The following is a 65,249-nucleotide window of genomic DNA, read 5'->3' as shown; positions in this document are numbered from 1 at the left end:
TGATGGGTATCAGATGTGGCTATACCCGGCTGCATGACGTGTTAGGGCACAGGGAAGCTACCTGTATGGGCGGGTAATCTTCCCTATTCTCAGGAACTTCGCGTGTAAGTATGTGTTGGAAATCATTGAATTTGATAAATGATTTTTAAGCTTATAAAAGCTTGTGTTGTATATCTATATGATTATGTGTGTGTGAATATCAGTGTATTTTCTCAAATGAAATGGTGATTTGAAAAGTAAAGTGTATTATAATTGTACTCATTTGGCCACACATTGTAAATAATTTATTCCTTCTTACTGAGATGTGTCTCACCCAAATTATCTAAATTTTTCAGGGAACAGAGATAGGCCAGGTGGTAGAACTCCGTGATCATAGGGAGCTGGGACCCTGAGATACAGGGTGAGTTTTGACTAGGGAGGGGTGGTTTCCTAGGATTGTATTATTTTTGGGTATGAGATAGTGTTGTGTATTTATGTATGTTGATACTCTGGGTATTGTATTCTGACTTATGTGTATATACTGGCTTCCGCTGTTAGGTTGTTTAATAAAATACTTTTTACCTGGTATCCAATGCGGGTCGGGTCGTATGAATGGTACTAGGATTGTTGACGTGGCCGATTTGTGGATGTTGTGGATTTATGACGTGATTATTTATTTATTAAAAGAAAAAAAAATTATACGAAAATCGGGGCGTCACAGTTTGGTATCAAAGCCTAGGTTGCTAGGTTCTGTAGACTTTAGTAGATAGCGGAATACAATACCAGAGTATAGGAGTGGATTTTGAGAGAAATAGGAGATGGGTAGATTGAAATGTGAGTTAGTGGTTATTAGAGGATGAGGTGAGAATTTAGGATTCTATCTTGCGGCCTAGAGGCAGGAGTACCGAGGTTGTTTCTGTGTTTTTCCTGGGGTGACGATTTCAGGAAAACCATGGATACTATCGCTGGGTCTTGTTTCTGAGTGGTAGGACTGAATCTTAAATAGGGATTAAAGATGTGGATAGAAGAATAATTTATGAGTTATTGTAGTGTATGGGTTGCGTGATAGTGATTGTATGCTATGATTAGTTGTTTCCTTTGCAGAATGGATCGGGGAAACAGTAACACGAATGCAGAAGGTGATGGAGCAGGACCTTCTAGTATGGGTGGTACAGACCCTGACGCAGTGTTACGTAGCGTCCCTCAGCAGGTGATGGCTGAGATGGCTAGGAGCTCGGGGGAGCGAAGCTGCACGATCGAGCAGTTCACACGTATGCGACCCCCATCTTTTGCTGGAGGAGTGGACCCATTGGTAGCAGAGAATTGGGTTCAGGACATAGAAGACATTCTGGCAGTCCTATCGTGTACAGATGAGCAGAAAGTATTATTTGCTACCTTTAAATTGACCGGGGAGGCAAAGCACTGGTGGAGGTCAGTGAGAGTACTAGAGGAGCAGAGGCTTGACCCTGTAGTGATGACGTGGAGTCGCTTCAGGGAGATTTTCTTCGAGGAGTACTTTCCCGCTACAGTTAGGAGTGCAAAGGTGTCGGAGTTTCTATATCTGATGCAGGGGTCTATGACGATGCAGCAGTACGCAGCGATGTTTGTTCAGCTGTCCCGCTTTGCCCCGTATATGGTGCCAGATGAGGAGAGGAAGGCGAGGAAGTTTGAGAAGGGCTTGAGGCAGAACCTGTATGAGCAGGTGGTAGGTTTCCGAGCTCAGACTTTCTCGGAGATAGTGGATAGGGCTGCGGTGATTGAAAGCAGCATACAGCGAGGTGCAGCAGCCCAGAGCCAGAGGAAGAGGCCTGCACCTTCTGATTTTTCAGGCAGGGCCCAATCGTGGGCCATGGAGGAGATATGATACCGAAGGAGGACGACGACAGGGAGGAGGAGAGCGAGCAGTACAGGGTAGACAGATGCTCCCTACATATCCCAGATGTTTGAGGAGGCACCCAAGAGAGTGTCGAGCGAGAGAGGTGGTCTGCTATCAGTGCCACCAGCCTGGGCATATCTCGAGAAACTGCCAGGCACCACCAGCGGTAGTAACTGCTTCTCGACCATATAGAGGAGGCTACCAGGCACCTCGAGGTGGACAGCAGAGGAATACTGCGCCGGCTCGAGTTTATGCACTGACGCCTGGAGATGCTGAGGCGGCGGGAGATGTGGTGACAGGTACGGTTTCAATATTATCATTTAAAGCTACCATTTTATTTGATTCTGGGGCGACGCATTCATTTATCGCTCGAGATTATGTAAAATTGTGTGGGTTTGAGCCTCAGCAGTTAGAAATTAGTTTGTCTGTTGCTACGCCGACTGGGGCCGTAGGGGTATGTAGAAAGGTACTCAGGGACTGTCCAATGGATATTCAGGGGAGGTTTTTGTTGGCTAATCTGGTGGTTTTAGACATGCATGGGTTTGAGGTAATCTTGGGCATGGATTGGCTAGCTGCCCACTATGCTAGCATTGATTGCCATCAGAGAGTGGTAGTGTTTAGACCTCCAGAGGGATAGGAGTACAAATTTGTGGGATCACGTGTGCGCACCCCACCTCAGTTATTATCTACTATTCAGGCGTGTAGATTTCTATCAGAAGGTTGTCAGGGATATTTAGCCTATGTGAAGGCTGTATCAGAAGGGGAACTGAGGGTGGAGGATATCCCAGTGGTGAGAGATTTTCCCGATGTATTTCTAGAGGATTTGCCGGGACTACCTCCTGATCGTGAGGTAGAGTTTGTTATTGATCTGGTTCCGGGGACAGCGCCGATTTCGAAGGCGCCATATAGAATGGCACCGGCAGAGCTGAAAGAATTGAAAGAGCAGTTGCAGGAACTGTTAGATAAGGGGTTCATTCGGCCCAGTGTGTCGCCCTGGGGAGCATTGGTTTTATTTGTGAGGAAGAAGGATGGCTCGATGAGGTTGTGCATTGACTACCGGGAAATAAACAAAGTGACTATCAAGAATAAATACCCGCTTCCGCGTATCGATGATTTGTTTGACTAGTTATAGGGGACACAGATCTTCTCAAAGATAGACTTACGCTTCGGGTACCATCAGGTGAAAGTCAGGGTGGAGGATGTTTTGAAGACGGCATTCAGAACACGGTATGGTCACTATGAATTTCTAGTTATGCCGTTTGGGTTGACAAATGCTCCTGCAGTGTTTATGGACCTAATGAATAAGGTCTTTTACCAGTACTTGGATCAATTTGTGGTAATGTTTATTGATGATATACTAGTGTATTCAAAGAGCCCAGAGGAGCATGAGGAGCATCTGAATATAGTACTTCAGGTATTGCGAGAAAAGAAGCTTTATGCGAAGCTCAAGAAGTGTGAATTCTGGTTGGAACAGGTTACCTTCCTTGGACACGTCATATCCAAGGGTGGTATTTCTGTTGATCCAAGTAAGATTGAGGCGGCAGTAGATTGGGTACGACTAAAGAATGTGCACGAGATCAGGAGTTTCCTGGGATTGGCTGGGTACTACCGCAGGTTTGTTGAGGGCTTCTCTAGATTGTCAGGCCCACTTACCCGATTGACCAGGAAGGGAGCGAAGTTTGAGTGGTCTGATGAATGTGAACAGAGCTTCCAGGAGTTGAAGCAGCGACTCATCACTGCGCCTGTGTTGACGATTCCTTCAGGAGAAGAGGGGTTCGTAATTTATAGTGATGCGTCCCATAAAGGGCTCGGATGTGTGTTGATGCAGTAGGGGAGAGTGATTGCCTATGCCTCACGACAGTTGAAAGAATATGAGAAGAACTACCCTACCCATGATCTGGAGTTGGCGGCGATTGTTTACGCGTTGAAGATTTGGAGGCACTATCTATATGGGGGTAGGTGTGAGATATTTACTGACCATAAGAGTTTAAAGTATTTCTTCACGCAGAAGGAATTGAATATGAGGCAGAGGAGATGGCTGGAGCTAATAAAGGACTACGACTGCACTATCAGCTACCACCCAGGAAAGGCTAATGTGGTCGTTGATGCTTTGAGTCAGAAATCAGTGGAATCATCTGTATCTGCAGTGGAGATTCAGCATCCGATTCAGATGGATCTAGAGAGGCTCGATGTGGAGCTGGTAGAGGGCGATCACCAGGCGTTCATTGTTGACTTGGTTTTGTAGCCGACTCTACAGAAGAGGATTAAAGCAGCTCAGAGGAATGATGAAGAACTAGTAGAGCTTATGGGAAAGGTACAGGATGGTCAGGAACCAGAGTTCAGCATTTCAGTTGATGGAGCCCTGAGGTTCCATACCAGGTTATGTGTTCCTGCCGATCCTGAGATCAAGAAATTCATTCTGGAGGAAGCGCATCGGTCCTTATATACTCTACATCCAGGTAGCACTAAAATGTACAGGGATCTCCGAGAGTCCTTTTGGTGGAGCAATATGAAGAGGGAGATAGCTCAGTTTGTGGGTCAGTGTTTGACGTGCCAGCAAGTGAAGGCTGAGCATCAGAGACCGGCGGGATCGTTGCAGCCACTCCACATTCCCGAGTGGAAGTGGGAGCATATAGCGATGGATTTTGTCTCAGGATTACCGCCAGCATTGCATGGACAGGACGCTATTTAGGTAGTGGTGGATCGATTAACGAAGACTGCCCACTTTTTGCCGATCAGAGTTAGCTCCTCCATGGATAGATTGGCTGAGTTATACATCCAGGAGATAGTTAGACTCCATGGTGTCCCAGTGTCCATAGTTTCAGATAGAGACCCACGGTATCTCGTTTTTGGAAGAGTCTGCAAGAGGCCATGGGTTCTCAGTTGTCGTTCAGCACAGCTTTTCATCCTCAGACAGATGGACAAACAGAGAGGACGATACAAATTCTGGAGGATATGCTACAAGCATGTGTGTTGGACTTTGGAGGTCGTTGGATACAGTATTTGCCAATGGTTGAGTTTGCGTATAACAACAGCTATCAGGCCAGCATTGGGATGGCACCATATGAGGCACTGTATGGCAGGAGGTGCCGATCCCCATTGTACTGGGATGAGGTTGGTGAGAGACAGGTATTGGGGCCAAAGCTGATACAGCAGACTCAGGATAAAGTCAAACTCATCAGAGACAGGATCAGGACAGCGCAGAGCCGGCAGAAGAGTTATGCTGATACTCATCGGCGAGAATTGGAGTTTGACACAGGAGATCACATTTTCTTGAAGGTGGCACCGCTGAAAGGTGTTATGTGGTTCGGGAGGAAGGGTAAGCTGAGCCCTAGGTATATTGGACCATTCGAGATTCTTGAGAGAGTGGGTCCAATTGCCTATCGTTTGGCATTACCACCGATCCTATCTAGGATCCATGACGTATTCCATGTTTCTATGCTGAGGAAATACGTCCCAGACCCCTCCCATGTGATCAGATATGAGGTACTGGAGTTGGGTGATACTTTAGCTTATGAGGAAGTGCCAGTGCAGATTCTTGACTAGAAGGAACAGGAGCTACGCACGAAGAAGATTCCACTGGTAAAAGTTCTGTGGCGCAACCATGCCATTGAGGAGGCTTCCTGGGAACTAGAGGATCAGATGCGCCAGAGGTATCCGCACTTATTCAGTGGAGTTTAGTTAGTCAAGTGAATGGAATATTGTTGTAGTTTTTATTTGTATAGTGTAACGTAAGATAGATAGAGTTTTTAGTTCTGAAATGTGAATGGTTTTGGGAGAATTTTGAATGGTTATAATCTCCCAAAACCCTTATTGTAACCACGGTATTCCTCCGCCATAAGTGAGGGTAATTAATAAACAATGGAAGTGTTTTCGCTAAGGAAGGGAAACAGAGGAATGACAAATTTCGAGGACGAAATTTTTATAAGGAGGAGAGAATGTAAAAACCCCAAAAATAGAGATATAAAAAAAAATTAGTGGATTGATTTCCAAAAATTAATAAATAAATAAATAAATAAAAATAATAATAAATAAATAAATAAATAAAATTAGTGGATTGATTTCCAAAAATAAAAATAAAAATAAAAATAATAAAAATAATAAATAAATAATTCAATAATTCAATAATTTTTTAATTAATTAACTAATTAATTAATCGAATTTAAAAGAAAAAGAAAAAAAAATTTTAATTAAAATTTATTTTTTTATTAATAAAATATATTATTATTATATTAATTAAATATATTATTATTATTATTATTATTATTATTATTATTATTTCCTGAAGCCTGGAAGCTTCAGGCTTCTTTAAGACTTTTCTTCTTCTTCTTCTTCTTTTTCTTCTTCTTCTTTCTTTTCTTCTTTTATTTTACTTTTCCTGCGCGTGCAAGTTCATTCTCTCTCCTCTCATTCTCTCTCCCTCTCTCCTCGATTTCGTGACGGATTTTCGCCCGATTGAAAATCCAAAAATACCACTGGACTCCATTCGCCGCTGCCGTCATTTCTACCGGAGCGGATCAGTGGTAGGAGCGGCGTAAGCGTATTCCCTAGGTTAAGCCATTTCCCCCTTTTTCTTTAATTTCTTGCAAAATATAAGCCCAATTGACAAATGGACACCACCACGAGAATCTAGGGATGATTCTCTACAAGTCTAGTGGGACGGAATTGTCGTGGGGGTGTCGGGCCAAAACTTCAAATTTGGGGTGCGGCGATTATTAAGGGGCCTATTTTTAATTAATTAGCATTAATTTAGAAATGCTAAAATATTGAGCATTTTGGGTTGAAGTAGGATTTCTGGAATTTAGGACCCGAGTGAGCACCGCAGGTGTAATTTTATGACCCACAGACAAAATCCAGAAAATTAAGTGGGGATGTTAAATAATAGTTTAAATATTAATTTGAGGTATATGGAGTCTAGGGAAGGCTAGATGGGTATTATTTTAGAGAAATAGATTAATTAATTTGGGGAAAATGTAAATTGCAGGAGTTGAATTTCAGACGCCAAGGGCGTAGAATTTAGGATTCTAGGGAGACTCTCAGTAAGTCAGGTAAGGGGAATAAATTATAGCAGTGTTTTTAGAGTTATTATTTGAATGAATATGTGAAATTGAGCATATGATATTTTGTCTGAAAATTATTATGATATAAATATCAGATAAATTGTGTGGCATTTGAGTAATTGTAAATTGTGATATTTTGGAGTGTAAAATATAATAATGTGTAATTTCTGAGAAAATATTGAAATGAGAATTACTGATCTGATTAGTGAAAAATAATGTAATATGGTATTATTATATAAGTAGAAATGTTTTGCCTGGAAAATGGGATTTTGTGAATTATTGATATTAGAAAATAATGAAATGTGGTATTTATTTGTGAGTGGAAATTATTTGCATGAGAAATGAGTATTTTGGGAAAATGTGAAAAATACATGAAATATGATATATGATATTACGAGATGATGAAATGTGCACAGAAAATGATGAGAATATTTATATTGAACTGAATTGTGATATACTGGAATATATTTGATGAGATGCTAATACCGCATAATGATTGCGGGTATGTGGTGGTAAACCCTGTTGGATGGTTATGATATTTAGCAAGGTACCGTTGCGAGTGGTGTTAGTGCAACCACACGGACTCTTGGAGCGTGTGGCGTGACAGTCGACTGTGCCATTGTGTAGGGTTGTTGGGCCCCCTGAGTCCGGATCAGGGTATTAGGCCGGCCAGTCATACTACAAACGCGATATGTGATATGATATTTGATCTAACCGGGTCGGCCAACCGCGGTTAGATCCAGCCTTCGGGCCACACAACCTTGACCATGGAGGGAAGCATGGCGTGTATAGAAAGATCCTTAAGGTGGCCATGAGTTACAGACGCGATGTTGGTATTTGATACCGAGGATACTCATGAGCCGGAAAGTAAAGTGGAAATGAAAAGTGAAAGAATGATAAAATTGGCTAAAATGAGAAATGAAAGAAAGAATGGAAATTGAGAAATAAAGAATGATAAAATTGAGAAATGGAACAGTGTGAGTTAATAATATAAATAATTAAGGAGAAGTGAAACTCTCCGCCTGAGGGCTTACTGAGTAAGGTGAGTGCCCTGATGGGTATCAGATGTGGCTATACCCGGCTGCATAACGTGTTAGGGTAGAGGGAAGCTACCTATATGGGCAGGTAATCTTACATATTCTAAGGAACTTCGCATGTAAATATGTGTTGGAAATCATTGAATTTGATAAATGATTTTTAAGCTTATAAAAGCTTGTGTTGTATATTTATATGATTATGTGTATGTGAATATCAGTGTATTTTCTCAAATGAAATGGTGATTTGAAAAGTAAAGTGTATTATAATTGTACTTATTTGGCCACACACTATAAATAATTTATTCCTTCTTACTGAGATGTGTCTCACCCAAATTATCTAAATTTTTCAGGGAACAGAGATAGGCCTGGTGGTAGAGCTCGGTGATCATAGGGAGCTAGGACCCTGAGATATAGGGTGAGTTTTGACTAGGGAGGGGTGGTTTCCTAGGATTGTATTATTTTTGGGTGTGAGATAGTGTTGTGTATTTATGTATGTTGATACTCTGGGTATTGTATTCTGACTTATGTGTATATACTAGCTTTCGCTGTTAGGTTGTTTAATAAAATACTTTTTACCCTGTATCCAATGCGGGTCGGGTCGTATGAATGGTACTAGGATTGTTGATGTGGCCGATTTGTGGATGTTGTGGATTTATGACGTGATTATTTATTTATTAAAAGAAAAAAAAATTGTACGAAAATCGGGGCGTCACAGATGCTGTTGGGGTGGTATACTCAATATGGAAATTGTGTGAGTGAAATTCCTACTGATGCCGTTGGAGAGGTATGCTCACTATGGAAATTGTGTGCATGGAATTCCTATTGATGTCGTTGGGGAGAAATGCTCAGTATGGAAATTGTGTGGTGAAGTTCGTACTATGCCGTTGGGAAGGTATGCTCAATATGAAAACCGTGAATGAGTTGAGGGTTGGAATGAAATGTGATCTATTGTATTATGTAAAGTACGTAAATGTGAATTTATGTATACATAAATATGGAATGAGTTAGAATGTAAAATGATTATTAGATATGAAAGAGTGTGTGTTGTACAACATAAATAATGGAAGCGAAGTAAAACTCTCCGCCTGAGGGATTACTGAGTAAGGTGAGTGCCTTGATAGGTATCAGATGTGGCCATTCCTAGCAGCATAACGTGTTAGGGCAGAGGAAAGCTACCTGTATGGGCGGACAATCTTCCCTATTCTCAGGAACTTTGTGGGTAATTATGTGTGTTGAAAACGAATAAACTTGAGAAATGCTTTTAAAACTTATAAAAACTTGTGTTGTATATCTATATAATTATGAGAATGTGAATATCAGTGTATTTTCTCAGATGAAATGTTGTTTTGAAAAAAGATAAAGTATATTATAACTGAACTCATATGGCCACACACTACAAATAATTTATTCCTTCTTACTGAGATGTGTCTCACCCAAATAATCTAAATTTTTCAGGGAACAGAGATAGATCGGGTGATAGAGTTTCGTGATCATAGGGAGTTGGGATCCTGATATACAGGGTGAGTTTGGACTAGGGAGGTGTGATTCCCTAGGGTTGTATTGTTTTTGGATATAAGATAGTATTGTGTATTTTTGTATATTGATACTCTGGGTATTGTATTCTGAATGTTATAAATATACCGTCTTCCGTTGTTAGGTTGTATAAATAAAATAACTCTTTACCCGGTACCCAATACGGGTCGGGTCATCTGAATGGTAATAGGATTGTTGACGTGACCGATTTATGGATGTTATTGTTGATGAATGAATATTTATTTATTAGTGAAAAAAATTGGTACGAAAATCGGGGCGTTACAGGGTGTATGGGAAGAAAGAAGCGGTATCAGAAGAGGAAAGAGAGAAGTTCAAGGGTTGTTTTGTAGCAAAGGGTTACTTGCAAAAGAAATGAGTTGATTATGATGAAATCTTTTTTCCTGTGATTTGACACACTTCCATCAAGGTAGTGTTGGTATTGAGGGCACCTTATGATATGCATTTGGAGCAAATGCATGTAAAGATAGCATTTCTCCATGGTGATTTGGAAGAGTTAATTTACATGGTACAAGAAGAAGGGTTTAGCCAACTTGGACAGGACCACTTGGTTTGTAAATTAAAGAAGTCACTTTACGTGCTAAAGCAATCTTCGAGGCAGTGGTACAAACATTTTGACTCCTACATTATTTGGATAGGCTACAAGAGGTGTGAGTATGATTGTTGCATGTATTTTAGGAGTCTTGATGATATTTCTCTTATTTTTCTATTGTTTTATGTTTGTCGCGACGTCCCGGCGAGCGCGTGTGCCCCGGGCGGCGAAATTAAAAATCAATTTTAATATTTTCATGAAAAAATCATGGAAAAGGTCGGAGTCGCCACTAACCTTTAGTGTGGTTAGAACACATGATTACTACCCCGTTAGGGGTAGAATCGGTCTATGTTACCAGAGTTAGGCTCGGGAGTTCGGTTACGCGAGGGGAAGGTACAAGCACCCCCTACGCGCCCGTTCTTACGAACGGTACCTAATTAATTTGAAACAATCCCTAAGTTAATCAAATAAATCTTTAAATTACTCCTTTTTGTGAATTTATAAATACCTATGAAAAATAAATAAATAAATAAATATATACATATATTCCTTCAGAGCTTAGGGTACGTAATGCCCGAAGGCTCATACCCTCGCAATAAAATCATAGGGATTATAAAAATTAAAAATATTTAAATAATAAAAAAATATGTATAATAAAATAAAATAATAATAATCATTATAATAATGAACATAATAATAATAATAATAATAATAATAATAATAATAATAATAATAATAAATACCAATAGTAAAAATAATAATAATGGTACTAATGATAATAATAATAATAGTATTAATATTAATAGTAGTAATCCCGTAATAACAATAATAAATAATATTAATACGCACATATTAACAATAAATACATATTCTAAATATCATAATGGTAACATAATAATTTCACACATGATAATAATAATAACACACTATAAATAAAAGGTAATAATAATAATGTTCCTAATGGTACACACCTCTAATGTTCTATAAATATCTTTACACCCATATGGAAATAATTGGTAAAAGAGATAAACCAAATTTCAAATTAAAACATGGAAACCTATACACAAGTAAAGAAATAATGAAATTATGGAAACAAGGTATTGCTGAAAATAATAAATACAAAATGGTTGCCAAAATTAATACACAACCCTAACTACACAAATATTAAATACAGAGTGAGTACGATAATGACCAAAAACCCTAAGTACATAATTTATATGGAAGCAATTCCAACCCTAAAAGTACATCAAGATACAATAAATCAAAGTATGAGAATACAATAAATCCAAACAGGATATACAATGTTAAGAATATATAGTAATAAGGTAGCAATTTTAAATATACCCTAATATACAATATAATAACATAACCTCAAAATACCAAGGTTACCAAGATAAATGATATTGTGTACATTAAAATACTACAAATATGATAGTAATAAATATATAATATGTAACATCCATTATAATATTGAACATACCTTACAACTAACGTGCTAATTACACTAAAATACTAAACACAATATTACTAGATATATCAACATGCTAACCGTAACCAAAATATAAAATAAGCAAATCAACTATATAAACCTAAACATAATAATGAAACAATCTACCTAATAAACCCAATAATAGCATATAACAATAATAAAACAATAATAATGATACCAACCATATGTGAACAATAGAACATTAATACTAATAAAATCAATATGATAATTAATATAACAATAACATCCAAACCATACCGTAATTTTAATAATAGTAATATACAAACTAGTAATATAAGAAATAACGCAATCATGTAATTAATAATCATGTACAAACTACGTAATACTAATACTAATACAATTAATATAGTAATAACGCTAATATTAATAAACCAACTATATAATAATGTTACTAATACTAATACATAAACAATATGGCCATAACACTAAAATAATAACAATACAACCCATATAATGACAGCATTAAAAATGATATACAAGCGTATAATAATATTATTGATGGTAATATATAAATAATATAACAAAATTATTCATAATAATATTCACATGATAATAATACTAATACTAATAATATATAAATATTATTAACAATAATACACAAATAACAATACTGATAGAGTAGAGTCAATATAAAAATATATATATATATATATATATATGTATGTATGTATTAACAATAGCACTAAAATAAATATATATTTGTGTGTGTCCGGTGTACAGCAGTGTGTGCAGCAGAGTGACTTACAGCGGGGGCGGCTCGGATAGCCGCTGGCAGGCTAGGTGGCCTCGAGCTCGGGTGGATCTGGATGATTGCAGCAGGTTCTGGTGTTGCAGGGATGGCCGGAGGAACCAGTGGCCGTGAGTGGTATCACCGGAGTGTAGCAGTCTCCCGCAGGCTTCTCAGGCTCGTGGCGGCAGCAACAGGAGATTAAAGGTTCTGGAGTGGTTGCAGCACCGTCGGAGGATGGCTGTGAGCAGCGCCGGGTGCGGCCGTGGGTGTCTCGGTGCTGGCCGGAGCTTGCTGCGTGGGTGGTTTGCGACACCAGCAGCAGGGACGTCTGGGAAAGGCTCGTGGCAAGTCCCTGTGGCTATGGTGTGGACTACTGGTCTGTGGTTGGTCTTGAAGATGAGCGGGAATGTGTCTCGGGTTTGTTTTTTGGATCTGGCCGTGATGGATGGATGGGAGAATGATGGAGACGGCTGGGGGTAAGGCCGTGGGGGGGTTGCCAGGTGGGCTGTGCAGAGAGGGTGATGGGAGATGAGAGATGGAAGAAGTGAGAGAGTGAGGCTGTCTGGAGATGGGTAGAGGAAAAAAATGAAGAGCACGGCTTGAGTGCCGCTGCTGTGTCTTGCTCTTTCTCCCCCTTTGGGAATCTCCGCTGCTGTGTGTGCAGCGCCCCCCACCCCCCCCCCCTGTTTGAAGAGAAGAAAAGGTTTTTATGAGCAAAAATTAGAAACCCCCACATCTCCCCTTCCTTTTAGTTAGGTATTTTTTTTCTTTGGAAAATAATATATAATGAAAATATTATTAATATGGTAATAATAAATAAATAATAATAATAATAATAAGGTAAAAAGAATGATAATAATCTACTAATGCATTAAAAATCATCTTCAATACTAAAATGAACTAATAAATCAATATAATACCTAAAATACAAGTAAAAATAAAAATAACGATAAACTAATACTATAATATTACATAATACAACTAGGAAAATTATAATAATCTAATAAATAAATAATAAGAAAATCTAATACTATTAAAAATACTAATATAATAATAATGATATAAATATATTGGTATTTTTTTCTTTTTGGAAACATATATTGAGATAACTACTTATTATGGTAATAAGGAATAATAATCAAATAATAATAATAATAATAATAATAATAGGAAAAATAGCAAAATAATAATAATAGTAATAACAACAATAAATAACATCTACAAATAATAATAATATAATATAATAATACAATAATAATAATATAGTAATAATAGGATAAAAATTCTAATATAATGATAATATAATTAAAAATAATATTAATAATAATGAAACTAAGCAATAATCCATAATAAACTACACAATATCATAGAAGTAAAAAAATACAATAAAGGGTAATAATAATCATACTAATGACTACTAATAATAATAATAATAATAATAAATCAAATAAAATAATCCTCCTCCTCCTCCGCTTCCTGCCCTTCCTCCTCCTCCGCCTCCCCTCCCCCTCCCCCCCCCCTCCTCCCTCCTCCTCCCCTGCCCCTCCTCCTCCTCCTCGTCCTCCTCTCTTGGGCCCTTGGGCCCCCCTGGGGTGGTTGTCTACAAAGCTCCCGCGCCCCCTCTTTGTAGGCTTCGTCGCTTCAACGTCAAAGTAGGAACTTTCTCCTCGTTTTTTGTAGCAACAAGCCTGCAAAGATAAAAGACGTGATTTTGGACCGTACCCACTTGGTAACAAAGAGACCAAAATGATTTGTGAAAACGATTTGCATGTATGCTTGAGAGCACATGATGACTTGCGTCGAGTGTAGGAACTCGAGCTATAGTTCACGGAGTTGCACTTGCACCGGGTAGGAACCCAGCTATAGTTCACGAAGGGTGACTTGCACCGGTGTAGGAACCCGGCTATATTCACGTGCAACCCGAGCTATAGGTTACTTGCACGTGTAGGAACCCCAGGTGAATCAGGGTGTAGGAACCCGAGCTATAGTTCACAGACGGAGGGTGACTTGCACCGGGTGTAAAACCCGAGCTATAGTTCACGGAAGGGTGACTTGCACCGGGTGTAGGAACCCGAGCTATAGTTCACGGAGGGTGACTTGCACCGGGTGTAGGAACCCGAGCTATAGTTCACAGAAGGTGACATTGCACCGCGTGTAGGAACCCGAGCTATAGGGGGGTTGACTTGCACCGGGTGTAGGAACCCGAGCTATAGTTCAACGGAAGGGTTGACTTGCACCGGGTGTCGGAACCCGAACTATAGTTCACGAGGGGACTTGCACCGGGTGTAGGAACCCGAGCTATAGTTCACGGAGGGTGACTTGCACCGGGTGTAGGAACCCGAGCTATAGTTCACGGAGGGTGACTTGCACCGGGTGTAGGAACCCGAGCTATAGTTCACGGATGGTGACTTGCACCGGGTGTAGGAACCCGAGCTATAGTTCACGAAGGGTGACTTGCACCGGGTGTAGGAACCCGAGCTATAGTTCACGGAGGGTGACTTGCACCGGGTGTAGGAACCCGAGCTATAGTTCACAGGGTGACTTGCACCGGGTGTAGGAACCCGAGCTATAGTTCACGGAGGTGTGACTTCCACCGGGTGTAGGAACTTGAGCTATTGTTCATGGACGGTGACTTGCACCATGTGTAGGAACTCGAGCTATAGTTCACGAATGGTGACTTGCACCGGGTGTAGGAACCCGAGCTATAGTTCATGGAGGGTGACTTGCACCGGGTGTAGGAACCCGAGCTATAGTTCACGGAGGGTGACTTGCACCGGGTGTAGGAACCCGAGCTATAGTTCACGAGGGGTGACTTGCATCGGGTGTAGGAACCCGAGCTATAGTTCATGAGCTATAGTTCATCCGGAGGATGACTTGCACGGTAGGAACCCGAGCTATAGTTCATGAGGGGTGACTTGCATCGGGTGTAGGAACCCGAGCTATAGTTCATGGAGTAATAACTCAAACATTAGTGAGACAAAGGTCGTTTAGATAATGATCAAAAGAGATGCATGACAAGAGGGGTATGACTAGAATGCAGTAGTACATGTATGCTGTCTACTGTGGTGCCAGAACATGGGGATATGTTGCTACATGTTTTTATGCAATGCCTGAAATGTATGGTAATGAATGAAGGAAATGCCTGAATCTTTTCCCCTGGTGCGTCTGTGATCAATAACCTCATCTTTCATCTTGGCCATGCTTTTGATATTTGCCACATCTGTAACTGATCTTGGCTCAATTTTCTTAATTCACCCAATCATGGAGACGATTGACTTGGCTAAAAGGAAACTCACTAAAAAAATCTGCCTCAGTTGAATGGATCTACAACCAATATTAACCCTGTTTGCTTAATGCAATTGGATAGGGAGACAAGTTTTGACACGACAATTGCCTCATTGCAAATGCATCAGTAAAAGCTCTCAGTTTCATATGAAGGCCACAACCTCCTCAGATTCTGCCTTATTCATCGGTTGTACACCACATTTCCAAAGCTCTAAGTCATATTTGCTGATCATGCCTGAAACAGGAAGCATATTAGCGAACTCTTTTGATTACCCTATTCTTGAGACTATGAAAAAGGTTTTTTTTTTTTTTTTTTTTTTATAAATATCCAACCATGTAATTGTAACATCCCTTTGCTATATCAAAAGATCATATATGCAAGATGACTAGTTTACCAGACTTAAATGTCAGTTCAAAGGAAAAACTTTATACCAGTATTCAAAAAGTCGAAGCACATGAATGTTAAGTTGTCAAGCTTAATTCCCCTTTGACTGATTTTTTTTCTTTTTCGTCGATGACCCCAAACATTTCTCCCTCCTTTTGCCTTATTCCGTTGCGAACCCCTATAATTCTCAAGTTAAACTATTGCCTCAGGTTTAGTTCATGTTTTGATCTCAAGATGGTCTTTAAGACTTGGGACGAAACGTAGGCTTGGGGATATAGGTTTTCTGAAGAAGAGGGAAACTATGGCTCAAAAATCCCAACCCATAATGACATTCTCTGCCCCAGTTTAAGTTGAGGCACTTTGTTTTGGCTTTGACCGAACTTGTCTTTTGAACAAGCTGCCTACGTACCTTTTCAGGATCAGGTCATTACGTAGTTCAGACTCAATCATTGAGTCTGACAAATCATTAGAGACAACAATGTATACCAATCTGGTTAGGTCTTTTATTTGGACTGTAATATAGGCTAGGGGTACGGGTTAAAGGAAGAAAGAGTTAAATAAGGCTCAAAATCAGCACTTTCATTAAGGGCAACTTGGTCAAATATCACATGCGTAGTGTGTCCCTTATTTTCTTTCTCTTTTCTTCTATTTCCATTTGCTTTTGCTGCTCCCTTTTGTTTTTCTCTTTCATAAAGGGATTCGGTCATTTTTGTTTGGACTTCATTTGGGACTAATCCTTTGAAATTGCCCTAATGTGGGGTGTGATCCTTTGACGGGTTAATCAAAAATTGAATTTTCCAGGCTCAAGAAGGGCTTGCAAGGGATCTCTTTTTGTTTCTTTTGGGTAGCAGAAAGATGGCCTGCCATCATTTCGAGTAGCCAATTGTTGTCTCATATGACTTGCCAGACCCTAAAGGACCCATACCCAGGTTAAATTTTTGTAAACTGACTTTTGAAAAAATACTGGTTTATCATTTAGGCTCAATTTGGTTATCAAATGGTAAATCGTTATTTGGCTTTTTTATAGGAAAGCAGATCGGCCAACGATGGCCATCTATCATTTGATCAAAACATGAACAGTCATTAGATTTATGAAGCAAATCGTCATCTTATTGAATTTCCTTGAGAGTTTACAGGGTTTCTAAGAAAAATATTTCTTTACCGCATCTGAGTTTGTGGGGTGCACCACCAGATCGGCTCCATCCATGTCTGATAACAATAGGGCACCTCCTGAAAATGCTTTCTTTACCACATACGGCCCTTCATAATTTGGGGTCCACTTACCTCTGGGGTCATTATGAATTGGTAAAATCTTTTTCAAAACTAGATCTCCTTCTTGAAACCGTCGAATACGCACTTTCTTGTTAAAAGCTCTCATCATTCTCCTTTGGTATAACTGCCCATGAACTATAGCTGTCAATCTTTTTTCTTCAATTAGATTCAACTGGTCATATCTAGATTGCACCCATTCTGCTTCGGTTAACTCTGCTTCTTTTAAGACTCGTAACGATGGAATCTCAACTTCTATCGGAATTACGGCCTCCATTCTATATACCAAAGAGAAAGGGGTAGCCCCTGTAGATGTTCGAACAGTGGTCCGATAGGCCAATAAAGCGAAAGGTAACTTCTCATGCCAATCTCTATAGGTCCCTGTCATTTTTTCCAAGATGCTCTTGATGTTCTTATTGGCTGCTTCCACTGCTCCATTCATTTGAGGTCGATAGGGGGCTGAATTATGATGCTTGACCTTGAACTGACTGCATAATTTTGTCATGACCTCGTTGTTCAAGTTTTTAGCATTGTCTGATATTATCCTTTCTGGGATCCCATACCTGCAAATTAATTCTCTCCTGATAAAACGATTGATTACATTTTGAGTGACATTAGAGTATGATGCTGCTTCTACCCATTTTGTGAAGTAGTCAATGGCCACGAAAATGAATCGATGCCCATTACTGGCCTTCGGGGTTATCGGTCCGATCACATCCATGCCCCATGCTGAGAAAGGCCAAGGTGTAGATAAAACCTGGAGTTGAGTGGGTGGGACTTGTATGCGATCTCCATAGATTTGACACTTATGGCACTTTCGAACATACTCTATACAATCCCGTTCCATGGTTATCCAATAGTATCCACTCCTTAGGATTTTTCGGGCCAACGAGTGTCCTCCCGCATGGGTCCCACAAACGCCGTCGTGTACTTCCTGTATGATTTGTCTTGCCTCTTGCAACTCCACGCACCGTAGGAGGGTCATATCATGATTCCTTTTATACAATATCTCCCCATCTAAGAAGAATCCCATAGCTAGCCTCCGAATTGTCTTTCGGTCATTATTAGAGGCTCCTATGGGATACTCCTTCCATTGAATGTATGTTTTGATATCATGAAACCATGGCTTTCCATCAGCTTCTTCTGTCATTATACAATATGCTGGCTCCCTATGCATCCTTATTCGAATGGGTTCAATCTCTATTCCGGACTCAACCTTAAATAAAGCCGCCAATGTTGCTAGCGCATCAGGGATTAAGTTACTCTCTCTCGGTAAATGCGAAAAACTGATAGTATCGAATTCCTGCATCATTTCCTGAATGAACTCCTGATATGGTATTAATTTGGAATCCCGGGTTTCCCACTTTCCAGTCAACTGATAAATTACCAAAGCAGAATCTCCTTTTACAATCAATTTTTTAATGCCTCGGTCAATAGCCGCCTGTAAGCCCAATACGCACGCTTCATACTCAGCTATATTATTGGTACACGGAAAGGTGAGTTTGGCTGTGACTGGGTAATATTTACCCTCTGGTGATATGAGTACAGCCCCTATTCCATGCCCCCATACGTTGGTTGCCCCATCAAATAGCATCATCCACCCAACATTACCTTCCTTTTCTTGATCAATTGAATCAATATCTTGATCCGGGAAGTCAAACTCCATGGATTGGTAATCATTAACGGCCCTATCAGCCAAATATTCTGCTATAATGCTCCCTTTGATGGCTTTTCTCGTCACATATGTAATATCATATTCAGTCAACAGCATTTGCCAACGAGCCATCCGTCCTGTTACTGCAGGTTTCTCGAAAACATACTTAATCGGATCCATTTTAGAAATCAGCCATGTTGTGTAATACAGCGTGTATTGCCTTAATCTACTAACCACCCACACCAAAGCGCAACACGTCTTCTCCAGGTTAGAGTACCTAGATTCGTATTCCGTGAACTTTTTGCTTAAATAATAGATGGCGCGCTCCTTTCTTCCAGACTCATCGTGTTGTCCTAACACACACCCCATGGAATTCTCTGATACTACTAAGTACAATATAAGAGGCCTTCCAGGTACAGGGGGAACCAAAACTGGAGGGTTCAATAGATATTCTTTTATTTTCTCAAAGCTTTCTGACATTCTTCACTCCATTTTTCGGGGTTATCCTTCTTCAGCAGCTTAAATATGGGCTCACAAGTAGCAGTCAACTGAGATATAAATCGAGCTATGTAGTTCAATTGGCCTAGGAAACTCCTGACTTCTTTTTCGGTTTTGGGACTAGGCATTTCTCGAATAGCTTTTATTTTATCTGGGTCTACTTCAATCCCTTTCTCACTTACGATAAATCCCAACAATTTTCCTGAAGAAGCTCCGAATGTACATTTTTCTGGATTTAATTTCAGTTGACATTTTCGTAGCCTTTTAAATAGCTTCCTTAAGTTCATCACATGGCTATACTCATCTCGAGACTTAACAATCATGTCGTCCACATATACTTCTATCTCCTTATGCATCAAGTCATGGAATAACGTTACCATGGCTCTCTGATAGGTTGCCCCTGCATTCTTTAAACCAAAGGGCATAACCTTGTAGCAAAAGGTCCCCCATAAGGTGATAAACGTGGTCTTCTCTTTATCTTCTGGGGCCATCTTAATTTGATTATATCCAGAAAACCCATCCATGAATGAAAACAGGGCATGTCCCGCTGTATTGTCTACCAGCACATCTATGTGTGGAAGTGGGAAATTATCTTTAGGGCTAGCTTTATTCAAGTCTCGATAGTCAACACAGACTCTCACTTTTCCATTTTTCTTCATTATTGGAACTACATTGGCCATCCACTCTGGATATTTGGCTACTTCTAAAAAACCAGCCTCAAACTGCTTCTGTACCTCTTCTTTTATTTTGATCAACATATCTGGGCGCATTCTCCTCAGTTTCTGTTTTACCGGTTTGCTATCTGGGTAAATGGGTATTTTATGTGTTACTAAGTCCGTATCCAAACCCGGCATGTCCTGATAGGACCATGCGAAAACATCTTGATTTTCCTTCAGAAGGTTTATCATTTCGCATCTTTCTTTTCCTCCCAACAGTGCCCCGATTTTTACTTCTTTTGGTTCCTCATTAGTCCCCAAATTTATTGTGACCGTGGGGTCACTACTGGTTAAAGTTGGTTTTTCATCTGATTTCAACATTCTTTGCATTTCGGGTGATAAGTCAGTCTCCTCTTCTATTTTAGCTTCTAGGATTAAGTTTTCAAAGTTAACGTCAATTTCTGGCTCCTGAATACTGGTATGATTATTTTCCCTATCCCTGCATAAAACAAAGGTAAACAATTCTTTGACAAATGACCCAATGATGCAATAAATGCGAAAGAAATGCATACTGGTTTTATTGATGAAAAAGACAAACGGTCCGAGGCAATAATGTCCACGGATTACAAAAAGAAAGCAAAATGAGCAAAAGCCATTACATGAAGTGAATTGGGTAATCAAAAGATGTCCAGTTCTGAATTTCTGCTCCTGTCAATGGGCAGATCCATCTACTTGAGTCATTCATGTGGTCCCCTGATTCCAAGGCCAATATGCTCATTTGTTTCATTTCTTCCTCAAGAGTGACTTGATTGCCCTTTCGAAAGGTCTGATTCATTGGCAGGACTTCTACCCCCTACTTGGTACTTACTCTTCCTGTGCGCCTCTCGATTCGGATTATTCTTTTCTCTTCTGCCTTCTTCTTATGGTCAGCTAAAGTAGGAGTATATCCGATGTCGTATCTCTCATTCATGCCTTCTGGTAACAATGGCATTGCGATGCCCTGAAGATACTTCCCCAACCCTTTTCCCAGGAAAAACCTTGATTTAATCATTTCAGCGGCCACCATGCACGTGGAAGAAGAGATCCGAGGTTGAGGGATAAAAGATCCCTCCATTATAGTAATGACGTTGATGATCTCAAATGCTTGGAATGAATCTTCATGGGCTTCTTCAGCTGCTTCCACATAGGGAGTGGAAGAAGGTTTAGTAACCATTATATCGGTTTCTCCATAAACACATACCAGTTTATCCCCTACTACAAATTTCACTCGCTGATGCAAAGAGGAGGGAACTGCCCCAGTATTATGTATCCAAGGCCTTCCCAAGAGACAACTGTATGAAGGCGTAATATCCATGACTTGAAAAGTGATATTGAAGGTTACGGGTCCAATCTGAATAGGGATGTCAAGCGACCCTACTGACTCTCTTCGTGTCCCATCGAAGGCACGCACCACCAAATTGTTTGGTGTCACATAAGAAGGGTCAATGGGTAACCTTTGCAGTGTAGTCATTGGCATAACATTGAGGGATGATCCATTATCTATCAGGACTCGAGACATCATATGATCCTTACATTTGGTGGATATATGCAGCGCCTTGTTGTGCCCCTGGCCTTCTGGCGGAATTTCTTCATCAGTAAAAGTGATGTAATTGGAGGCTGCTAGACTTCCGATCACATGATTGAATTTATCAACGCTGATATCTTGGGGAATGTAGGCTTGATTTAGGACTTTAAGTAACGCCTCCCGATGGGTTTCTGAATTTAGTAGAAGTGACAAAACAGATATGTGAGCCGGCATTTTCTTTAGTTGGTCCACAATGTTGTACTCGCTATGCTTTATTATCTTCAGGAATTCTTCGGCCTCTCCATTAGATATTGGACTTTTCACTGCCCTGTCTGGTTCCCCTGCATTCTGTCGATTTGTTTTAGAAGAATCTGGCATATACACCCTACCACTTCGAGTTATCCCTTTCACCCCTGCTATATTGCTGGTGCTTCCTTCGACATACGCTTCACATTCATATTTCCAGGGTACTGCTTGGTTACTCTTGTATGGGAATGGCCTGGGAGTAGAGATCACCAAGCGAGCTGGCGCTTCCTGTGTGGGAAGAGCCTTGTTCATGGTAGGTATGAATGGTTGATTAGTGCACTGATGATATACCGGCCTGTTTTCCCCAATGACTGCAATCTCTCCACTTTTGCGGGTACAACCAATCTCTATAAACTTGTTATCCACCATCTTTTGCAAAAACATTCTAAAAGTTACACACTTTTTCACAGATCTTCCTTCTTTACTCTGACATAAACAAAGTGCATTAGTGGGGCAAACAGCCTCTTGCCCTATCCGACCTGCCGCAATAAGTTCATTGAACACCCAATCTAAAGACATTTGTTCAAAATCCACCTCATTCGTCCCTTCTTCTATCATTCCGACATTGTTACCCCCATGATTGGGCAAAGGGTTCCCTTGAATTCCTGGTTGTTTATCATCAAATGCTAGCCATCCGGCTTCTCTTAGTGTTTGAACCTTATTTTTGAATGCCCAACAACGTTCAATAGTGTGCCCGGGAGTGTTAGCGTGATATGCACACTTGGCTTCGGGGTCATACCATTGTGGAAAAGGTGCCGTAACGACCGTTCCAGGAATGACTGAAACTAAGTTCCTCTCCATCAATTGTGGGAATAATTCTGAGTATGTCATTGGAATAGGATCTATCCTTCTCATATTTCTCTGGATGCCTCTATCATGAGTTCGCATATTCGGTTGGGCGGGCATGGCCCCGGAAGGAACAACTTGGGGTCTACCTCCCGTATGAACTGTCTGATTGACAGAGGGCTCGAAAACAAAATTCCTCCTAGCCCCTTGGCCATGCTCTCTTTGATATTGTTGTCTTTGAACCATCTGGACCTCTTCTTCCTTTTTCTTGCTTGTCCACTTCTTGCCTAGACCAGTCTCTGTACTAATACTTTTAGTTCTCCCGACTTTGATGGCCGTCTCAATCCTCTCTCCGGTAGAAACAATGTCCATGAAGTCATGGGGGGTTGCCCCTAGGAGATGCCCGAAGTAAGGATCTTTCAAAGTATTCACAAATAGGGAAATAGCCTCCCTATCTTCCACCGGAGGATTGACTTGGACAGACATGTCCCTTCACCTATATGCATATTCTCTAAATGTTTCGGTGGGCTTCATTTGCATACTCTGCAAGGTCATACGATCGGGTGCCATTTCTATAACATGGCGGTATTGAGCTATAAAAGAATTAGCCAGGTCTTTCCATGTGCGGATCCGAGTCCGATCTTGTTGAATATACCACCTGATAGCTGCCCCTGTCAAGCTGTCTTGAAAGCAATGCATCATTAGTCTCTCATTATTGGAATGGGCAGCCATTTTTTGGCAATACAGGCGTAGGTGAGTTCGAGGACAATTAGTTCCATTAAATTTTTCAAAATCTGGTACTTTGAATTTTGGTGGCAGGGTGACCTTTGGCACGAGGCACAAATCATTGGGATCTACAGAGTCGAATGTATTGGATCCTTCAATAGCTTTCAGACGTTCCTCTAGTACATCGTATCGACGTTCAGTTTCAGATCTGTTCACCCTCAAATCAGAAGCTACTAATGGGGGAGTCCCCACTACTGGAAACCCCTGTGCTGGTATATTAGGGATGAACGGGGGTATACTTGGCATTGAACCCTCCATGACGCCAAGTAGTGGAACTGACGTTTGTCCATGTACTGGGGTAAACCCTGGAGGATGAGTAGGATCCATATCTGTCTCCGGATCATTCTGCACTGCTTTTCCTTTGTTCGTCAACAATTCCAGGATCTCGCTCATTTTTTCATTCAATTCTTCTTGTCTTTGCTCTATGCCCAGGACTCTACCTTCCAATTGTTCACTCATTTCTTTTGCCCTTCTCCTGGTATTGTATTGATGCGTGACAGTCTCAATGTTGCTTGCTTCGACGAATTCTGTCGCTAGGCACTGCAAACCAAAACTTTCCCTTTTTAGAATCGTGAATGCATAGATATGAATGCATGAAATGCAATGGTCTTTTCAAGACATGTGTAAATTTCACAAATATGAAACATATGTATGCAACCTAATGCACTCCAATCAAGGTTCATGGAAGAGATCATCATCATTTTAGAAAATAAAATCTGCTTTTCATTAATAGAATCCTTTCATACAATAACAAATCCAACCGAATATTAAATCAAAATCTGCTCATGATTGCACAATCTCTGCATTTTGCTGTGTCGACTTTTTATGCAAAGCCCGAAACTTGGCCTCCCAGTAGCCCGCTTTCATTATGCACGGCTCAATCTTTTCCAGTACTTGATTATACTTGCTTCTCTGCTCATCCCCCTGCCTCTCCAACTCTTGTATGTAGAGCGATTTCTTTTTAACTTCGGTATGGGCATCTTCTAACAGTTGAGATTTCTGTCCAAGTGCTGCTCGAAGTCTTCGTCTTTCCTTCCTTAGAGCCACGACCTCTTCTTCTGATTGTATGTACCGAATCCTCTGTCGCTAGATTTCCTTGCGATAGACAGAGGTTAGTGCCTCCTTTTGCTGATTCTTTATTTCTGCTCTTGCATCTCCCTTTTCTACTGGGCATGGATCCCCTTATGGCTTCAATTGCATGCATGCGCTTAGTGATTTAATATGCTCAATAACGATTTCTGGGATTCTTTTGAGTTGGGGGTTTACCCGGTTTTCTCGCCATGCTTCATAATTTCCTTGGACTGTGGCAATTCCATCACTCGGGTCTATTAGGTTCACATGCTTCCACGCCACCATAAATTTTCTAATCTGGTTTTGAGTGTCTCCTGTTTCATATGCAAAGTTCGAGTCAGCCAATCCGTGAGTCATAGGCACAAACTGAGATGCCCCAAATTGCCTTCTGACCATCAAAGGGGCATATGCTATCCCTCCCCATGGGCCTAGTAATGGAACCCATGGAAGATTTCCACACCGATATATCATGTTAGAGCGGACCATCCATGGCGCCAGCCAAGTTACCCCTGAGTCGATCAAGCCACACATTTTTGTGTTCCATTTAGATTTATCTAACTGCTCCTTCAATTGGGTATCCTCAAATTCAGCCAAAGGGATTCGGATCATTGAGAAAATACTACGGAAGCCCCCTTTGTTAGACGATAAGTGACCTACCATCCAGACATATAACAGCTGCACACAACATTTTAAACGTTCTCTCCTCCTGATTCTGCAGTTGTTGAGTGATCTGAAGGTTTCTGCCAGGATGCCTTGAACGGGGTTAATCCCGTTACGTACTTGTGCTACAAACGAAACAGTTGCTTGATCAATCATGTTTAGTTCTTTTGGAAAAATGATCAAACCGTAAATAGCTAATGCCATCATATGTATTTGAACCTCTTCTTTTTCTTCTTTTTCGGTTATTTCTTTCAACTGCTTCCATGAGATTTTCCTTACTTCTGCACCTCCCTCTGAGAATGTTTTCTGGATTTTGACCTTGACAGCATCGTACATCTCCTTCACGAACGAAACACTAGCATCATGCACATAAGGTTTGTATGGTGTCTGTAACTTGACTAGATGCAAAAGCGAAGTATACTCCTCGATGGTTGGTGTCAAGTCGATACCGTTCATTGTAAAGCAACGATATGGTGGATTCCAGAACTCGACCAGTGCTTCTATGGCAGGGATATTTACCGATACATGCAACAAGAAACCAATGTGCCCATATGTTTGAGAGAATTTTAAACGGTGTGCTGGGGTCCATTCCTTCCAAATGACTTTTAGCTCATCTAACGGATTGGATCTTATGTTGATGAAAGTCCGGGCTGGTAGTTCGATGATAGATTTCTGAGTAAGACTGTCACCCCACTTGTTCTGTTGACTTTCTGAATATTGTTGTACTGTGGACTCAATCTCATGGTAAGCCATTGTGTTCTCCATGAATGATTCAGATCTCTTATAGAACCTTGATGAAGTAGACAGGATGCCTATGTGAATGCAACATGTTAGTAAAGGTATCATACAACTCAAAACAATGCATGCAGTCATGACACCAAACTGAAAATAATGAAACTTATATCCTCCACCCGAGGTAGACTTATATAAAAGATTCTCCAAGACTCTATCTTATGCATGGGGTGTTTATGCATGTGTGTACTTAGTGCACAAATACATAACAATAGGGATATTAACATGTATGTGACCTATCGGGCATGATTACGTGTGAAATTATGCATGAATGCATGGATGCAATGTAACCTAACTAACTACTTTGTCAGCTTTCTAGGAAAAGTCCCACTAATGAGAGATTTCAAGACAATCATTGATGGGCCACAATTTAAATTCAACTCTTCCCTCAATCGGTCCATGTATCTCAGATTCTATGAAGGGTCAAATTATGATCTGAGGTTGGGGTTGACCTAGGTTGGTCAACCCGTTGGATTTGTTTAGTGCGAACTTGTGGACTTTAGTGTGCACTTGGGCCTCAAGTATTTTAAAATATGGGCTTCAATATACTTCATGATGAGATCAGGCCCTAATTTTAAAAGGATTTGGGCTTGGATTGTTTAGAAAATATGGGCCTGGATTTTTAGGGTAATAAGGCCGAAGCCCATTTATGGAAATTTGGATTTGACCCATTTTGAAAATCAGGCCTGGACCGAGTTTTTACTTAGGAAAAGGTTGGGCCTATACTTGTTATTTCTCAAAAAATTGGGCCCGAGTTACCTGAAAAGGGTTGGGCCAACCCATATTTTAAAATGCTTGGGCCAAGTGCTTCATTTTTTGAAAGGATGGGTCTTGGTCTCATTATTGGGCTTTTTCAGAATACTAACTAAGTAGTATGTATGTCTAAATGTATGTCAAATGCATGATATAATACAAGGTATTTCACATATATGCAACACACTATTCATGGAGAAGGATGTGGCTCCTGTCCCAACCTAGGGTAGGTACGTATGTATAGGGTTCTTCATGGCTCTACCCTAGTTAAGGAAGACTATAGACAAGTATGTGTGGGTAGGTTCTAACCCTATTGACAAAAGGTTCCCAGTTTAGAATTTCATCCTCCTCCATAGGGGTCCGGATAAAACCCGCACTGAGTGGAGTGGTTCGCGGGTCCCATCAAGCTCTGCCACGAAGGGACTGACGCTATTACACTCCTATCTAGTCCTAGTAAGGAAAGCTCGGGTATAGAGCGTGAAAGTGTGTGCATTTAAATTTAACCTAACCCCGCTATCCCCACATTTATTCACATGCTATAAAGAATATGGAAGCAAGATATCTTCCATTATTTATTCACAAGATATGGAAACATATTATCTGCCATTAACATGTTGATTCTAAAAAATTTGGAAACAAAAAATAAGGAAACAAAATATTTTTAGTATACAAAATATCTATAATTGATATGCTTATTCACAATATCTATAATTAATATGCTTATTCAGAATATTTAAAAACAAAATATCTACAATTAATGCTCAACAAATTAGGAAACAAAATATTCTTAATTCATTGAGGTTATTTACAAATAATGGAAGTAAAATATTTATAATTAAGTAAAGTTATTTACAAATTACAATATTTACAAAATACGAAGTAATTAAAAGATTTATCAAATTAGACCTTGGGATAATTTCTAATTAAATAATGGCTCGACTCTCTAGGTCCCCAGCAGAGTCGCCAAGCTGTCGTGACGTCCCGGCGAGCGCGTGTGCCCCGGGCGGCGAAATTAAAAATCAATTTTAATATTTTTATGGAAAAATCATGGAAAAGGTCGGAGTCGCCACTAACCTTTAGTGTGGTTAGAACACGTGATTACTACCCCGTTAGGGGTAGAATCGGTCTATGTTACCAGAGTTAGGCTCGGGAGTTCGGTTACGTGAGGGGAAGGTACAAGCACCCCCTACGCACCCGTTCTTACGAACGGTACCTAATTAATTTGAAACTATCCCTAAGTTAACCTAATAAATCTTTAAATTACTCCTTTTTGTGAATTTATAAATACCTATGAAAAATAAATAAATAAATATATACATATATTCCTTCAGAGCTTAGGGTACGTAATGCCCGAAAGCTCATACCCTCGCAATAAAATCATAGGGATTATAAAAATCAAAAATATTTAAATAATAAAAAAATATGTATAATAAAATAAAATAATAATAATCATTATAATAATGAACATAATAATAACAATAATAATAATAATAATAAATACCAATAGTAAAAATAATAATAATGGTACTAATGATAATAATAATAATAATAGTATTAATATTAATAGTAGTAATCCCGTAATAACAATAATAAATAATATTAATACGCACATATTAACAATAAATACATATTCTAAATATCATAATGGTAACATAATAATTTCACACATGATAATAATAATAACACACTATAAATAAAAGGTAATAATAATAATGTTCCTAATGGTACACACCTCTAATGTCCTATAAATATCTTTACACCCATATGGAAATAATTGGTAAAAGAGATAAACCAAATTTCAAATTAAAACATGGAAACCTATACACAAGTAAAGAAATAATGAAATTATGGAAACAAGGTATTGCTGAAAATAATAAATACAAAATGGTTGCCAAAATTAATACACAACCCTAACTACACAAATATTAAATACAGAGTGAGTACGATAATGACCAAAAACCCTAAGTACATAATTTATATGGAAGCAATTCCAACCCTAAAGTACATCAAGATACAATAAATCAAAGTATGAGAATACAATAAATCCAAACAGGATATACAATGTTAAGAATATATAGTAATAAGGCAGCAATTTTAAATATACCCTAATATACAATATAATAACATAACCTCAAAATACCAAGGTTACCAAGATAAATGATATTGTGTACATTAAAATACTAAAAATATGATAGTAATAAATATATAATATGTAACATCCATTATAATATTGAACATACCTTACAACTAACGTGCTAATTACACTAAAATACTAAACACAATATTACTAGATATATCAACATGCTAACCGTAACCAAAATATAAAATATGCAAATCAACTATATAAACCTAAACATAATAATGAAACAATCTACCTAATAAACCCAATAATAGCATATAACAATAATAAAACAATAATAATGATACCAACCATATGTGAACAATAGAACATTAATACTAATAAAATCAATATGATAATTAATATAATAATAACATCCAAACCATACCGTAATTTTAATAATAGTAATATACAAACTAGTAATATAAGAAATAACGCAATCATGTAATTAATAATCATGTACAAACTACGTAATACTAATACTAATACAATTAATATAGTAATAACGCTAATATTAATAAACCAACTATATAATAATGTTACTAATACTAATACATAAACAATATGGCCATAACACTAAAATAATAACAATACAACCCATATAATGACAGCATTAAAAATGATATACAAGCGTATAATAATATTATTGATGGTAATATATAAATAATATAACAAAATTATTCATAATAATATTCACATGATAATAATACTAATACTAATAATATATAAATATTATTAACAATAATACACAAATAACAATACTGATAGAGTAGAGTCAATATAAAATATATATATATATATATATATATATATATATATGTATGTATTAACAATAGCACTAAAATAAATATATATTTGTGTGTGTCCGGTGTACAGCAGTGTGTGCAGCAGAGTGACTTACAGCGGGGGCGGCTCAGATAGCCGCTGGCAGGCTAGGTGGCCTCGGGCTCAGGTGGATCTGGATGATTGCAGCAGGTTCTGGTGTTGCAGGGATGGCCGGAGGAACCAGTGGCCGTGAGTGGTATCACCGGAGTGTAGCAGTCTCCCACAGGCTTCTCAGGCTCGTGGCGGCAGCAACAGGAGATTAAAGGTTCTGGAGTGGTTGCAGCACCGTCGGAGGATGGCTGTGAGCAGCGCCGGGTGCGGCCGTGGGTGTCTGGGAAAGGCTCGTGGCAAGTCGCTGCGGCTATGGTGTGGACTGCTGGTCTGTGGTTGGCTGGAAGATGGAGCGGGAGGTGTCTCAGGGTTGTTGTTGTGGATGCTGGCCGTGATGGATGGATGGGAGAATGAGGGAGACGGCTGGGGGTAAGGCCGTGAGGGGGGTTGCCGGGCTGTGCAGAGAGGGTGATGGGAGATGAAGGAGATGGAGAGAATTGAGAGAGTGAGGCTGTCTGGAGATGGATAGAGGAAAAAGATGAAGAGCAGCGGCTGGAGTTGCCGCTGCTGCTGTGCGCACCCGTTGGAATGTCTAGCTGCTGTGTGTGCAGCGCCCCCCCCCCCCCCCTCTGTTTGAAGAGAAGAAAAGGTTTTTATGAGCAAAAATTAGAAACCCTACATCCACCCTTTTCTTTTTAGTTTATGGTATTTTTTTTTCTTTGGGAAATAATATATATGAAAATAATTATTAATATGGTAATAATAATAATAATAATAATAATAATAATAATAATAATAATAATAATAATAAGGTAAAAATAATGATAATAATAATACTAAAGTGAATTAAAAATAATATTAATAATAATGAAAATAATAAATAATAATAATAAATAAAATAGAAGTAAAAATAAAAATAAAAGTAATAATAATAATACTAATAATAATAAATAATACAACTAATGAAAATTAATAATAATAATAATAAGAATAAATAAAATAATAAAAATACTAATAATATTAAAAATACTAATAATAATAATAATGATAATAAATATATTGGTATTTTTTCTTTTTGGAAACAATATATATGAGTATAACTACTTATTATGGTAATAAGGAAATAATAATAAGGTAAAAATAGCAAAATAATAATAATAGTAATAACAAAAATAAATAACAATAATAAAAATAATAATATAATAATAATAATAATAATAAAATAATAATAATAATAGTAATAATAAGGATAAAAATACTAATAATAATGATAATAATAATTAAAAATAATATTAATAATAATGAAAATAATAAATAATAATAATAATAATAAACAATATAAATAGAAGTAAAAAATAAAAATAAAGGTAATAATAATAATACTAATGAAAAATAATAATAATAATAAAGAAAATAATAATAATAATAATAATAATAATAAGATTAATGAAAATTAATAATAATAAGAATAAATAAAATAATAAAAATAATAATAATAAAAATAAAATAACAATAATAATAATAATAGTAATAAATATATTGGGCCTGGGTAAAAATGGGGTGTCTACAATGTTGATGACATGCTGATTGCTGTGAAGGACATGACTAAGGTAAATCAATTGAAAAAAGAGTTTGACATAAAAGATTTGGGTATAGCCAAGAAGATTTTTGGGATGGAGATTCACAGGGACAAAACTGCAGGGAGATTGTGGTTATCTAGCTTAGGGTAGCTATATGAAGAAGGTATTGGAGAGGTTTAGCATGGTTAATGCAAAATCGGTAAGTACGCCATTGACAAATCATTTTAAATTGTTTACCGCCTAGTGCCCAAAGATAGATGATGGTATTTATTAGCTTTACCATGATCCCAGGAGGGGGGGTGAATTGGTATTTTTTAAATTTTAATCCCTAGGTTAATCTCCTAACACCAGTATATTCACAACCCTATGGTCAATCTAGTGCAAGTAAAGTAAATGTTTACCATAAAGTAAATAAAACGATTTAATCAAACACACATGCACCAGAAAGCAGTAAGGTAAGAGTGACACACATAAATGTTATCGAGGTTCAACCAATTGCCTACGTCCTTGCCTTGGCTAACAAGCACAAGGATTATGACTATCACTTGCTCACTTAAACGGGTGGAGCGACACCTATACAAACCAGGTCAATTAGTCCAAGGCTGACCTCAACCTTTACAACCAATCCTTACCAAGCTAGATTACCGCCCCCTCAGACCATGCGTGGAAACACTGAGATTTACAATCAAATGGTACAAAAGAAAAGTGCTTTCACGTAAAGCAGATTTGTACCCAAATGTGTTCAATCAAAAACACTACAAGATGATTCAATATGTAAGCTCAGTGTGATCTTATATTTCAACTCTCAAATATGTTTGCTATCAGTACAATGAGTGCGTGAGAGTATCAACAAACAATCTTTGTGTCTTAAGATATTCAAATAACCATGTTTACACAAAGATGTCAAGCAGCCTTAAAAATATCAATCAGCAGGATATTTCAATCGCATGAATATGTATATGCTTGGTTTGCAAAAGATGCGCAATCTTTGTATTCAATAAATAATATGTGAGTGTATAAATATTGCAACAAAGATCACTAACACAAATACAAATATCTTTTCACAAAATATGTAGATCTAAATCACACAAGATATTTGAAAGTGTTTTTGAAAACGTTTTTCGCAATCAAAAAACAAATACAAACTTCTTAAGTGATTGCAACACAAATGCAATACTCAGAAGCTTAAGGCAAGTCTTCTTAGGAAAGGCTTATTAGCAAAACCCTCTAAGAACACTTAGGTTTTGCTCTCGGTAAAAATGAATCAATCTGTCACGCCCCGAACTCGAAAATGGGACCCGAGGGTGAGAATGTAACCTAACATGTCCTTGTATCCGATCAAACACCAAAAGATACAGTACAATGGATGAGGGTCTGACCTCGTAGGGTTCCCAAGCACCCTAAACACATCCAAACACAATCATATACACAATGGAAAAAGATCATTCCATAACAACATATACAGTACCATACCATAGTCTATATAAGAGCAGAACACAGCTCTCTCAAAACGTACAAATGGGTGCCCACATACATCTCAAAATGGCAACCCACCAAAAATACAGTCCTAACACTTACCCAAGCACTAACCGCAGTACACCGGCCACTATGCTCCCTACACTAGGATGCTAGTTCCAGTTACTCGAAGGACCTATAAAAATGTACGTACAACAGGAGTAAGACATCTCTCAGTAAGGAAGAACACAAATTATATCGGTATGTGGCATTTGAGTGTTATCGTGATGCAACATACGTGCAATTAAATGCAATCCAGTACTAGTTTCCACAGTGCATACACGCACACAGACACATACACATGATCAGCAATCCTGGTGTTGTCACACCCTTCGCCCCGAAGCTAGCCCGTGACATACAACGTGGGCCCATAGCCAACCCGTGAACACGGCGCCACCGGCACATGGCTAGTTCCCGACTCCCATGGCATCGTACTGGCGCTAATTGGTGGATCCACACCCTTCGGCCTGATCTTCCGGAATAGGCTCACGCCCTCGGACATAGAGCCTGACATTCTTGCCAATCTATGGTCAGCGATTTTATACGCCATCGGATATAGAGTCGGACACTCTCAGTACCTGGAACAATTCGGAACCGCGTTCCTACTAACATTTTAACAATCACACACACATGCAGGCTCATATAACCAAACAAACCACACCCATTTGGTAAACTAAATCATGGTTTTCCAAAAATATACATTTTAAACAAGTCAAGGCACGACCATCCCAATATCACAGTATAAATCAACATATACAGTTGGTTTTCAATAAAACCAAGGATGCAGCTTGTCGCCCTTTTTTTTCAAAAACTGTAATAATGAAAAACCCATAGTTTTCCCCATTAGATCCCCCCAAATGAGTAGCCAAAACACACAGAGGTCCGTGAACCACAGTTCCACTGAGTCCAGTTTAAAAAATAACAGATATAAACATAGTTCCCCTTACCTTTTCCCCGAATAGCAAATCCCAAACTCCAAGGCCCCTAAACAGCAAACCGAGTTCCAAACCTACAAATTGCAATACAGAATATACTCACGAGATTGTTACCTACAAAACTACCGGATCAAAAATGAAAACCAAGCCTTACCTCGATTTTTTGCCAAACCTTGAAAATCTCCGAAACGAGATTCCGATCCGTAAAACTTGTAGAGAATCCTTCCACGATCCTCGTGGTAACTTCCAATTTACGATTCTAGCAACGATCGGTGAAGAAATCTAGAGAGTAGGGAGAGTTCTAGAGAGAGAGAGAGTGATATTTGAAGTTTCTTAGTGAGGAAGTAATGAAAATTCCTATTTATAGCCCTTTGACCTAGCCCCACTTGCGACAAAATGGTGCCTTCGTCGACGAGGCCCTATAGTCTTCTCGTCGACGAGACGGGAAATTCATCAACGAATGCTGATATTCCCGATTTTTGAAACTCCTCGGCTTCTCCTTGTTGACGAGTCTCTGAATTTTGTCAACGAGAAGAACAAAGACTTCGTCGACGAAATCTGACTTCGTCGACGAACTCTTTACAAAAATGCCCCTCTCTTATTATTTAAACCCACTTATCACGATTCAGGTTCTTACAATCTTCCCTCCTTACAAAAATTTCATCCTCGAAATTTGCCATCTCTCATTCACAGACTCATACATACAATCAAACACATATATACCACTCTAGAGAAAAACTGGCGACCACTACAGCGTAGCCCCATCATACACATACACCTACATACCCTCACTTATGGCGGAGGAATACTGTGGTTATATATACGACTGTCTCAGGAGTTCACAATACACACGCACTCTCGACGACTAACCACATATCCCAACCCACACTAGGATCATGTACAAGTGTTCAAAACAATTGTGGATACTTCCAGCATATTTTCGTTTCCAGCTCCCAAGAAGCTTTCTCAACCTCGTGGTTTTGCGACAATACCTTCACTAACAGTATCTCTTTGGTACGAAGCTTCTGAACTTTACGGTCCATAACCTGAACAGGTATCTCTTCATACGCTAAAGTATACCTAATTTCCAACTCATCATAACTAATAACATGTGAAGGATCCAACACGTACCTCCTCAACATGGATACGTGAAACATATCATGGACCCTCAAAAGTGCTGGAGGTAATGCAATCCTGTAGGCTACCAGACCCACTCGCTCAAGTACCTCGAATGGTTCGATAAACCTCGGGCTCAACTTACCCTTCCTCTCAAATCTTATCACCCCTTTCATCGGAGCAACACGCAAAAATACCTTACCTCCCACTTCGAACTCTAACTCACTGAGGCGAACATCTGTGTAACTCTTCTGTCGACTCTGAGCTGATCTAATCCTCTCTCGGATCAAACCTACCTTCTCAGACGCCTGCTGCTTGAGTTCAGATCCTAACACCTGACGTTCACCAACCTCATCCCAACACAAAGGAGATTGACACCTCCGACCATACAAAGTCTCGAACGGTGCCATATCGATACTAAACTGGAAGTTATTATTATAAGCGAACTCTACAAGTGGCATAAACTGTATCCAGCTACCACCAAAGTCTAACACACAAGTTCGTAACATATCTTCCAATATCTGTATCGTCCTCTCCGACTGTCCATCAGTTTGGGGGTGGAACATTGTACTAAAAGTAAGCTTCGTCTCCAATGCCTCCTGCAAGCTCATCTAGAATTGAGAAGTAAATCTCGGATCCCGATCCGATACTATGGACATCGGTACTATCTTCACAATCCATGCATATACAAATCTGCTAGCCTACTCAAAGGATTGCCAACTTTTATCGGTATGAAATGACCAGATTTCGTCAATCTATCCACGATTACCTAATTAGAATACCCAATTCACCCCTCCCCCCTCTTAGGAATACACCGTTCCTCACAACCTTTTAACACTAGCTCGGATTGAGTCAATCCCTTAAAACCAGCTCAGATTGATCCATCAGCCCTTGAAACAGGCTTGGATTGAGTCGACCCCTTGAAACTAGCTCAGATTTAGCCATCCTCTCTTAAAACCGACTTGTATTAAGCCAACCCCCTAAAACTGGCTTGAATAGAGCCAAAAATTGGCTCAAGATTTAGCCAAATGAATGGAGCCAAAGCTCTTCAAAATGGCTTGATTTGAGTTTGACTTCCCAAATGGCTCGAATTGAGTTGCGATTTTAAAAATAAGTTGTGTTGAAATAAGTTTGCTTAAACGGCTCCAGGTTGAGTCAAATAACACATAAGTTGCTTAATTAGATTGAGCCAAAATCATAGGTGACCTAAAATACTCTTGAATTTCTAAATTAAATTTCTTTTATTCGAGAGTGAAATTTTGGGGGGGGGGGGGGGGGAGGAACCGATATAGACAAGATTAATAGACATATTAATTAGGGGCCGCAATCCAGAAACCACTATTACTCCATAGCATAAATGCTCTTAAATTAATCTGCAACCTCCATAAACAAAATAATGCACCCGTAAATACTTAATTAAATAAGAGCATGCCTCCTCTACTATAAAAGGGGTACTTTGAGCGGAGGAAAACATCTCATCCTCATCCACTTCTTTCTTACTATTGCAATATAAACCTGCCACGATTCCTGACTTAATCATCAAAGTGATCTCCCGAAGTACACCCGAGGTCCTCCAGGCTATTCATGTTTTACTCCTTAAAAGTGGTCACGGTTGAAGATTAATCCACAACCACATAAGCCATTTAGTTTTTGGCAGCAACAATATGTAAAATGTGGAACAAATTACCACTATAAATTTGTGATCATTACTCTTTATTATCGCCTTATTTTACACTAATTATTGTTAGTTTGTGCTTCTTGTGTTACAGGCTTATGCATTTATATATGGTTTTGATATTCACAAATTCCTCTCAAATAATACCCATAAACATACAGGGGTTAAAAATATTATCCTCCCTTTAGAAAATTACTTAATGTTACCATATCATAAACCATGACCAAAGCCCAAAATAGCACCATTCAAGATGACTAATATTTTTCTAAATGACCTCGTACTTAGTTATTTTTGAAAGCATAAATTTTAAATTTTAAATTTAATTTTATATTGAGTTAGAAAAAAAAAATTCAACATGGATAAGACAATAAGATTGTATTTCACATGATGCATCGAATTTAGATTTTCATAAATTTAGATTAAACTCAATACAATCTTGTAATGTATTTATCTAAATTCAAGATTTAGATTACAAACTTCTAATCAAATTCGCTTCAAATGTTACATAAAATGTCAAATTATCTCACATGATCAGGCTTTTAAATCTGTGGAGACTGCTGAAGTCATCATATCAATATGGAAATTCTCCAAACAGAGGGAGAATGCTTCCCTTCCAAAGGCCCCATTTTCCCAAGATGGAATGACATCCTTTGGCACACTGTAGTAGTGGAGTGGCTTTACTGAGTGGAGAAGTTCAATGTACAGTAGTATATACTTTCTTCAGCTTAAAGTGAAGTTCAAGGAGAATAAAAACATCCCACACCTTATTGCTGCATCAGCTTCTTTTGTCTCCCACTTTCACCAGTTGCTGCTCCTATTGAAGTTGGTAAAACTCCCACCATCAAATGGTAATTTTTCCAAAAAAAATGAATGACAGGTTATGACCCCTTTCAGGGTGGAGAGAGAGAGAGAGAGAGAGAGAGAGAGAGAGAGAGAGAGAGAGAGAGAGAGGAAAAAGAACTGTTTATTTCAACTGAGATACTACAAATACATTTTATCTGTTAGCAAGATGGCCCAAATACAAAGAGCAAAAGCAACTGTTCTTTATTCGATGGGATGAAAAATGATTTTCAACTTGAAGTAATATTTCTGCCGCTGTGCACTAATTTGTTGCAAGCAAAATTTACCCATTTTAAGTATGGTAATCAGACAACTACTGCCCAATAATGAAACAGAAAATGAACAGAGATAATGAAATAGAATGAACAGGGAAACATAGAAAAATTGAATAGAATTTTTGTTTTCTTCCTCGATTTTTTATTTAATACAAGCTGCTCTTTATATGCATAAAGTAGAATATTATTTGTAACAGACCACACATGGAAGCATCATAGTGTATGATAGAAAATATTCTTGTATAACAGATATTTATTCTTGAGCACGCTGAGTATCGTTGATTCACCCCTACGAGGCAAGCATGTCTGGAAGAACAGTGAGGCTCGATCTAAGTGTTGAAAATCTAAAAATAGATAAGAGCTTTGTAAATATATCAGCAAGCTGATCCTTGCTTGAGAGAAATGAAACTTGAAGAGCTTTTTCCTGAATTCGATCCCGTACAAAATGATAGTCAATATTTCAATGTTTGGTATGAGAATGCATCACAAGATTCATGGATAGTTAAGCTGCCCCCAAATTATCAGAGTAAAGAGTAGGCGGTTTGGATAAGAAAATTCCTAATTCAGATAAGAGAGATTGTAGCTGTAGTTACTCACAAGCAAGGACTTAAATTTTGGTTGAAATGTCGAAATTTCGACCGAAATTTTGAATTTCAAGGGGTCCCGAAAGGAAATTGAGAGACAAATTCGATTTTGGAAAAAATTCGACCGAAATTTTGAGTTTTTGGCAATTTTCGTTCGAAATTTTGAAAATTTTGAAAATTTCGATTGTTCTTCCGAAATTTTCTGGAAATCATGTGGAAAAAAAAAATTGGAGGGAGGGAGGAATTTCAGCGCTGTTCTAAGTATTCTCAGATTTTTTTTTTTAGTTTTCCCATGTGAATGTGCACGTTGTGTAACCCGTGAGCTTATACAGTGAAAAACAAAAATCTCGCAGAGATATTTTGCAGATCTATCATTCAACCCAATAATTCCACAGCTACCACTACACAATTTATTTGTATAAATTAACACCATGCAGCGGATACATACCTCAAACTCTCAAAGCCTTCTTCTTCTTCCATCTTCAAACTTCAAAAAAAAAAAAAAACCCTAGATTCCAAATTTTTTGCTGCCTCCTGCCTCCACCGTTGAAGTTCGAACTCTGAAAAGCCCTAGCCTTGGAATCTCCTCCTGCTCTGACCCTTCGAGCCTCTGCCTCTAACCTTCGGCTTCACCCTCCACCTCCATTGTTGTCGCACACAATCGCAGCCAGCCGCAAGAACTTCAGCCTGCAATCTTCCTTTTTGTTGAGGCTCTTGCAGAGCTGCGAGCAAGAAATCGAGAGAAGAGAGACGAAATATGAGGGACAAGAGTCCAAAGCCACTGTCGCCCCTCCCTCCACGAGCAGTAGCAGCTCCACGAAATAAAAGGGCTGCAAACTAAAGGCTAGTTTATATTTTAAATAACATGTTTTAACTTTTAAGTTTTTTTATTGAATCAAAAGCTCCCTTGCCCCCAATATATTTATAGCAATGCCCTCTTCTCCCATTTACTATTTACCCCTTAATTAGTTAATGTTACTACTTACTATTTTGCTAGTATACTAAATAATAAGTTAGTATAGTAAATAATTAGTTAATAACTAGTAAAATTAGTAACTAAATAAAATTAGAATAGTTTACTATTATTGTCTTATTATAGTATAAATTAATAAATTATTTCATTTATTTAAATATATTCATTTTAAAAATTTATTACTTAATAATAATTTTGCAATTTTAATTTAATAATTTAATATTTCTCTTAGTTATTAATTTATCTTTATTTAGCATCTAAATATTTTTATTTTAAAATTGTAGAGTAACATCCAAATAAATTTTTATTTTTTATTTTTACAATTTAGAGTAATTTAACACCTAATCAGTATAGCCTAGTAATTAAATAAATTAAAGTACTTATTAGCTTAATATAGTTTAAATTATTTCATTTATTTGACCAATTTAATCTCCATAATTTATTGGTAATTTTGTACATTATCATTAAATTTTGTAATTTTAATTTAATATTTTAATGTTTGTCTTATTTATTAATATTATATTGATAATAAAACATCTCAAAGAATTTTATTTTAAAATTGTTGACTAATTTAATACCTAATTTTTGATTCATTGTTACCTTGTAGGAAAGTAAAATCATCTACAAAAATGTCCAAAGGAAGAAAACAAGATCCAGCATGAGAACATGGATACCCGATGTCCAATGTAAAGAATGGATTTATTTGCAAATACTGCGGAATACAAATAAAGAGTAGTGGTGCAACAAGATTAAAAATGCACCTAACAAATTACAACCCTCGGCATAATATAAAATTCTGCGACAAAGTACCTCCAGAAGTTAAGCAGGAAATGAGAATTGTTTTAGAAAGAAAAACAATAGCTAAGGCCAAAAAAAAATAGAAAGAATGGATCAAATAAAAAATAAATTGCGTGGGAACTTGATGCAATCACAACAATTGATGAAGTTGATGATGTTGACGATATTGCATACCCGCCTAACATTTCTTCCTATGAAAGGTCTGCGTATCGTCAAGCATTCTATACTTCAAAATAGACGGAATGGGAAAGAGACCAATCTCGTAGGTTTGCAGGTAGCCAACAAGGAGACAGTTCAGGGGCTGGTAGTAGTGCAGGGCAACCTCCAATGAGGCGATCTCAAAGTGTGAGATAGCCAGAAATAGAGCCATATATTTCAAAGCCTTCTCAATATTACAAGTCAAATGCAACAAAACAAAAAAACTTGAAAAATTTATTCAAAGGAGGTAAAATAAAAGAAGAAATGAATAGGTCGATTTCAAAGTTTTTTATATATGATAATGTTCTACCTAAGAAAGCAAAATCACCTCATTTTAAAAACATGGTATAGGGTTGCCAATCAACTGGAACGGGAGTTGATCCACCGCACCCTATGCAATCAGAATAAAATACCTTGATTTAGAGGTAAAAGAAATGGAAGGCCAAGTAGAAGAAGTGAAGAAAAAATTGGCTACATATGGCTGCACTATAATGTATGATGGATGGACAAACCCTACAAAATTATCCATCATAAATTTCATGGTTTACTCAAAATGAAGCACAATTTTTCTAAAGTCGGTAGATGCTTCTGACAAAATAAAAGACCATGAATAGATATATTTCCTATTAAAACATGTTGTGCAAAAGGTAGGAAAGCAACATATTGTCCAAGTGGTGACCGATAATGGTAGTGCCTACTAGAAAGCAGGTCTAAAATTAATGAAAAAATTCAACTTGTATTAGACTTTTTGCGCCGCCCATTCTATTGATCTCATTTTTGAAGAGAACGAAAAAAGAGAGGCAATAAGCATAGTGATCTTGCAGGGGAGACAGATCACTAATTTTATGTATAATCATGGATGGTTGCTTGCTAAAATGAGGGAGCACTGTCAAGGGGATATTGTGTGTCCAGGGGCCACACGATTTGCTGCAAACTACATTCCACTTGATAGCATACAAAAAAAAAAAAAAAAAGTAGGTTTAAAATCTTTATTCACATCTGATGAATGGGCTGAGCATGCTCTTAGTCAAACAAAAATGAGTAGAGAAATTGAAAGTACAGTTCTTAAACATCAATTTTGGGATAGAGTGACAAAAGTTTGTAACATTTATGAGCCTATATATCCAGTATTGCGTATAGTTGATAGTTAAGTGTGGCCAACATTAGGAGTTGTGTTTAAAGCAATAAGGGTGATGAAAGAGGCCATTAAAATAGGTGCAAAGAGTGCAAAATGGATTCTCAAAGTCATCAATAATCGGTGGGAAAGAACCCTTGAACATCCTCTTCATGCAGCAGGTATAAAATATTTATAAATTTCAAGAAATTCATATATCAAAATACTTATTACATATTTATATTTTACTTTATTAGATTGGCAGCTTATTTCTTAAATCCAAAATGTCAATACAAAGAAGGTGTTGGGGAAGATCCTTATTTTCTTGATGCAATTCACAAAGTTTTTAACACCCTTGAGCCACATTCCTCGGGCTTGGATCAAATTGGAAATGAGGTATATTTTTTAAAAAATTTAAATAAAATAAGTCTTAATCCATGTTTAATTATTCAATAACAATATTTTTTCTAGATTATTATATTTAGAGATGCTAAAAGAAGCTTTGGAGAAGCAACTGCTAAAGCAGCTAGGGCAACCATGGCACCTGGTAAGTATTTATATATAAATATACAATACAAAATTACAAACTTCAAGTGCAATCTACTAAGTACTAACTTGTGTTCTTAAAACATCTTGCACAGCTGATTGGTGGATGATGTATTTATCAAGTGCTCCAATCCTAAGAAAGCTAGCATTGCTCATTTTGTCACAAACCGCATCTTCATCAACTTGTGAATGAAATTAGAGCACATTTGCCCTCATTCACACAAAGCAAAAAAATAGACTAGCCTACGCCAAACTTCAGCAACTTGTTTTTTGTTATTACAACATGAAACTTTGAATAAGAGATATAGAGGTCGAAATTAACAAAGTGGCTGAACAAGATCCCCTGGACCTTCTTGACATATTAGTTGAATTGGGTGATGAGAATGAGTATCCACTTTTTCAATGGATTAGGCCATCCCATCTTGATGAACGAGACAAAAGTCCCCATCAAAAAATGGCCAAGCATGCACAAAATGACTTTGGCATTGATGTTAATCAGGTAATGATAGAAAAAGTAATATTTAGTACTGATGATTCACAAATGAAGCTTGGATCTAGATATGGAACTTCATCCACTATTCCCTCTAGTGGTGATGATGATAATGACGACGATGATGTTGGTGGTGACGGATCTAACCCCAGCGGTAGCAGTGAGCAAGGTGGTGATGGTGAGGACTATGAAGGAAATGAAGGATGGCAAGATTATAGACCAAAAGTGGAATATACACGTCCTTCCCAACTAGAAGATGAGGGTCCACAAAGAGAAACACGTCTAGTTAATAGGCAGTACAGTTGTAGAAAAGGAAAAGGGAAGATGCATCAAATAAAAGAGGATACCTTTTCCTTTAGTATGGAATCTATAAGTATATGAACAGCGCATGACTCTAATATTTATGGTGGTTATGAATCTACACATAATAGCTTCTCACAATCTATATATGGCCAACCGTTTTCATATGCAAATGAGCAGACACAACAATATAGAAATTAGCAACCACAGGTCTATAGGTATGGACAAACAGGTCAAGAATATGGGTATGAGTATGACCAGTATGCAAATGCAAAACAATCCTATGGACATACACAACAAGTAGAACCTGCAAGAAGAAATCCTTGCACACAAAGATCTTCGGGTCGAGTAGAAACAGCCATGAACCAAATGACTATGGAGGAGTATGAACAACACATGTACACCTATACTCAATATTTTGGAAATTATATGACATGAAGTGATTATTGTAAATAATATATGTCATCTCGAAATCCTAATGATAGGGATAAGAGAGATGACTTTAAGCCACCAAGAAAGTCCATGTGGTATTAGATTATTAAATGTATAATTTTTATTGAAAATGTAGTTGTTTAAATGATAATTTGTTGCCTTAAATCTTAAAGGAATAGCTTCAAAACTTTATAATCATTTGAATGTTCTTCAGTTCATAGTTTGTTTCATGATATGCAGTTTAATATCCTACACACTAGAAACTTGTCATATATGCATTTTTTTTAATGTATTTTGATACCATATTAAGCATATCATTTATTCTAATATTTCCTAAAGTTTTATTGTAAATTTCCATCATTTACTATAAATTTCCATAATTTATTTAAATCAAAATCAAAATCGAAATTTCCATTGAAATTTCCGTAAATTGAGACCATCGAAATTTCCATCGAAATCGAAATTTAAGTCCTTGCTCATAAGTGGCATAAGCAAGAGCCTTATATTTTGCCTCCGTACTTGATCTGACGATAGTAGATTATTTCTTTAAGCTCCATCAAACCAAGTTGTTTCCATAAAAGACACAATAGCCACCAGTCGATTTTATGTCATCTAGGCACCTTGCTCAGTCTGTATAAGAGTATGCAGCTAGAAATGGAGTAGAAGATGGTCGAAGAAATAAACCATAATGAAGAGTATGTTTTAAGAAGCGTAAAATACACTTAACACTCATAGAAAGCAAAATTTGGCCTAGTAAAGAGCAAGTACTGCAAATTGCCCACTACACTTCGATATAAAGTAGGATCTGCCACAAAGGTGGAGTCAACAGCCGACAACTTAGTGGAAGGAGACATAGGGCTGCTAACTAGCTTATAGTTCAACATGTTCATCTTCTTGAGCAAATCCAAAATATATTTCCTTTGAGAAAGCATGAGTCCATTAGAATCACGGCGACATTTAAGACCCAAGAAATAATGTAAATCCCCCAAATCCTTAAGGGGAAAATTAGTGCTTAAAACAAAAATGAGGTGAGCTAAAACACTCAAATTTGAGTCAGTAAGCACTATATTGTCGACATAGACAAGGAAATATACAACCACAGATTAATGTCGATAAATATTAATGAATAGTGAGGTGTCTAATTTTGAAATAACAAAACCCAACTCTAGTAGCTGAGAGCTGAGTCGCACATACCAAGCGCGTGGAGCTTGTTTAAAGCCATATAAAGCTCTATTGAGTTTGCATACATAGTGGGGAAATTGAGGGTGTATAAACCTAGGTGGCTAAGTCATAAATGCATGTTAATCAAGAGTCCCATGAAAAAACAAAGCATTTTGGACATCCAACTAGTGAATTGGCTAACCAAAAGAGACTGCAGTGGAGAGGACTAACCTGATGGAAGTTGGCTTGATCACAGGGCTAAACGTTTCATTGTAGTCCAAGCCTTCAAGTTGAATGTAACCCTTAGCTACCACTCTCGCCTTTCTTCGTTCAATGGAATCATTGGACAGGTGCTTGGTCTTAAAAATCCATTGACAACCAAATATATTTTGATTAGAGGCAGGAGGAACTAGTGACCAAGTATTTGTGGACATAAGAGCATCAAATTCAAGCTGCATCGCAAGCCTCCATTCGAGAAATTTAGAGGCTTGACTAATAGAGGTGGGTTTCTCTGGAATAGCAGTGGAAGTGGTATGGGCGTGAGGCAAAGGCCATCAAACGATGTCATCAGTCCTTATTTTGGGGCAAGTTTTATTGGCTTTGGCTCTAGTTTGCATGGGTTGAACAGAGATGGAATGGATCTCAAAGGAGGGGGTCGCGATGGGGAAAGAGGATTCTAGAGAGTGTGATTTGAAGGGTGCCCTAGATGAGGTAATGGATGGGCTTGATGTTGGAGAGGATTTGGGTAAGACTAAAAAAAGGTGGGATCGTGGGCCAAGAGTAGGAGAATGAGTTGATAACGGAATGATAATGGGATTGGGAGATGGTTTGGGCCAAGTTGAGCTTTGGTTAGGAAAATAAGAAGACCCATGAGAATGAGATAGAGAAAGGAAGGGTAAAGGAATGTTGGATAAGTTGGGCCGAGATGGACAATCTTGAGATGGACCTGAATTAGAAGCAAAGAATGGAAATTTGTTTTCATCAAACAATACATCCCTTGAGATGTACATTCTTGCAGTAGGAATATGGAAGCACATATAGCCATGGTGAGAAGAACTATATCCAAGGAATACACACGGGAGAAAACTGAAACTCATTTTGTGATGATTATATGGTCTAAGATTAGGTCAGCATTAGCAACCAAAATTTTTTAAAAACATGTAATTTGGTTTTTGATGAAATAGAACTTCAAATGGTGATTTGTTATTTGAAGTGGGAGTAGGAAGTCAGTTAATTAAGAAAGCAGCAGTGACAAAGGCATTGGACCGGTAAGAATGAGGTTAAGAAAAATGAGCAAGAAGTGCAATACCTGTTTCCACAATATGTCTGTGTTTTCTTTCGACTGAACCATTTTGTGAGTAAGCATAGGGACAAGAAATGCGATGAAAAATATTGAAAGATTGTAACACATTATTAAGAGATCTAAATTCTCCACCCCAATTGGATTTTAATGAACGAATTTTTGTATTAAAGAGAGTTTCTACATGACACTTGAAAGATAGAAAAACTGTGACTATATCGGATTTACATTTTAATGGAAAAATCCAAGTAAACCTACTATAGTCATCAACAAAAGAAAAATAATATCTAAAACCACCATAAGAAAGCATTGGTGCAAACGTTTGAAAATATACGGTGAAGAGGAGCAGGTGATCTACAGGAGGATCTGCCATATGGTAGTTGGTGGGGTTTGGCCTTGCAACACGAGGAGCATAAACTCGAGGAGGAAGATAACTTAATAGGCAGAGACACTTGTGAAATTATTTTGTCAACTAGTTGCATGGAGGGATGACCTAGCCGAATATGCCATTGAAATGAGGAGACATGTTTACCAACATTTGCTTGAGGAGAAGGAGATGATTGTGGAAACACATACATGCCATCTTCAGTAGGGCCTTGAAGAAGAACTTGCTGGGATCGGAAATCCTTCACACAAAAAAATGAAGGGTGAAATTCAAAATACAGAGAATTATCTTCACACAATTTTCAGATAGAAATTAAATTCTTAGAAATCAAAGGGACATGATAGAGTTTTGAGAGAAGAAGATTGCCATGAGTGGAAGAGAAGGTGGAGCTGCTAGCATGATGTATGGGAAGAAAAGTATCGTCACCTACACGGACTTGTTCATCACCCTTGTACTCGGACGGATTAAGAGAAATGTTAGAAAAATCATGTGTGAAGTGATGGGTAGCAGCGAAATCAAGGTACCAGTTGGTGTTTGCAAGGGTGGGAGGTGGTTGAGTGTAATGTGGTCCTGAAGTGAAATGGGCCGAGAGGGAGGGTGGAGGAGGGGATTGAAAACTGAAATCAAACCTGTGGTAGCATGTGGTGGCTGTATGGCCTTGCTTGTGACACACTTGACAAGTGGGTCGGTTATATGCAAATAAGGGTGAGGAGGGAGGAAAACCACGACCACCATTTCTGCCACAATCACCACGCCCTCTGAAACTACTCTTGCAATGAGAGAAACCACGACCTCAAAAGGAATTGTTGCCAAATTGTTTCTGAGTGGTATTAGCAGAGAACTTAGGAGACCCCGTAAGACTAGTACTCTGATGAGTTAATCTCTCATGAGTGAGGAGATGACTATAGACTTAAGTTGGAGTGAGGGGATCACACGAGTAGTAATGGAGGTAACTATTGAATCAAAATTTGTGCCTAAGCCAGCCAAGAGAAACGTGATGAATTTAGAATATGATAAGGTTTTACCAACCATAGCAATATTATCCTGGAGGAGCTTGGCATGTCTATAGTAATCAACAATGGACTATGAACCCTTTTTTAAGGTAGTGAGTTGCAGCTGCACTTACATGATCCTAACTTGCGATTTTGCAGCAAATAAATCTTTGAGGATATCCCACACTTCAGAAAAAGAGGATGTCTCTAGAACATGTGCAATCAAAGTTTCAGAGAGAGAGGAAATGAGGACACCCATGATGGCTTGATCTTGCTGTTGCCAAGCTAGGAAAGCAGAGGTTGATTTGGAACTTTCATCGAGCTATTGGGGGGGAACAATGGAGCCATCAATATACCTGAATAAATTCTGTCCTCTGAGGCAAGGCATGATTTGTGCCTTCCACAGAAGATGGTTGTCATTGTTTAATTTTGCAGTAATCAAGTTGATGGGAAAGGGAAGCGAGATAGCAGAAGATTGAGGGGAAGAAATCGCTACAACAGGAGTTTCAGCCATGGAAAGAGGCTCTATGAGCGGCGGAGTGAAGACCGGAGAAAATGGACGTGAGTCCTAAAACTGCTCTGATACTCTCTAATGAAACAGAGAATGAACAGAAATAATGAAGCAAAGAATGAATAGGAAAATAGAGAAAAATTGAATAGAATTTTTGTTCAATTTATGTTTTCTTCTTCCTTGATTTTTTATTCAATACCGGCTGCTCTTTATATACATAAAGCAGAATATTCTTTGTAACAGACCACACATGGAAACAAAAATATTCTTGTATAACAGATATTTATTCTTTTTCCAAAAAATATTCTTGTGTAACAGATATTTATTCTTTTTCCAAAAAATATTCTTGTGTAACAGATATTTATTCTTTTTCCAAAAAATATTCTTGTGTAACATATATTTATTCTTGAGCAGGCTGAGTATTGTTGATACCCATAATTGCTGCTGCAGTGCAATCTCACTATTTGACCCTAAACCGAGTGAGAAACCACCAGTGAACAAACAGTGAGAAGGACAACAGCTGGAGCATATCCATGTTCAGTTAGTTTTGGGATTTCCATCATCAGGCGATTTGGCTGTCTCAATCTTCTCAGCCGCAGCAACAGCTGCAGATGCTGCTTTGTCCAAACCCAACTTTTGTAACTCATTCGAGAAACTGTCAACATCGGCAGCACTGATTTTGTATGGGCTGTATGCAGGGCCAGGGAATGAACCATTCATCACTTCTTCCTTGAACTCCAGAAGAGCTTTGTTGATGACGTCTCCGACATGTCCAAATTGTTTGCAGAACTTTGGTGCAACCTGCAAAACAGTAAAACAGTCTCTTCAGCAAAACTGCTCCCAGCTAGAATCATGATCAATCATCAAACTACTGTGATATTGGGATTATTACCTTGGCGTGATGCGGATGTTGGATCATTCCCACTAGATCGTGATAAACCAGCGCCTGGATTAAAATAGAGATTTCTTTAGAATAAAATTAATTGCCTGTGTGAATAATGTGGTCGGCCATTTTTGTATTAAAGTAGCAGAACAAAAAGAAGAAAAATTGAAAAAGGATTCATAAGTTAAAGCGTGGTTGACAAAATGATGGAAATAGCAAGGGTTTTACACCATGAAAAAAATTGAACCAGAAAATAAGATAAGCAAAGAATTTCCAGCATTCAACAATTGGAGAAGGGCACATAATTCGAGATCCTGTAAAATTGATATATCCAGCTTGGGACTCTGCTCTGGAGAAGTTAGAATCTGCAGATGGACGTTTAAATCATCCATGTTACAGGAACAAATTGCAATTGGTGATGGACCTAATGACAGCTTCACCGTGAACCATCAGAATGAAATTGATGATTGACGAGGTTATTGGCCAAGCAGGTCATAGTTATAGTGTTTTGTCTTTTTTGACAGAGATTACGGTGAGAAAAATAAATAGAACCCATCATACCAAGGGAAATTTAAATAGCATTAGAGAGTGTTTAGAAGCATAGATTTTGGGCCATATATTTGGATGAAACTCAATATATTTTGTACAGTATTTTTTCCAAATCCACACAAATCTAAATCCAAGGCTTGGAATCAAAGCTCTCAACTGTAGGGTAAGGAAATTGAATCGCTCTTTGGGAGGAATCTTTAGACTGATATATTTGACAATCAACACAACCTAAGCACTCTTTTGCTTGTAGCAAACTTCCATATTGGGCCCCGCACGACAAGAAAACAGGTGGAATATTGATGGAGATTATATCCATTATAACAGGACCTTCACTGTATTTCGGTTTACACATCTCAAAAGGAAACATTTCACTCTGGTTTTTTTTCCTTGGTGTGCACATGCATGTGTATGTAAATATGTGGGTAAGTAACCAAGTAACAAGCATAGTTTTAGCCTGAGCGTAGGAAGTCAGGGGCTGGTTAATATCATCACTATGTGGGTTTATGCATGTTGCTCATTTTCTCTTTCACAAAAATTGAAGACCAGTTCAGTTGTTGTGATGGCCACGGTATTCCATATCCAGAATTGATTTTTAAGAATTAAATAATTTATTCAGTATAATATTTTTAATTAAATTAAAATAAAATGACCATGTAAATTTAATATACATTTTAAAAAAATATACATAAAATTTATACAAATTTATAAAAAAATAAATAGAAGTGCTTTCAAAAAGCATTTTTACCATTTTTCAATTGTCATGTACCATAAAATTATTCTTGGAGTACTAAAAGGTCAATTTAAAAAATATAATAATTAATTTCTATTTTTATTATAATATTTTTTTATTTATATTATTTTACATTTTCGTAAATTTTTAATTGTTATTTGATTCAACGGCAAAAATAAACATGAATTCTATAGGGTTTTGTATTCATGGTTTTAAATCGCAGTAGCGGGTAGCGTAACGTAACGGTAATGGGTGTAATGGGAAGCTAGAGTAGCGAATGTTACATAACGGGAAGCGGGTGTAACAGCCATGAATTTTTTTGAAGCATGCACAACCTTGTGCATATTAGCGTACTTGCATGTTTTAAACTTTTAGCCCTTATTAAAAAGAGTTTGTGTATTTTGGATCCTTTAGTTTGTGTAACTAAGTTATCTTGTAAGGGCAACAAGTTTACATTTGTTTTAAACCACCATTGAAAGAAAAATTACATGTGTGTGTGTGTGCCATTTTTTTTTATACTTCTCATTGTTCTTATTTGTGATAAATTCTTATGTGTGCTAAATTAATTAATAAAACAAAATACATTATACACTCCATTAGTCTATTAGACACATAAGACATACGAATAATACAAATATAAAATAGTTTGAAAAAAAAGAAGCATGACGTTGAAAAATATAGAACATAAATATCACATTACTATTATTATCAAAATAAAATATTTCCTAAAAATAAAATATTTTCCTTATAAGTTAGTATTTTCAAGTTGTTAATTAATGCATTTATTGTGAGTATTTAAAGAAATAGTAAATTTTGTATCATTGTCATCCTCATTATAATCTTTTCCCCCCTCTTGCCACTAGGTATATTGAGAATGATATATGAAGGAGAGGGAAAAAATGAGAAGAGAAAGTAAAAAAATAAAATATTTTTTTGGTGTAACAGTCCTGTAGCGGTTGTGTAACGGCCGTGGTGGCCTTTACGTAATGGTCACGGTCCGTAACAGCCGCTACGGCCGTGATTTTTCTTCCCACCGATTTCGTGGTGTGTAACGGTATCAGTAACCCAAAAAACCATTACGTAACGGTCACGACCTTTATTTAAAACCATTGTTTGTATTTGATCTAGTTTTGAAAATATTAATCAAATTGCTAGTTTTCAATTTTTAATTTTTCTTTTTGTTTTTCATTTGCATAATTTTTACACTAATACCAAATGACCCCTAAACTTATGCATAGGAAAATGATTCAAGGATGAATGGCTTTTCTAGCTTCCGCCAAGAAAGATCTAAATGCTTGTCCCGAACCTTTAGACATCCTCTTTCCTTTGTTCTTCACTTTTGTTTCCTTTTTCCCCCATTTGTTGGTGTGGGTAATGGGGAATATGGGAATAATATTTACATTGCTTTTACTAATTTCACCAACTTTGTACTTCTGTCCCTTATTTCACAGAAAAAAACAGTTCAAATGGTTTGGTGCATTTAAACTCCCCCCCCCCCCCCCCCAAAAAAAAAATGTTGGGAAGTGATCCACAAGCAACAATCGCATAAGCAATATTACGCAACGAATATACGAGACCAGATTTACGTGGTTTGGTCCACTATGACCTACGTCCACTAGAGAGCACAAAATCCACTATAACTACCGGGAGAATTATACAAGAAGGAGGAGGCTACTGCCCTCAACTCCTCTCTCACTCTCTCTACAAGGATTCACTCTGCCTCACACACAACACACCACACCTCTTTGCAACACACAGCTCTCTGCACTCTCACAATATAGCTCTCTGTACGCACACAACACAACTCTTTGCTGCACACACACAACCACACAACTCACACATATATATACACATATGGGAGGGGGAGGAAGTCAACAAGGCAGCTGCAATTCAACATGGTAGGCAGTTGTTTGGTGGAGGGCTGCTGGTCTTCCCAGCAATATCAACATAAGCTGCAGGGTGGTGCGGCTACCAAACCCATACGAGCCACACCCTAACAATCTCTACCTTGGTGAGTATCAACTCCCAATTTTACAGCTCCACCTTGATACGAACTTGATCAAGACAAGTCTTCATAACTTGGTTTAAACATCTGAACCATGCAAAGAGTACCGCCTTCTTCATCGGCAAACCGAACTCGTCTGTTCGTTTCTGATGACGTACCGCTATCATCATTTGAGATCAGACCACCAACCACTGTGGTTCCCATCAATTGATACAGTCCACGAGACTCCTTCCCAGTAAATATCATTGAGTCACGTCGGGTCACCTCCATAGCTCCACCTACGACAGAGATTTGGCAACCCTTAGAATCCAACCGATTAAGGGAGATCAAATTTCTTCGCATCCTTGGAACGAAGTTTACGTCATCCAAAATACATACCGCTCCAACAGGCGTTTTCAGCTTCACAGATCAAATCCCTCTGACATCGCATGAAGACACATCAACGAGTGATATCGTACCGCGAACTTCTTTGAAAGAATGAAAAAATTCTTTTTTAAAACAAACATGAACTGAACTCCCAGAGTCCAAAACTCATCCATCATCGTTTGGACTGCCATGAGCATTCATGTTCTTTCTCATCAATTTCCGACACTCTCTCTTCATATGGTCGTGCGTCTTGCAATATGGACACTGCACATTTCTTCGATTTTGTCGATGTAAGCTGCTCGTAGTTACAAGGACGTCATCATTACCATGCCATGCGGCATGCTCCGATACATTGACACCATCCCGTATCTTCTTTTCTTCTTCATATCTTTTTCAATCTTCACAGTCCCTCTTGAAGTGCCCATTTTAATCACACCAGCAACATACTACCTCACTCGTATCTAGTCCTCTTGATTTTGAACACCAATGTTTACCTCCGAGCTTTCGATCTTTACTTCCTTGTCTCTCACTATTAGCTACCAAAACTTGCTCACGAGACGTCACAATCGGCTTTCTTAATGTTTCAGAATCTTGAAGTGATACCATCACATCATCCAACTTCAAGGTATCCCTCCCCACGAGCAATGCAGTTACCAAACCATCAAATGAAACTGGTAGAGATGACAATAGTAGAAATGCCTTATCCTCCTCATCAATTTTTATGTCGAGGCTCAACAACTGGGTCAAAATCTTGTTGTAATCATTTATGTGATCAAAAAGACTACTTCCCTCGTTCATTTGATATAGTTTCTTCTTCAGAAACAATTTATTGGTAAGGGACTTCGACATATACCTTTGCTCCAATTTTTTCCAGAGCTCCATTGGTGAGGTTTCATATAACACCGAATATTTAACTTCATTTTCCAGACACAATCGGATTGTGCTAACTATTTTGATCTCCAATTCGGTCCAATCATCATCTTTGAAATCATCCGACTTCTTCCCGATCAACGGCTTGATCAAACCTTGATGAACCAAAATATCCTTCACCGTGCTCTGCCATAAACTGAAGTTGTTCCGCCCATCAAACTTCTCCACCTTAAACTTTGAAGTGTCAACACCTACCATTCTATTCTGAACCTCACAAAATGGACACCGCCAATGGCTCCAAAATGGCCGATCCCTGACGGAGTTATTGGCCACTAACGCCATTACTGACGCTGTCTAATGACGTGGCGCTGTGGTCCCCACCTACTGACATGTCCTAGGGCCCACTTGCTGACGTGGCACGGGCCCACTGCTGACGTGGCGCCGAGGCCCACCAGCTGACGCATCTGTGGATCCCAATTGCTGACGTGGCTGTTGACTGTACAGCTGACTCAGCGCTGACATGGCCTGATGGTGTGGCTAACACTTGCTAACGCAGCACTGACTCAACGTTTACGTAGCCGCTGACGTCAGCATCTTCAACCTCCGAACGTGCGCTGGACTTTCACCGGCACATGGGCGCGCGTGATGCTCTTTCTTGATCAGATGTCAGCGCGTGAGAGTGCGTGGCAACGCGGTTTTTCCGCCGATGGCGCGTGTGAGTGCGTGCATTGTTGTCCAAGCTCCGTTTGAGCTCCTGTTACCACCGTTGGCTTCGTCTCGACAAGAGGAATGTTTTGGTGATCTCAAAATCGAGTTTCGAGCTACTGGGCAGAGGCTCAAACCTGGGAATTTTTCTTCGATCTATCGATTTTGCTCCAACCTAACTCTGATACCATATGTTGGGAAATGATCCTTGAGCAACAATCGCATAAGCAAAATTACGCAACCAATATACGAGACCAGATTTACGTGGTTCAGTCCACTGTGACCTACGTCCACGGGAGAGCACAAAATCCACTATAACCGCCGAGAGAATTATACAAGGAGAAGGAGGAGGCTACTGCCCTCAACTCCTCTCTCACTCTCTCTACAAGGATTCACTCTGCGTCACACACAACACACCACACCTCTTTGCAACACACAGCTCTCTGCACGCACACAACACAGCCCTCTACTGCACACACACAACCACACAACTTTCACATATATATACACATATGGGAGGGGGAGGAAGTCAAACAAGGCAGCTGCAATTCAACAGGGTAGGCAGCTGTTTGGTGGAGAGCTGTTGGTCTTCTCAGCAATATCAACATAAGCTGCTGGGTGGTGCAGCTGCCAAACCCATATGAGCCACACTCTAACACCCAACACACCATGATTCCATCACAAAAGTTAAAAGAAAACACATACAAAAAAGAACAGCAACTTGACATCACAAAAAATCTGGTTGTGCCCCCTTCTGACTGAAAGAGGAAATTAAGGTTTCCATGAAAATGAGAGTGAAATTGGATAGGCAATCAAGTTCAAGCATATACGATCAACCTCAAAATGCTCCAATTAACTTCTATTAGAAAGCATGGGACATTAGCTTCTTTTGGGGCATTCTTATAGCAGAATAGGATACAAACATTTAAGTAAATGTTCTACAAAAGTTCATGAGTTAAGCCTATACGAATGTTGTTCTTCCAAGAAATTAGTTGGAAACACAACTTGACAAATACTTATTAGAATAGGGAAGGAACGGGAACTTAATTTTTTTTTTGGAAAAAACGAATAGGAAGAATGCTGTCTATTGCGGGCTTTATAAGTCCCATAAAAAAGATGCTCCTAGAGCCTGAAGGCTGCATAACAAGAGAATCATAACCCAATCCATGCTTAACCTTAATGACTCAGAATCATAGAACAAGGCTGCAACAGTTTAACATCATTTAAGCTGTTGACAGTCCCAAGTAGGAAAGAATCATCATTGGTTCAGACAACATGTTCACTCGGAGACCAACTGCAGGTCATGAATTTCATAGAGGTACTACTAGGACATGATTTTCACAACATTCCTCAATGAACCACCAAGCTACTGAAGAACCCAGTCCAACTTTTTGGATTGGAGCTAATCACTGTTACACCATTCTTCTAGCCACTCACTAACAGGCAGTAATTTGGGTACTTCTCAAAGAAAAACTACAATGTGTAGAATCCATAAAAATAACAAAAATAAATAAACAACTAGACCTTATTCAATGAACCACTGAGCATGAACTCTTGCAACAATACAAGGCCGTCCCTGGGCCACATGCTCTCTGCCATGCGAGGATAGGGGAGGGTCTTCACAGTGTTGCAGCCTTACCCCTACTTTTTATGCAGAGAGGCTGTTTCCTTGGATTCGAACCCGTGATCTATCGGTCACAAAGGAGCAATCTTAACAATATAACAATGCAAAATTCAAGAACACAACGGCAGTAGCACTACGTATAGAATCCATAAAAATAACAATATAAAACTAAAAAATTATGGCTTATTTACATCATAAATATATAAAAGCACTTCTTGTAAATATATAATCATTCATACAGCTATCAATCCAAAATATAATGAAATTCAAATCAACAATATTCACCTATTCCCGTTAGAAAGAACAGAGAGAACTAAATACACTAACCTGTCCACTGCAGAAAGGCCCAGCTCCGATGCCAATGGTGGGGATTTGAATAGCAGAAGTCACAGCAGCAGCCACAGCTGGAGGCACACATTCCAGTAAAACAGAGAAACATCCAGCTTCTTGCAATGCTAGTGCAGTCTCCACAACCTGCACAGGGCAAACCAATTCAATTGAACAAGAAGGTGAAGCAAGCAAAGATATAGATGCTTGTGCCTCTATCTGGAAAGAGAGAGAGAGACCTTGACAGCACTAGCAACATTTTTCCCCTGAGGTCTAAATCCCCCAAGAACACTAATAGCCTGAGGAGTAAGTCCCACATGCCCCATGACTGCAACACCAGCATCAAAAATAGCTTTTGCTGCCGTGATTCTTGAAAGCGAACCTCCTTCCAATTTTATTGCATCCATTCCTCCTTCCTTCAGAAACCTAATCGCAGTATCAACTGCCTGCTCAAAATCCAAACTGCAACACATCAACCACCGTTGAACATTTAAACCCGAACTCGAATCAGTAAGATCAAAACTAGAAAATCTTAATTGAACAGGCATGAATGTCTAAAGTATTCTAAGAATTTAAAAAGAATTTGGGAATGATTCGTACAATTGAATATTCTGCCAAAGAGCAGAGCAAAAGGGTCTAACACATCCTTTATCAAAAGTAGCAAATTGGAAAAAAAATAAAAATAAAAATAAAATGGTCACGATCCACATTAAAATCGGGGAAAAAAAAAATTGTCGTGAACAATTATAAATATTTGAACAATACCTGCTGAGAGCTTGACTCGTAGGTGCCGAACGGAAGATCGCCGACGAGGAGGGGGTTATTGGTGCCGCGGGCGACGGCGCGGCAATGAATGAGCATCTCGTCGAGGGTAATGGGGAGAGTGGTGTCGTGGCCGTGGACGACCATCGCGGCGGAGTCTCCGACAACGCAGATGTGGATGCCGGCGGTGTCGAGGTGGACCGCGGAGGGGTAGTCGTAGGCGGTGACGACGGCGATGGGCTGGCCCCTGCGGTACATCTGCCTGAGGTGGGTGAGGGTCACTCGCTGAGATGGGTTCTGGGGCTTGGGTCCACCGTAGACAGTGTTTTGAGGGAGATTGCTCATGCACTTGAGGTGGGTCAGGAGTGAGGCGCGTCGGATCATGCGAGAAGCATTTGATGAGAGGGTGGAGTAGAAGACCATTTCTGAGGAGGGCTGAGGGTTCGCGAATACTGATTTTGTGACCAATGCTTGAATAAACTAAAAAATGAATGGATTGGAGTCGGTGAGGAAGCTGTTTTTGCTGCCCCACCCGCAAAGGAATGAATGAACGAAGCAAATGACATGGCTGCTTCACTGCTTTGGAGTAAGAAAATTTTATTCAAACGCTGCTTTAATATTTTGAGTTTTTTTTTGTTCCCCCGAATATAATATTATTTTAATTAAACTTATTTTAAAAATTCTATTTCCCAAATTTATGCCCTTAAAAAAAGAAAAAAACACTAGTTTACTCCACATTTTTTTAACAAAAGACATTGAATCATCCAACGTTTCTTAATATAAACATAAAAGCACAAGTGACGCATGGTCATTAAAAGATACTATACCAAATAACGTTTTTTACTGAGTTATATTTCATCTTCTTTTTCCTCTTTCTCTGTGTTCGAAGAGGAGAATCGAGAGCAAAGAGGGAGGCGATACAAAGTCAACTTTTTTGACGGTGGGATTTTGCAGGTGACCGCTGTGATTCAGATTGTATAATACAAATGTTCTGCCTACGAAGTGCAAGTAAATGTTGGGAGAGCATTATAAAAGGAACAAAAATGAGATATATTCTCTCACATTCAACGTTGTTAAAAATCCTAATTTTTTGTAATATGAAATTTGAGTTGAAATTCTAAAAAGTTTGTATTAGTTTGAAATAGAAATGGTATTTTTGTATATTAAATTAGTTCATATTAAAGTCAATTTAGTGATTTGAAACATTATTGTGGAACTCTCAAATTCAGGTTAGCGGTTTTTTTTTTTTTTTTTCATGTTTGAACTTTTCCTTTATAAATGATGAATGAATGTTAAATTTTGTTTTACCAAAGGATAAATGCATATTAAATTTTTGAATGCATATGAAATTTTTCATTGTATGTAAATTTTATTTTCCATTTGTGTGCACATTAAATATAGTTTTAATTTTGAAGTAAGAAGGTTTGAATGAGAAGTTTTATGTGAGTGTTTTTATTAAATTTCATGATTATTTGAATGTTTAATTTGCAGTGTGTAAATTGTTGAGGTTAGAGTTGCATTTAATCTTATGTTTATAAGAATCTACAAATAATGAATGTGAAATTGCTATTATCAATTTGGATAGTTATTAAAATTAGCTTGAATTTTGAAGTCATGTGGTTTATATTGAAATTTTTTATTATTAGAGTTTTTATCTAATTTCATAATTATTTATATGAATATGTAATGAATTAGTGTGTAAATTTTATTACTAGGGTTTTATTTTCCTTATGTTATTTGGACAAAATACAAAAAATAAATGAAATCCAAAGGTCTTGTAGAGACATAGAAAATTGAATTAATGAGAAAGTAAAAGAAAAGAAGGTTTTTGGTTCGGTGTAGGCCAAACCGTCAATGGTTTGGTGGGAGACCAGAAAAACCATCGACAGTTTTGTATTTATTGTCGATCAGTTACAGGTAAAACGGTAAAAAGGGTGGGTTAAAGACCCAAACCGTCGATAATTTTGTGACGGGTGCAGAAAACTGTAGACGGTTTTGTCTACAACAATGATTTTAAAGGGGGCTGCGAGCTTCATTTGTTTTAAACAAACAAAAACAAATCTCTCTCTCTCTCTCTCTCTCTCTCTCTCTCTCTCTCTCTCTCGGAACCCTATGACACCCTTTCCCTTCTCTCTATGATTTCGCTCTGATTATAGCTCAAATTGACGATCAAAAGCTACCACGAAATCCTAGGAGCGATCCTTAGAGTTTTAATTGGAGCAGATTTTCAATTTAGGGATTTCAGACACCACTCCAAAGTCGAGGTAAGGATGTTAAATGTTAGTATTTAATTGATTTAATGAAGTGTTATGACTTGGAGATGTTTTTAATGATAACAATTCTTGAGTTGATGTTGTTTGAATTGGGGAAATGTGAATTTCAGGGTTTTGAGTTTCAAAAGTTGTAGGGTGTGGATTTAGGGTTGTTTGTAGGCCTCTTAGTAAGTCAGGTAAGGGGATAGATTAAGTCAAGTATTTTCAATAAATTAATTATTGAATATACAGTATTTGATTCAGAAAGGTATATATATGAATTAGTATAGTTTTTGAGAATACTGATGTTAAACTGATGAAATTTTGAAAATAGATTTAATATTATTTTGTCAGCAAAATATGTTTTCTCGGGCTAGATAATATATTATAGAGTAGTAATTACTCGTGTGTGGTATGAGTATAAATTTTACTGTAAATAATGGTATGTCAAAATATTTTATGAATTCACGGTATAAGCATGAATTGATGACAGTTTTTAGAAAAAAAAAATTATAAACAGTACATAAATTATATTTTCAGTATATTATGATATTCAGTCGGCGTAGATGTTGTGATTAGATATTTATAACATATATTCAAAAATATTATTATTATGACAGATTTTACACAAAATCATGAAACAATATTATTATTGTTATTAATGAAATATATTATACTGTAACAGAACCCTGATGGACTAAGTACATTATAAGCACGATATTGTAACTAACTAGCCAGATCAGACAGTGTAACCCCTATGTGCCGACCTAAGAAGCGTTGCGAAGAGCAGGATGGGCGGACTAGGTTGGTGATAGCTGATAGTGCAACCACACTATTTAGAAAGTGTTGGGTCAGAGGCCGATTAGCCCCGAAGTGTTGTAGAGAGCAGGATACCCATTGTGTGCTAACCCGAGAAGTGTTGTAGAGAGTAAGATGGGCGGACTAGGTTGGGTGGGCAATCGTACATAGTTATGTCATGTTTGACTTAGCCTGGTAAGTCAGCCATGGTTAAGTCCAGCCCTCGGGCCACACAACTAGAATCATGCGGGGTTAATTTAAGAAGCCTTCCATCTAGGGTATAATTTCAGTAATATACAGATATAGTAGATGATATATATAGAAATTTAGTATGATACAGTATGTTATGTTGATTTATGATTTATTCAGATTTATATAAAACAGTTTTACTTGACTTGTCAAATGCAGTTAAACTATGTACAAATTTTCCTTACCTATTAGATACAGTTTATCACGAACAATATATGTTTATAACACAATAATACTCATGTGTGTCACACACTGATTTTAGTTTATCTCCCTTACTAAGAGGTATTTCACCCCAACAATACAAACATTTCAGGAAACTCAGACAGGCGAGCGGAGTGATCTCTGAGATAGAGGAGGCTGCTAGTGCTACCCTAACTGAACGGTAAGTAGTTGGGTTGAGATCAGGAAGGATTTTTGGGATATGACCCTAGGATATTTATGACCCTTTTTGGGATGTATATGTGTACTTTTGGTTACAGTAAAACTTTGGTATTGTATATAAGGTTGAATAAATCATGGTTTTTACTGCATAGTTATCATGTATGTATGGACAGGTATATCCCCGGTTTCCTTTGCGGTCCGAGTTGATTTATTTTATGTTTTATGGTATCATAGTTATTATTATTATTATTATTATTATTATTATTATTATTATGTGGAAAAAAAATATAGCATGGTGATTCTTTCTTACATTGTCTAATGAAGAAATTTGAAAAAGAGGGGGGATGACTGATGAGGGGCTACAAATACTTGGAGAACATTAGCTTAGCCTCAACTAAATAAATATGGATTATTATTATTTTTATTATTTTTTTCCTTGTTGTTATTATTAAGAACCCTATTAAGTGACACAACAATGCATATTATAATATGGTTAGCCCTCCAAGAATAAAACGTATATATTATTATGGTGATGGCTAAGTCTAAATATGACAAAATGGGTTTTGAGGATGGAGGAAGGGAATCCTTGTTTGTCCTACCAACTTTATTTGTCTTATCTAGGCTTAAGAGTTAGAATGAGATGGTCAATGCTTTCCAACCAACCCCTCCAATCCCCAAGGTTTGCTAAATAAAGAAATGAGGGGAGGAGGAGGACATAGTCTAAGTAAAGAATCATATGATCATATGGTGGAAGTACATTTTAATTGCTTACTTGGTTGTCATTGACACAAACCCTATTGCTACACCTATAGCCATGCACCACACGCACTCCAAGTATTACATGTGTGTTTTTTATGACTCCATTTTTTTTGTAGTAATTATAAAAGAATTAAGAGATAAAATTTATTTTAATTTCTATTTTAGTATTTATTATAAATAGCTTTTAAAAATTATAAATGTAGTTTAGAATAATTACGATTAGTTCCATAAATAGTTTGGAATAATTATGAGTAGTTAGAGAATAAATTTAATATAATTAAAAGAGCATTTTGAAATATTATGAATAATTATAGGAGCATTTTGAGATAATTGTGGTTAGGTATAGGAATAAATTTGAAATTTGTGAAAAAAAAAAAAAAGGTAATTTATTTTGTTATATACCTTTTATACTTCTTGTAACGCCTCAGAAAATAATATGCATGGAAGTAAAAAAATAAAAAATAAAAAATAAAAAATAAAAAGTTAATTAATTAATTAATTAATAATTTTTATTAATTTAATATTATAATATAATATAATAGTATAATAATATAATATAATATATTATAATAATAATATTAATAATAATCTCTTCTGAAGCTTCTTTGTTTAGGATATTGTAATTTTACAATCTCAGGAACTCCCTGCACATCTCTATTCTCTCTCTCTCTCACCTTTCATTCTCACCTCACCTCTCATTCTCACCTCATTTTCTCGGCGAATACTCGATCGATTGAAGAACAGAAAATACCATTGGGTTTCATTTTCTGCCATCAACCACCATTTCTGCCACAATCACCACACCCTCTGAAACTGCTCTTGCCATGAGAGAAACCACGACCTCAGGACGAATTGTTGCCAGATTGTTTCTGAGTGGTATTAGCAGAGAACTTAGGAGACCCTGTAAGACTAGTGCTCTGATGAGTTAATCTCTCATAAGTGAGGAGATGACTGTAGACTTAAGCTGGAGTGAGGGAATCCACACGAGTAGTAATGGAGGTAATTACTAAATCAAAATCTGTGCCTAAGCCAGCCAAGAGAAATGTGATAAATTTAGAAGATGATAAGGTTTTACCAACCATAGCAAGAGTATCTTGGAGGAGCTTGGCACGTTTATAGTAATCAACAATAGAGTATGAACCCTTTTTTAGGGTAGTGAGCTGCAGCTGCACTTACATGATCCTAACTTGCGATTTTGCAGCAAATAAATCTTTGAGGATATCCCATACTTCACAAGAAGAGGATGTCCCTAGAACGTGCAATCAAAGTTTCAGAGAGAGAGAGAGGAAATGAGGACACTCATGATGGCTTGATCTGTTGCCAAGCTAGGAAAGCAGAGGTTGGTTTGGAACTTTCATCGAGCTGTTGGGGGGGAACAATGGAGCCATCAATATGCCTGAATAAATTATGTCCTCTAAGGCAAGGCATGATTTGTGCCTTCCACAGAAGATAGTTGTCATTGTTTAATTTTACACTAATCAAGTTGATGGGAAAGGGAAGAGAAATAGAAGAAGATTGAGTGTAAGAAATCGCTGCAACAGGAGTTTCAGCCATGGAAATAGGCTCTGTGAGCGGCGGAGTGAAGACCTGAGAAAATGGACGTGAGTCCTAAAACTGCTCTGATACTCTAATGCAACAGAGAATGAACAGAAATAATGAAGCAAAGAATGAATAGGAAAATAGAGAAAAATTGAATAGAATTTTTGTTTTCTTCTCCCTTGATTTTTTATTCAATACAGGCTACTCTTTATATACGTAAAGTAGAATATTCTTTGTAACAGACCACACATGGAAACAAAAAATATTCTTGTATAACAGATATTTATTCTTGAGTTTCCAAAAAATATCTTGTGTAACAGATATTTATTCTTGAGCAGGCGTATTGTTGATACCCATAATTGCTGTTGCAGTGCAATCTCACAATTTGACCCTAAACCAGGTGAGAAACCACCAGTGAACAAACAGTGAGCAGGACAACAGCAGGGGTATATCCTTCATTTATTTATTAATATACCCTCACTTTTGGCGGAGGAATACCGTCGCTACAAGACAAGCAATGGGAGATAACATATAGAAAAAAACTTAAAGGCCTCCCAAAAAAACAACACCAACATGCAATCAAAACAGCACTTCAAATCCAAACAAATCAAAATAAGGACCTACTAACTAATAAAACATCACACGCATCAAACCAATATATATATATATATATATAATATATATCAAAAGATATAAGCCGTACCCATCTTATCCATGTTCAGTTAGTTTTCGGATTTCCATCATCAGGCGATTTGGCTGTCTCAATCTTCTCAGCCGCTGCAGCAGCTGCAGATGCTGCTTTGTCCAAACCCAACTTTTGTAACTCATTCGAGAAACTGTCAACATCGGCAGCACTGATTTTGTATGGGCTGTATGCAGGGCCAGGGAATGAACCATTCATCACTTCTTCCTTGAACTCCAGAAGAGCTTTGTTGATGACGAGTCCGACATGTCCAAATTGTTTGCAGAACTTTGGTGTAACCTGCAAAAGGTAAAACAGTCTCTTCAGCAAAACTGCTCCCAACTAGAATCATTATCAATCATCAAACTACTGTGATATTGGGATTATTACCTTGGCGTGATGCGGATGTTGGAGCATTCCCACTAGATCGTGGTAAACCAGCACCTGGATTAAAATAGAGATTTCTTTAGAATAAATTTAATTGCCTGTGCGAAAAATGTCGTCAGCCATTTTTGTATTAAAGTAGCAGAACAAAAAGAAGAAGAATTGAACAAGGACTCATAAGTTAAAGCGTGGTTGACAAAATGATGGAAATAGCAAGGGGTTTACACCAAACAAAAAAATTGAACCAGAGACCAAGATGAGCAAAGAATTTCCAGCATTCAACAATTGGAGAAGGGCAGATAATTCGAGATCCTGTACAATTGATATATCCAGTTTGGGACTCTGCTCTGGGGAAGTTAGAATCTGCAGATGGACGTTTAAATCATCTATGTTACAGGAACAAATTGCAATTGGTGATGGACCTAACGACTGCTTCACTGCGAACCATGAGAATGAAATTGATGATAGACGAGGTTACTGGCCAAGCAGGTCATAGTTATAGTGTTTTGTCTTTTTTGACAGAGATTACAGTGGGTAAAATAAATAGAACCCATGGAAATTAAAAAGCAAGGGAAAAAATATTAGAAGCATAGATTTTGGGCCATATATTTGGATGAAACTCAATATATTTTGTACAGCAAATCCACACAAATCTAAATGGAATCCAAGCTCTCAACTGTAGGGTAAGGAAATTGAATCGCTTTTTGGGAGGAATCTTTAGACTGATATATTTGACAATCAACACAACTAAGCACTCTATTGCTTGTAGCAAACTACCATTTCATTATTGGGTACAGGTGGAATATTGATGGAGATTATATCCATTATAACAGGACCTTCACTGTATTTCGGTTTACACATATCTCAAAAGGAAACATTTCACTTTGGTTTTTTTCCCTCGGTGTGCGCATGCATGTGCATGTAAATATGTGGGTAAGTAACCAAGTAACAGTTTTAACCTGAGCGTAGGAAGTCAGGGGCTGGTTAATATCATCTCTATTTTTTGCTTTTGTATAATGAAGACGGGTTTATGCATGTTGCTCATTTGCCGACTCTTCATAATATGGGGTCCTAAGCCAATAATTTAATCAGGGACCTTTAATATTTTTATTTTCTTTTTTCATTTTTCATATCCGGATTCATATTTTCTCGTTAACATAATTAAATTTTAAAATTAACACTAACTATAAATTGAAAAATTATGTAAACAAATAAATTTTTTTTAATAAATCTATAGAAATAATAGATTGAAATAATATAACCTGATTATTATTATTATTATTGCAAATCGATCGGCGAGCGAGACTTTAGAGATATCGAATTCTTACTGGATACAAAGTTCTAGCCTCAAAACTTCCAAAATCTAAGAAAAAATAGAAAAAAAAATTCAGAGTAAAAATAATACACAAACATTGAAATCAAAATTAGGGTTGATGAAAATTACAGATAATCGGAAGCCCGAAAATAATGAACACAAGAGTCGGAGCAAAAATCATAGAGAGACTAAGAGATGAGAGTGAGAGAATGAAAGATTGAAAGATTTGTTTAAAAAGGTTAAGAGAAAGAGATGAGAGTAATAGATAGTAAGAAACATAATAAAGTTGTTAGTTGGGAAGTCAATGAAACTTGCAAAAAAAAAAAGAATTAAATTACATTTATGTTACATTTTAAAATACAATTTCATTTATTTGTTAGTTAGGAAGTCAATGTACAGGAAGAGAGCATAATAAATAATGTTAACATTATTTAATTAAAATAAATTTAGGGCCCCTAAGCGAGTACCTCAACTGCCTAAAAGGAGAGCCGGCCCTGAGCCACAATATTCCATATCCAGAATTGATTTTTAAGAATTAAATAATTTATTTAGTATAATATTTTAAATTAAATTAAAATAAAATGATCATGTAAATTTAATATACATTTTAAATA

The 65,249-nt window shown here is 37.8% G+C and overlaps 2 protein-coding genes and 1 pseudogene across 2 annotated transcripts in view; all 3 read right to left on the bottom strand.

Moving 5' to 3' along the window:
• Positions 1-17,086: 17,086 nt before the first annotated feature.
• On the bottom strand, positions 17,087-23,857 carry LOC131166674 (uncharacterized; annotated as a pseudogene).
• Positions 23,858-47,708: 23,851 nt separating this feature from the next.
• Positions 47,709-56,833, bottom strand: LOC131165996 (3-methyl-2-oxobutanoate hydroxymethyltransferase 1, mitochondrial-like). Its single transcript, XM_058124203.1, has 5 exons — positions 56,280-56,833; positions 55,754-55,960; positions 55,515-55,661; positions 48,348-48,401; positions 47,709-48,256 (listed from the first exon to the last, which is right to left on the bottom strand). The coding sequence occupies exons 1-5, from the start codon at positions 56,697-56,699 to the stop codon at positions 47,993-47,995; spliced, it is 1,092 nt and encodes a 363-aa protein (XP_057980186.1). The 5' UTR covers positions 56,700-56,833; the 3' UTR covers positions 47,709-47,992.
• Positions 56,834-62,691: 5,858 nt separating this feature from the next.
• LOC131165995 (3-methyl-2-oxobutanoate hydroxymethyltransferase 1, mitochondrial-like) overlaps positions 62,692-65,249 on the bottom strand; it is an 11,141-nt gene continuing 8,583 nt past the window's right edge. Inside the window, exons 4-5 of the mRNA XM_058124202.1 lie at positions 63,327-63,380; positions 62,692-63,236 (exon numbers count right to left, since the gene is read on the bottom strand). Of these exons, the coding sequence (XP_057980185.1) occupies positions 62,973-63,236; positions 63,327-63,380 (318 nt within the window). The 3' untranslated portion in view covers positions 62,692-62,972. The remainder of the gene's footprint in view (positions 63,237-63,326; positions 63,381-65,249) is intronic.

This window comes from Malania oleifera, chromosome 10, assembly GCF_029873635.1.
Source record: "Malania oleifera isolate guangnan ecotype guangnan chromosome 10, ASM2987363v1, whole genome shotgun sequence".
Lineage (NCBI taxonomy): Eukaryota > Viridiplantae > Streptophyta > Magnoliopsida > Santalales > Ximeniaceae > Malania > Malania oleifera.
Note: the sequence above shows the minus strand (reverse complement) of the source record. Positions and strands in the feature narration are given on the sequence as shown.

What these genes read in the sequence shown, in the direction of transcription:
- LOC131165996 (XM_058124203.1), bottom strand. Translation starts at nt 56,699, where the DNA reads ATGGTCTTCTACTCCACCCTCTCATCAAATGCTTCTCGCATGATCCGA. An exon ending in ATGTTGCTAGTGCTGTCAAG is followed by an intron (nt 55,662 to 55,753) that starts GTCTCTCTCTCT and finishes TGCCCTGTGCAG; the next exon opens with GTTGTGGAGACTGCACTAGC. An exon ending in GGCCTTTCTGCAGTGGACAG is followed by an intron (nt 48,402 to 55,514) that starts GTTAGTGTATTT and finishes ATTTTAATCCAG; the next exon opens with GCGCTGGTTTATCACGATCT.